Here is a 68547-nt window from a genome sequence, read left to right as displayed (position 1 = left end):
CGCTCCTCAGCAGCGAAGAGCTTCGTGAGACGAGTCCGATCCCTCTGATAAAAAACGGCGAGTAATGGAGGAGCGAGCCGTCGAGTTGTGGAAAGGTTAGCTGGGAGACGCTTCCAGAGTAGCGTCTGGAGCGAGATGACATTTACAGAGAAGCCCCGGAGACGGTCTTCAGAAAGGCCTCTGTGTTCGAGGGACGCGCCGCCCTGGCGATTCGGCCCGAGGTGGAATCTCTCTAACTGTTGCACGGATCATTTTCAGAAACAGCCGATGTTTGACGTCACCTCTGTAGCGATTAGCTCCACGCTACGCTGAGATGCTACGCTACAGAAGCTACAAGCTAGCATGACGCCATGATTCAAACGGATAAAGACCAGAATGCGTCGGACCACATCAGACGCATTCACAGCTAAAGGTCACCTAAAGGTCACCCCGTTTCGTCTGCTTCCAGGGCGGGTTTTACTCGCGGTACTCCAACTGTGCAGAGTCGTAGCCGACGGGAAAGGTCACGCCTGAGCGACGGCTCGGCTGACGGACGCATCGGGTGAAATCACCTGAAGGCCTCACAAAGGTGGCGTCCAGGTGTCTGGTGGGGGCCGATCGAGGGAACGGTTCCCTGCCACAAGGGGGACTCGGGAGATCAGTCTCTAGAGAGCGGACGCTGGTGGGTCGTCCCAGACTAGTCGGTCTCTTATTGTGGGCGGTCCCGGGCCACAGAGCTCCACGCCGACCAGTTCAAAGGTCACTGCTGAGGTTTGTCCTTCGACCTTTCCTGGACTTTCTGATGCGTCTCCCGTCGTCTCGTCGCTGGTCGGCGCTCCGGCTGCTCTTTTAAACAGCTTCATGGTTTCTGTCCGTCCGACGGCCCACTTTGAGCCTCCTTTAACCCCTCGTTGGCTGGAGATATCTATCTCGCGCCTGTCTGTCCCGTTACCTGACAGCATTCCTTCCACGCCATCCGTCCCTCGCTCTCCGTTTCACCTGCCGTCTGTTTGTCCTTCCTTTGCTGCCAGCCGACCGTAAAACCATTTCAAGCTCGGCTGGTTTTTAAACTCCTGAAGTCGTCGCGTTGACAGGAGGAGGAGTCGATGACTTTTACTGATCGGTTTCTCTTCTCATCGTGCAGCTAATAGCCGTTAGCGGCTAACTCTGAAAACGTTAGCATGCCGGAGGGAAACGTTTCAAATGGCGCCATGTTTTCTTGCTGTTGCGTTAAGGTGTAAGCAACAAAACAATAATGGCTCTCGCCGCCGATGAAACGGCGCCGTTGTCCCGCCTGGCGCTGACGAACGGGCGGCGTTCTCTCAACAGTCGGTGCTGAGGCAGAGCGGTTTGTCTTTCAGCGCCGTTCCGGCCCTCATTGTGTGGAGAAACGACGCTGTTGATGATGATCGCCCCCCCCCTCCCCGGGTTGTCATTACTTTAAACCCTCGTGCAATACATCAATTTCTAATTAACATTTGCATACTGGATCGTGAAGGGGGGGGGGGGGGGGGTACTTGAGTAGGGAGGGAGGGGGTGCTGAGGCGCTAACACATTTATTGTAATTATTTATTATGCTAATTAATTAATATAAAAAAGAGCCTGGAGCAGAGGAAGGGGCGGAGCAACGGAATGCTTCAACACCTGATGGGAGGGGCGGGGGGGGGCGGCGATCTGAAAGCACACTGGAGACCTGTGTGTGTGTGTGTGTGCGTGTGTGTGCGTGTGTGTGTGTGTGTGTGTGTGTGCGTGTGTGTGTGTGTGTGTGTGCGTGTGTGTGTGTGTGCGTGTGTGTGCGTGTGTGTGTGTGCGTGTGTGTGTGTGCGCGTGTGTGTGTGTGTGTGCGTGTGTGTGTGTGTCTTCCTGAAGTGTTGTTGTTGTTGTTGTTGTTGTTTTTGTTGTTGTTGTTGTTGTTTTTGTTGTTGTTCATATGCAGATTCTTAAATATAAACACAGTTTACATTTCAGCGTTTTGTTTGTTTCTATATTCCGGATGCAGAATCCAACAGGAAGTACCGGAGGCGATGAAGGTCGCCTCACGTCGTCTGCTCCTCTGAAACTAGATTTTATTTATATCCCAGCTTCACCGGAACCGGAGAACCTCAGACCCGGGTCCGGACCTGAGACCTGCAGGGTATTTTATGTCTCTGGTAACCCGTGGCAACAGCATCTATTCAATTACAACAGTAAATGCAGCCGAATCGGGCTGCCGCTCAGCATCAACGATTCCAACGAGGCGACCGATCAGGGGTCAATAACCGCTCCTGATTGGCAGCTAACAAACAAAGCAATCTGACCGGTCCTGATTCTTCTCAGAATAAAGTTCCTGAAAGGATTCCGGGATGGGTTCCACGCCGGCGGAGGAACGCCCTCCGGTGATCAGGCGGCGCTCCCAGGAACGCTAATCTTCGGGTGACGCCTGCCATTAATCCTCGCCGCGGCCGGCCCTGGTGGAACGCCGCTCTTTTTGAACGTAATTAACTCCCACCTCGCCGCGTTCAGCGCTCTGATCGAGGGAAATCACATCGGGCTGCTGCGAGGACGTAATGGACCCGCGGGGGTCAATTAAACCGGAGAGGCTTTCCACTCACACGGCTCATTACAGAGCCCGCATCCCGAGCGTGTGCGTCTGGAATGAGCCGAAGCGACTCGGGCTCCCTGCCTCAGGCCGGGTTCTGGAGCCTCCTCCGGTGCTCCAGAACCTCCGTTCTAATCTTGAGCCGAAGAATTCCCGGTTCAACACGTTCCTGGTTCTGATCGGGTTCTTGGATTCCTGGAGGGACACAACGTCTCCGTGTTGATCTGGCCCACCTCCAGGTCCAGATCAGGATTCAGGTCTGGACCTGGACCTGGACCTGTGAATCCTGTTTATATGAGATGCGTGTCTTTGACATTTGGAGCCTCCTTCACGCCGTCGTCGTTCAGATGAGCTGTTTGTGTTAAATTAGACATTTTTCAGAAACGCCTTCCAGCTGAATTCTCTTTGACATTTGCGTGTGCTGATTGTTGTTGCTTCGGGGGGGGGGGGCAGGTTGTGTTTGTGATGCAGCCGGTGGAGGAAAACATCCGGCTGGGAACGCAGGGAGTGTGTGTGTGTGTGTGTGCGTGTGTGTGTGTGTTCGCCTGTGTGCGTGTGTGTCTGTGTGTCTGTGTGTGTGTGCGTGTGTGTGCGTGTGTGTGTGCGCGTGTGTGTCTGTGCTTTTGCTCCCCTGTGGACTTCCTCATCTGTGTGCGACAGCGTGACAAATTTACATTACAGCGCTCACCTGTTGACATGCAGAGGGGAGCAAAAAGATGAGTATCAATATCGCCATGGTAACCTCCATCCTGCTGTCGGCTGTGCCACACACTGATGTGTGTGTGTGTGTGTTTGGATGTTTTTTCCACAGTGATGGCTGGCGACTCGGCAGGGAGGTGACGGGGATTACTGCCTCAGCCGGTGGTCAATAATGCGCCGCCGCCGCTAGCCTCCGTGCACAAAGCCTCGATATTTCTGAGTGGTTGCCTTGGCAACAAGGAGCAGCGAGTGGCCCTCGTTTTGTGTTGGACTCGCTGAGACGGATTGGCTGCTCGGCGTTAGCGAGGGCTGCAGACATAACGCCGTAAACATCGAGATATTTATCACCTCGACGGGAGGTCAGAGGTCACCGGGCCGAGTCCCGGGAGGAGCGAGCTGCTCCTGGACGGTTCTCAGCTCAGGTCGTGGTTTCAAACAAAATCCAGATCTGCAAATCAATTAGAAATGAATGAAACCAACAAACAAACAGCGAGCTGCAGATGTAGACGCCATTCCAGATCCGCTCCGGATCCATTCCGGATCCGCTCCGGATCCATTCCGGATCCGCTCCGGATCCATTCCGGAATCCGAATCTTATCCTGACACATTAACGGGGATTATGGCGCGTAAGAAAGTCGGCGGCTTCAGTTTTCCGGTCGCTGCCGTGAAACGGAAGCGGCGCTTCAGGAGCGACTCCAACCCTCTCCAGATGATGGATCGTCTCCTCCTCCTCACCTTCATCACATCGCGGGAAGGGAAAATGAAATTTTCAGAAAAGTCAGCACGTTGCCATGGAGACGCTGACGCACCGCCCAGCGTCTCTCTTGCGCTCAATAATTCATCCGTTTTATTCTCGTTAACCGGCGACCTTGGGAGCTCAGACCGAAGAGGCTCCGCCCAGTGCGACTTTCCAAACTGGATCACGTTCTCCACTTTATCCCATTTCTGGGAACGCTCCATAAACAACGACAACAACACAACAACAACAACAACAACACAACAACAGTAAACTACTCCGGAAAATGAAGAACACCTCTCGGTCTCTGCTCCTCGGTCTCTGTAAATCAATAGAGAATCATTGAAGGAGACGTCTGTGGGACAGAGAGAGGACAGGTTCGTTGTGTGTGCGTGCGTGTGTGCGTGCGTGTGTGTGTGCGTGTGTGTGTGTCTGCGTGCGTGTGTGCGTGTAAAAGAATCCCACCCTGGAGATTAATGACGTAATAAATCACACCACGTTGTGTTTCGGTGTTTCGTGGCGAGGAGCAGCAGCTAAAAGCAACGATGGGCCCGACTGGGCCGGTTCCGTCAGCGGTCCGGGGGTTCTCTGGGGTTTAAATCGACGTTTGCGGTCCGCGTTGGCGCTAGCTCAAGTGTTAGCTCACGCTAACGTCACGCTGGTGATGTCATCCTCGGCAACACAATCTGTCCGTGTCCAAACTGAACAGCCCAGTTCTGTTTACTCGTGTGACATCGTGCTGTTTCGTACGACTCGCCGTGATAAACGCAGAATGTCCGGGAACCTCGGGCGCCGCGGGCGCCGCGGGAGGCCAGCGGGAAGGTCGAGAGGTCCTCTGACCGCCGCGAAAACGGTGGGAAGGTGTGGATCTTTGGATCTAAAGCTCTTACGAGGAGTTTTAGATCATTCACACACGCACACACACACACACACACACACACCACCTACAACGGATCAATAATGAAGTGACTGCTGCCAGGCAACAACCGCTCAATGAAAAACAACAACAGTCGAACACGGAAGCGGCGAATTAATAACGGTGATTGCAGGAGTTCTAAAAGGCGTCTGGTAATAAAGCTTTAATGTCTCCGGGGGGGAGGGGGGGGGGGATCCGAGCCTCAGAACCGCCTGCAGTTCATTACACCTCAAATATTCATAGATCCAGTCCCGCCAGGACCCGAACACCAATAACAGATACGTCTGAGCTCATTATCGAACGCTTCCAGGATTACGGGTTTCTGCTGTTAGCGCTGGTTTCATAGCTTCGGCTTCGTCTCCCCTGATTGGACGCGATGAACGGCTGCTTCTCGCCCGCTTGTGTTCGGTGTGGCGATAATGTGCTCCGGCTATTGATTGTCCGGGTCGCAGCCAATAATCACCAGGATGGAGCGACGGCGTCTCCGTCTCCGTTAGCAGTAATTCTGTTCCCGAATGGACCAGAAAACCCGAAGACAACACGCCCCCGTCCGTCAGAACCGAAGGGCAACGTAAATACGGCAGCAGCGGGCGGCGGCGGCTGATGAGTCTGCTGAATCTGATCAGTGACTGAAGACTTGGGGGGGGGGGGGGGGGGGGGGGAGGAGTCGTTCGACAACCAATAGCAGTTCTCAATCAGCCGGTACTGAAGAGGATTCTTACGCAGTTTTAGTTTCAAACTATGCGAGTAAAGGTTTTTAGCAAAAGTTCCTTGTTGCCGTAACGACGGGCCGCCGCCCCGGATCGATAGTCATTTCTGAGTCGAGGAGTTTAACAGCGTCTCTGGAGAGGACTCCTGTCCTCGTTGGAGACGGACCCGGAACTGAAAGTTTTTATTGTCCCTGGCTGGTTTGTCCCTTTGGCCCCTCCCACTCTGTCCTCCCCCCACCGCTCCCGCGTGTCCCACATGTGGGACCTCCCTGCAGTCCACAACGGGTCGACGGGTCAACGGGCCATTTAGCATCGAAGTTGCACAAGATTCCTCTGCAAGTCTTAGAAAACGGGTTTTGAATCAATCTGGGACGGAGTGGTTCTGGGTTTATTTCTCATAAATCATGTCGCCGTGCTTCTGAAAGCCGCTTTAATCAAGGGGAGAGCTTCGGGGGGGGCGCCCGATATATTTACGGTAAACTACTGGAGAAATCTGCCTTTCGGGGGATTTTTTTAAAGACAGATTTAAACGATTCCGCATTAAGCGAGTCGCCGGGATGGATTTATGTTTTCTGCAGCGTGGTCCAAAGCCCGTCTCGAGGTGCTGAACGAATCGTCTCCTTCACGGCCCGGAGAACCATCGACTCGGTAAGCAGCGGAGTCCATCAGATGGAAAAGATGCACGAGGCTTTAAACCCCCCCCCCCCCCCCCCTTCCATTCCCGGTGCTCCGGCTGGAAAACGGCGCTCCGCGGCACCGGGCATCACTCCGAGAATAAAAATGAGGTGAAGCGGCTGGAAAATTGAACACGTTGTCAAACGACAGAGGCTGCTCTCGGTGATTTAGGGGCTGGAGGCCGAACTCGATTAGGGTCATTCATTCTGGGTAATGTAAATACAGTGATAGGGGGCGGGTCGTGTGGAGCAGAGAGCGCTTACTGCTAATGGGAGGCTAACGGGGTGCCGTTTCTCAGTGATAGCGTAGCATTCTCGAATATTAGCATGCACGCAAGCAAACATCCTGTCTATCCTGGTGGAAGCGCACCTCCATCATGGGGGGGGGGTGGTGTCATCCCTCCTGGAATCCTGGCGGTGTTGTCGCCTTGCTCAGAAAAGCTTCTGCACATTACAGAAGCAATTACAGGATTCTCAGGATCGCTGCCACTTTACTTCCTCCCGTAAATCCCGTCCCGACTTCCTCTCGCTCATCCCTCTCATCTCGTCTTTCTCTTCTGCCGCATGAAAACAAATATCAGAGGATTATCTTAGCACGACGGTGGCACGAGAGCAGCTTAGCGACTTTTATCTGTGTCGTGTTCTGTTGTCTAACACGCTTTCAGAACCCCGAGCCACGCGGGAGGCAGCATGTTGGAAGGAAGGCGTCCCCCTCCGTCCCCCGGAAACACGCCGGTCGGAGCCAAACAAGGGCTTCGGGTAAAATCCATGATGACTGCGCCAGGAGAGAGGATGAAAGGGGACGTTTAATCCGGTTCAAATACGGAATCCAGGCAGGAGAACGTTTGACGTTCGGCCGTCTCGACCCGCGATGACTCAGCACCTTGTGTCGCAGCTCTAGATAAGAGACGGGTTGATGCGAATCAGACGTCCAGGAGGACAAATCACTTGGTTGTGGTTGAAAAGCCGATAAAGAAACACGGAAGACTTGAACTCGGGGGATACACTCCTTTAATTACTATAGAAGCAGTGTAATTAAGTCCCGCCCACACCAGAAGGGAAAGACTTAACCTCTCATTGTTAAATTAGTACCGTGGGACGGTTCCTCCTTGTCACGTCCTAAAAGCTGTGGGAAGACGGAGTCCCGTCCAACGAGGTGAAGAACCCTGTTTGAAGTTTGGGTGGAGACGCTTCAACTTCTTCGGTTCTGTTTGTATCTCAAGGAGGTGTAATAATATTTTCTGACTGAAATCTTACATTTAAAACATAATTATTGCATTGGGGTATAAGAATGTAGGAGATACATATGAGTTAATCCAATGTTTTCCTCTGGAGTTCCTCAGGGTTTAATTCTCGGACAACTTCTCTTTTTTTTTTTTGCGTTAATGAGCTCCACTTGTTCCAAAGCTTCTTATTTTCTTCCAGCGTGACACATTTAAGCATTTTAACTGATCCTCTGTGCTTTATTCTCTGTATTCCTCCATGGACGATCTATCAGTCCGTTTCCTTAAGGAACCTTATTCTCGGTTTCTCTGTGAATCATCGTTATTTCTATCGATTGGGCGAGTCCGTTACGCTGGAGTTGAGATGAGCTAGCCCTCTTTTATTTACCCCCGACAGCTGGACGACGGTGGGACCGTCCTTCTTCACACGGACGACGTTGGAAGGAGTTCATCACAATGCCGGTCCTCAATCGAGGCGTTTTGGGCCGGCAGCTTCCATTTCACTCCCAAATCCAGATCCTCGTCATTCGGTCCTTTGGGAGGTGTAACTGGCAGAGGGAACATCAATGAGTGTGTGTGTGTGTGTGTGTGCGTGCGCGTGACAAAGGGTGTGAGCACACACTTGGTTTCAGTCCCAAAGTGAGAACCGGAGAAGGCCGTCTGGAATGGGGCCAGGCGGCGGATCTTTTCGCGGCTGCCGTGACCCCGTGTTATGTTGAAATATCTTTGGAGAACATCTGTATTTTGTCTGAGTGTGTGTGTGTGTGTGTGTGTGTGTGTGTGTGTGCACGATAATGGGGAAGACTAATGTGCATTGGAGCACTGGGAATGTTTTTACTTCCCATTTATTTGATGGAGGGGGGCTGGGAGGCGTGTCCAGCTGCACTTTTTGTGATGACATCATCTTGTGTACGTTCTGTGTGTCAGTGGCATTTTTCTTCTTCTTCTCGATGTCATGGGTTCGAATCCTCTGATGAATCATCTGACTTTTATAAGTTCCCGGCTTTTACTTGAACTTTTGACACGTGAAAACGACAGTTTCGATCGAACAGCTGACAGCTTCGGTTCCCGTTGCGACAGAAACACGTGCCTGCGGTTTAAACGGGCCAATCAACGCGCCCCCCCCCCCCCCCCCGCACGTCTCCCACGCGCGCTCACGCCAACGCAAACACGCACCGGAGTGATTTATTGACTCTTATTGACCTTTAATTAAATTCTTGAAGTGCTTTGCCTGAAATTGGAAACATGTGAATGCGATCAGAATCTGGATCAGACCTGTTATCGGGACGGTTCTGGGTTCGTTCTGGATTCAGATCACGTGACTCGAACCTGTCCAGGTGTTACTTCAGTCACGTGTTGTCGAGCCCCCGCTGGAAGCGTCAGGTGCGACGTTCGGGTTTCTGGAGCAGGTCCGTCAGGGAGAACCCGGTCCCTCACAGGGCGCCCTGTTTATCTCCCTGGGTTCTGTTCTGAGACTTCTGCCGGTACCGGTACCCTCGGAGGGTCTCCCGTAGGACCTCTTTTATCACTAATCACTATTATTGATAATCCAGTGCCTCGCAGGTGACCGGAACTCATCAGAGATCAAAGACACAGCAGAAACGACATTCCGCTAGATCAGCTGTTCGGAACCGAACCGGACCCGCAGTCTGAGATGATCCGGTCATTCTTCCACAGGCGGCCTTCACGCGTCCCACAATGCATCGCGCTGCGCGTTCAGTCTCAACGCGTCACGACGCAACGAGAGGAGATTCTGATCCGGGTCCAAAACGGCTGTTTATAACATCATTCATGAATATTTGTTCATTGATTCTTTATCAGAAAACACGTCATCGATGTGTGAAACGTAAACAAGTTAAAATGGTGACTATTGAAGTGAAGCTAAAGAATGTTTGAACATGAATCTGTTTGATGTTTCGGCCATTAATTTATTACCGGTAACACCGACTCGTTACTGAAACGGGGCCGAAGCGTTCCGGTTTAACTCGGATCTGGACCCCGTTCAGACCTCATGCCCGCCGGAGTTGGCGTGCGCATGCGGGAGCGCGCGGAGGGCGCGCCGGTGTCAGTTTGCTCCAGCCCCTCGGAGCGCGCGGTCGCTGCTGGCGGAGCTCGGAAATTCCGCCGTTAACGACTCCGCCTCGTGTTTCTGTGACGGTCAGTCAGTCGGTGCGGGAGGAGAGAGGAGGAGAGAGGAGGAGAGAGAGGAGGAGAGAGAGGAGGAGAGAGGGGGAGAGAGGGGGAGAGAGAGAGAGAGGGAGAGAGGAGGACCGAGAGGAGGAGAGAGGAGGAGGAGAGCCGCGCTCCGCTGCTCCTGTCGGCTGCGTTCGTTCTGACCCCGTTCTCTTCTGGAAGCGCGTCCGCCGCTGCTGTTCGGAACCAGAAGACGGTTCGACCTAGAACCGGGTCGCGCTGCGGGTCGGAACCAGAAGACGGTTCGACCTAGAACCGGGTCGCGCTGCGGTTCGGAACCAGAAGACGGTTCGATCCAGAACCGGGTCGCGCTGCCGTTCGGAACCAGAAGACGGTTCGATCCAGAACCGGGTCCAGCCGAAGTGTTGGATTATTATTGTCCCCTGATCCGGTGCTGGACCGCGTGATGCTGCGGACCCTCTAGCGCACCTCCGACTCTGAGACGTTTTGGGTTTTGGTGACCCCCCCAGGACGCGCCTGTGCTTCTGGCGGTTCTTCTCCAGCACGCCGGTTCCGTTCACTTTGAGGATGTGGCTGTTGTTCCTCCTCACCCGAGTCGTCGCGGTGGCCCCGTGGACTCCGGCCGGTAGGTGCTTGTACGGGTACGCGTGGCGCGACAACGGGCGGAACGTCGGTCCATTCTGCATCATGTTGCCCCTCACCTGTTACTGCCCCGCCCCCCCCCTCCCCCCGCGGGAGCGCGTCTGCGCGGGTTCGATTTAGACGCGCAGCCTTTTATTGACTCTTATCCTGAAACACGAGAGACGCGTGTGATTGTTTAGGGATGACAAGACGCACGAAGACGCACAGAATCTCCGCAAAGTGAGAATTTCCCTCCGCGCGCGCGTCACGTCCAGATTCCTCCTTTTTTTTTGGAGCTTTTACGCGCGCTCCCGCTGAAGCTCAAGATAGGCGACAAGTAATTTATGAAATCATTCATTGAGAAAATGAAAGGCTGTTTGCGTGAGACGCTCCTCCGTGCGCGTGGAAGTGCACGCGAGGCACGCAGCGCCTCCTCTGTCGCGTAATCCTGGCGATAGGAGGAGAGGAGAGGAGAGGAGGAGAAATTACAGTTCCGGAGTTTGGCTCAGAAATGTTCTGTCACGTGATGGATCTATGACGACCACCGACCCCCCCCCCCCCCGAACTCCTCCGCTCTCCGCTAATTGCAACTTTCTCTCCCCCCAGCAGATAAATGCGGGGGGGTCATCGGCATCGAGGTCGCGGACTACCTGACCTCCCCGGGCTACCCCGGCGCCTACCCCCCCTCCCAGCAGTGCGCCTGGGTGATGACGGCCCCCGAGCCCGGCCAGAAGATCCTCATCAACTTCAACCCGCACTTCGATCTGGAGGACCGAGACTGCAAGTAAGAGCTCTCTCTCTCTCTCTCTCTCTCTCTCTCTCTCTCCTCCCCCCTAAATCCTGCCTGGATACAGGGTGAAACTCTGCCCCCTATTGGTCACCGAGGTCTCCGTCCGCTGGCGGAGGAGCGGCGGTTGAGGCCCGATGAAGAGGAGGGTCTCTCGTGTCTCTCCTGATGATGAGCCGAGTTTTCATTGATGGATTCGTTCCTTTCGGGAGGAAGGGCGAGTCGGCGTTTGTTCTGATTGTCGTTGTGGGTCCAGAACGGCGTCGGTCTCAAACCGACCTGCTGCTGGACGTGGGAGGGGAAACTCAAACCGGCGAGATCGGGATGATCAGAGGACAACGAGTCCCGGTTTCAACGCAGCAGCGCTTGTTTGGTGTAACGGCGTCTCAGCAGCACGCAGCCGTCGCCAGGGAAACGGCACCCGTGACATCATCTCGGTTGGTGCGGCTGCAGGCGAGGCGGCGTTTGGGTCAGAACCCAAGTTCACACAACATGCGTGTTTGACTCGGACACACACTCTGACCTGTGTGTGTGTGTGTGTGAGTCCTCACGGCAGCACACGCGTGCGTGTGTGTGTGTGTGTGTGTGTGTGTGTGTGTGCGTGTTCCTCGCCCCCATAAATAAGCCGTTTTTTATCGACTCCTGTCTCCTCCAGAAGCTCCGTAAGGCCCGGCGTAAATCACCGCCAGCCGGCGGGCGACGCCTCCCAGATGGGCTCCTCCAAGACTATTGGATCGGGTTTCCCCGCCGAGGGACTCGTAAAGCGCTGGGGTTCTGGACCGGTGGGAAGTAGCGTGTATCTTTTGCACACCTTCCCAAAAACAGGAGGGGTGGCTTCGGGAAAGCCTCGTTCAGAAATGACCTCATATAGGGGGGCGCCCGGGGGGGGGGGGGGGGGGGGGGCAGAGGTGTGGGGTAATCGTGTTTAAGCGCTTCATGAAACGCAGGAAGTCTTGCTGCTGCGTTTGGCGCCTCTGCTTCGCCCCGTTGGGCGGGGCTTATGCTGGATGCTAACGGGTGTAGCTTGTAGCTTCCCGACTTGGCAGGAATGGCGTTGTTTTTGGGAAGGAGTCAAATGTTCTCAATACGCCCATTTAGCCGGTTGGCGGGACGGCGGGACGGCGGGACGGCGGGACGGCGGTCCCACTCGAAAATACCGGGCCGTGATATTTAAGAGCCGCGTTTTCGTTGTTTGAGCTCCCAAACGCCATCCTGTCGGCGGCCCCAAACCTCTGCAACACTGACCTTTGACCCCCGGGAGAGGAGTCAGTCAAAGCTGCTTCCAGCCTCTCAGGTTTCATTGATTTCACTTTAAACCCAAACGCTTTAAAGCCTTACGACCATCTATGACATCATCGACCAGCGGCAGCGACCGCTCTATGATAGGAGCCACTTCTGAAGCTGAATTATTCAAATGTCAGTAAATATTTTATTCTCACGCCGTTTGTCCGATTCATCGGGTACTTGTAAAGTAATCTGATTATTAATTCATCATGAAACTTCGGTTTATCTTAAAAGCTTGAAAATGAAAGTGATTTTGGAGTTCAGGTTACAAAACCGCGGTTTAAATGTAAATATACGCCCCGCCCCCCCCCTCACATATCCTGTTCCTGTTTGATTCCAGTTCATTAAGTTACTGGACTGAACGTTTCTGAGATCAGAGAGGTCAGGTGTTTGTTCAGATAAGCTCCGCCTCCGCATCCAATCTAGAGCGACACCAGAACACTTCACCGACCTGTACCTGCCTCTACGTGCGCGTTGCCTTCACCGACCTGTACCTGCCTGTACGTGCACGTTGCCTTCACTGACCTGTACCTGGTTGCCGCTACGTGCGCGTTGCCTTCACCGACCCGGTGGAGGAAACCAGAACTCCGGCTCTCGTCTCTCTGCAGCAAATATTTGTCTAATGGACGGAAGGCTGAACTTTGAATCCTGCCATTGTTTAGATTGTTTAGATTTGCTTTCCTGAACCAATCAAACGTCCAAACGCCGCATTCCACAAGAACGGGTTCGCGCATACGAGGGAGCACGCGTGCACACGTACGTGCACGGACACGCAGGCAACAATGATCAGATTCCCCTCTCGTCAGCGACTGAAGACGCGTCGGATTAGATCCTTAATGAGCAGATTAGCGAGCGCGGCGCGAAACCCAGCGGTAATCCAGGATTTACACGACTCGCCGATCCGCCCAGAAGGACACACGACGCCGGACAGAAGGAGGACAAACGACCTCTGACCCCAGGGGCCCCGTTTAATTCAATTAAAACCCAATCCAGACATTAAAACGGCGTCCCTCAGGGTTCTATCATCGGTTCTGCTAGAATGGTTAATGTTCCATCTTTGGCACATGTCCCACTCGATCCAGATCCAGACCCAGACCCCATTGGATGGGGGTCCTCTGTGCTCCACACCCCCGGCTGTCACCTTTTGTCTCGTCATGCTAACGCACAGGCTAATGCTAATGGGAACTTTACCTCCTTGGAGGTGATGAACTCTGTTCGTCTGATTGGTCGATGTGAGCATTTCTGGACGTTGTTTCTTCTAAATATTTTAGCTAAAAGCGTGGGACTTCATTTGGGGGGGGGGGGGGGAGGGGTCACGTAAAACAAGAGCCGTTACAAACAAGCGTCCACCAGATGTTCTACGTCTACGTCTGACTGTAACGTGAAACCAGACATGTCCAGCGTGAGACATGTTGGGACGCTGCTCGTTGTCCAGCAGCTTTCAAACCCCGTCCAACCGGATCCCACCGGATCCAACCGGATCCAACCGGATCCCACCGGATCCCAGATGTGGAAACGCCCTCAAAAACACAAACCTGTAGTTCTAAACGCAGACAAACGGCTTTGACTTCTATCCTTGTGAATCTCTCAGCTTCTCTCCGCCAACGAACTGAAGCTCAGTGTCACAGTCGGGACGGGTCGCCATCGCTGGAGCAGAGGTCAGAGGTCAGTCAGCCGACCTCCTCTGATGAAGATGGACGTCTGTGGAGGTTTTGTCCTCTTAAACATGCGAGAAGCCGTCCCCTCTGAGAGTCCCACCGGGACAATGAGGCCTTTCTCAGCCGAGAGGAATGCGTTGGATCCGGGCAGCGGCGCTCCGGGGCGACCTCCCGGCGAGACGGCGAGGTGGACGGCGCTCCCGTGTTCAGACAAACAGATTAGAGTGTGTGTGTGGGAGGCTTCCACACACTCCACAAGTAATGAACTAAATCCATACGTGGATGCGGCAGGAGTCGAACATGACCCCGATCTTTCAGGTCGGCGCCGCAGCGCTCTGAAACACAAAAGCAGCAGAAACCCGGGGCTTTTATTTTGGCGGTGTGTGGGTGACGCTTTTATTGTGTTTGTCTTTAATCTCTTCGCTGCATCACGGCGAGCGGCGGCGACTCGGCGTTCATAAATCGCTCAACGGCTTCTGAGGAAATGGGCGTCGGCCTGAGAGCAGAATCGCCTTTGTGTCGGCCAATGGCTGGACAGGTGGAACCGCCGCTTCCGCCGGGTCCAGCCGGAGATTCCGAAGCTGCTCCTCGTATTCCCTAAAACACAGAGCTGCGTCTCTCCGACCTTGACGGGAAACTTCTCTCCTCTCCTCCCTCCGGGTCTCCAAACAGCCGCAGAGATGCTCTCCTCCTCCTCCTCCTCCTCCTCCTCCTCTGTCAGATTAAGACTTCCTAAATGAGAACACATCCCACCTCCTCTCCGTCGCCGTGGTTCCGTGTCGGCTCTTTCGAGGTGAAGGATGAGGATGTTCATGGCCCAGTTTCCTCGTGTGTGATCTCGCTGGTTTTAATGGGACGCTCAAGAGACAGAGAGAGAGTTTGGCTCCTCCCCCCTCCCTTAGGTAGAGGGTTTCATAAACCGACCGGCGCCTCCTCCCTTAAAACAACTCGCTTCACCTCCTTTAAGGTCTGGATGAAGGGATGAGAGAGAGAGAGAGATGCTGAGTCATCCCAGCTCCAGCTCCTCTTTGCAGGAGGTAAATGTGGACAAATTAAATCTGTAAACTTTATTCTTTAACTTTGTTAAATGGCCGCGTGTGTGTGTGTTGGGGGGGGGGGGGGGCACACCTGAGCATGCTAATGGGCTGTTATGCTTGGAGGTGGTCTCCTCATATAGCAGCCTAACAGGAGAGGAGGTGGGAGGAGGAGGAGAGCAGCGTGAACGCCCCCCTTCTCCCCTTCTAATGGAGACTCACCTGTGAGGTAAAACCCAGGGATTAAACCTTCATTTTAACTCTTCTTCACCCTGCAGGAATCATCTCCTGACCTTCCTTTCCTCCCGCCGCTGCCGGTCGCTTACTAAAACCGACATTCAGTCCACGTGCTTCCCGGCTAGCCCGTTAGCAGCGTAGCATTTAAACGCAAACATCTGGAGCGGCGGTCGCTTCGCCTTCAGCGAGCCGTTATCGGCGGACAGCTGCGTTCGGAGGAGCCGGCGTGGTTAATGAGTGACGGGAGGCGCTGGAGGAGGCATAGGAGGAGGCGCAGGCCTCAACACTCGGAGTGAGGAGTCGGACCCACTTCATTAAGAGGCCTGTCTGTCGCTGAGCGCCTGCAGAACACACGGCAGGTGGAGAACACCTTGTCTGTGTGCTGGTTCTGGTCGGGCTCCAGTGTGGAGGACAGGATCACATGCTTCCCGTTTCAGATCTAAAGAAGTCAGCTGATCTCCGGATGAAACCAGACATCAAGCTTTTTCCATGCAAAGGAAGTTAGAAGAGAAGACTTCAATCCGTCAACACGTCCAGCGGATCAGCTGATCGAGTTGGACAAACGGCGTTCCGAAATCAGGAAGCTTTTCAGTCTTAGTCAACTGCGTTGGGAAAACCGATTCCACTTCCTGTTTATGGCTTCGGTGTATTTTTAACTTCAGCAGCAGACGACAAAGCGCTTAGTTTGGCTTAATGTTTGGGGAACTGACCCGAGTCCAGCAGGAAGCTCAACCCGAATGTCCTCTGTCGCCCCCTGCAGGTACGACTACGTGGAAGTCTACAACGGCGGCGACGAGCTCTCGCCCATGTTGGGGAAGTTTTGTGGAAAGATCGCCCCGTCTCCGATCATCTCCAGCGGCAGCCAGCTCCTCATCAAATTCGTCTCCGACTACGAGACGCACGGGGCGGGGTTCTCCGTCCGCTACGAGGTCTTCAAGACAGGTGGGTGGACTTCAGGTCGTACAAACTTGTTTTAACATCCGTTGGACACAGAGGTCGCAGGGGAACGCCATGGCGAAGACCCGCCTCTCTGAACAATGCGATGTTTGAAGCTGCAAAGAACTTCCTGTAAGAAAAGTGACCATTGGAACACGCCCGCCCGCTGCGCCCCGCCCCTTACACCCCGACTCAGTTCTCCTCCGGTCTAAATGAGGACCAGATTCCTTGAATGACCTTTCAGAGAATGTGTCTAACGAGGCCCGTCCCAGACGCTCAGTCTGATTGGACGGCCTGTGAGTCCTGACTGTAGCAGGACGCTAGCGGGGGGGGGGGGGTCGACCTACATAAACAGGAAGTGGGAAGGATCCTCGCTCAAATGTCCTACTTTCGTATTTCCTGCTCTCCCCTGGGCCCACTTGAGGCGCTGCCAAACGGCGCCTCTCCCGTGACCTCGTCGGCTTCCACCAATGGGGGCCGAAGATAAATCAGTTCAAACGGGAACATGCGTGAGACTCCTCCCCCCCCCCCCCATTTTCTTTTTGTTTGCACCCTTGAGAGCAATAAGCGTCCAACCGACCAATCACAGGATCCAGGAATAGCAATCCCCAGGTGCACCTCATGTTGAGGGGTGAAATGGATCGACAGGTGCGTTTCGTTCTGGAGGGGGACCCCGACCCCCCTTCTGATTACGGGATGTGAGCCCAGTGGCGGGATGCTCCGAAAGTGGGTCAGCAGGAGGAACGCCGCTCTGTAGAAGAGGTGTGCGGTGATTTGTATCTGAGCCGCCACCCCTTCAGGTAGCTCATTAGCATGTCCCACAGCTCTAGGCTGGGATGAAGAGGGAGGAAGACTACTCCTGAAGCTGGAAATCAAACTGCTGTTTAACATGAAGAAGAAGGGAGGGGAGCTGTCGCGGCTAGCTGCTATTCTCTGATTGGCCGATGCCTCCTCTCTGCCAGGTGTCATTCAAGGGTGTTTTTTTGTGCGTCTCTGCGGCTGCTTTTGGATTCCAGGTGTGCGTCTGGGTTGTTCTGTGTCTGTGTGAGCAGACAGGTGCGCGGGACCCCAGACTCACTTAGCTAATGGGCTGCTTGTCCTTGGAGACGGAGGGTGACCTGCAGATGAGACGGATGCTCTGGCACAGAAACTGGGACAGTGTGTGTGTGTGTGTGTGCGTGTGTAGGTGTGTGTGCGTGTGTTGGCCTCAATATGGATCCTCCACTGTGTAACAAGTTAAGTCAGCACCTGTAGCCGCCTCCCTCTCACCGCATTTAAAATCCATTACAATCAGAGCAGCTTGTTGAAATTAGCTACTAGCTTGAGCTGCTACTAACATGAGCGGCTGCTAGCTTGAGCTGCTATTAACATGAGCGGCTGCTAGCTTAAGCTGCTACTAACATGAGCGGCTGCTAGCTGGCGCGGCTGCTAACATGAGCGGCTGCTAGCTGGAGCTGCTACTAACATTTAACAATATTAAATTACCAAAGTTCATGTTTCGGTGGTTAAATCAGATTTTAGAATTGGCTGGCTGTTTTCGTGCCAAACTTTATCCCGATGATTGGACTTAATTAACGACTGGAGGACGGCGATAAAGACACTGTTTCTTTGTTTCTGTCTGGCTTCATCCCTCCTGCTCTCCCTCTTTCTTTTCCTCTCTGTCATTACGACGAGAGAAGCTCTAACCGCGACCGCAGGCGGTCGAAGCCGTCGCTCCCTCTGTACCCAGAGGCAGGGCGCTATCCTCTCGGGGCGATGAAGAGGGCCCGCTGCAGCATCCTGGAACTATATTTGTGCCGGTTCTCTGGTTTCATTGCCGGTTTAAATCACAAACACATGTCTGAGCTGTTCGGCGGACAGCAGGAGAACCCCCGGTTGACTGAAGGGCCGTTAAAACGCGAAGATGAAAGAAGAGGGCGGTGAGGAGGGATGGAGCCAGTGAGAGATGAGAGCGACGCGTTGCCCGGACAACAGGCGTGCTGGAACGCGTTAGGCATGAAGCCTCTTTTGTGTTTGTCCCTGTTCTGTAGAAGCGTCTCTGTCTTTCTGAGACGTCTCGGCTTCCTGAGAGGGTCGAGCAGCGGGGACAACAGTTGGGTGTGGCCTCGGGCGCTATGGCGTTGAGCGGGGTCGGTTTACTGGTCGGCCTCGTGCCGGCGTTGCGGCTTCCTGTTGCTCCAAACGGTCGGGGATGGACGACGGGCTTCTACCGGGCTTCGCCTGAAAGCTCCTCCTCCTCGCCGTTCACCACGTCTCCCTTTCATGGCGCCACCTGTGTCAACAGTAAGCGGCCTCGGCGTGCGTTCCAGGTCACATCTGGCCGAGGCGCTCGCGCTCAGAGGTGTGCCTGACCTTCGCCCACCTCAACAGAGATCAGTCGGCGTCGCTTCTTGACGGCGGGAGGAGCGATGATGTCACATGGCGGCGGCGGCGGCGCTCTTTGTTTGTTTGACCTTTGATGCCATTAATCCCTGCGTGCATGAACCGTCTGATAATCTAACATCACGCCGGCGAACAAAACGAGACGTAAACGACGCGTCGGGCGGATCCAAGGCGGGGAGGTGTTACTCACGCGTGAACGGAAGCGCGAGAAACGCCGCCGGGTGTCGAATAACAGCAGATGTTGTTATTTAAGAGATCCGGTCGCCGCTAACGACGACTCCATCTGACCAGCGATGGATTATAGATCAAAGAACGAGACTCGGGCCCGCGGGCCTGGATCTGGATCTGGATCTGGATCAACCAGAGTCCGGTCTGGGGGTTGTCCCGGATGCTTCTCATCCTCCGTATCTTCTCCGCTGCAGGTCCGGAATGTTCCAGGAACTTCACGTCTCCCAGAGGCCTGATCAAGACGCCGGGTTTCCCCGACAAGTACCCCAACAACCTGGACTGCACCTTCATGGTCTTCGCCCCCAAGATGTCCGAGATCGAGGTGGAGTTCGACAGCTTCGACATGGAGCCCGACACCACGCCGCCGCCGGGCGCCCTCTGCCGCTACGACTGGCTGGAGGTCTGGGACGGCTTCCCTGCAGGTGAGGTCTGGAGGACGCGAGCCCAGGAGGTGTAGGAGGAACAAACAGCGCCGCGCCTCCTCTAATCGAGGCTGAGATCGGGGAGGATGAATGAGGAGGCGTGAGACGGACCCCCCCCAGCAGAGAGGAGGATGGATGGCTCCCCTCCAGCTCCGACTGAAGGGTGGAGGCGGAGGAGTGAAATAGATAAGGACAGGAGGACGGGGGAAGGGGGGACGGGGGGGGGAGTGTCTGCCTCCTTCTGTTGCTAGGAGAGTTTGTTGGGGGGGGCTTGATGACAGATTTACTTCCTGGGGTCTGGATGGACTCCGCCCCCCTTAGAAGGAGGCCTTTAGTTCCTGCTCCAGATGTATATTATGGTATGTATTATCTGTGGGTGTGGTCTCACCCGGCGCCGGATCACAGGTAGCGCTGCCTTGTATTCTGTCAGCTGTTACTCGTGTCTCTGCTCACATGGAGGCCATGAGCAGCAGACCCCGCCCCCTTCCCGTTCGGACGCCGTCTCTCAGCCTCCATTGTTGTGTAATTAGCCGGACGGCGTCCAGGTGAGCGCGGCACACCTTGGACAGGCCTGAGTGGGCTGCCAGGATACCCACAATGCTCAGCGCTGTGCCCAAAGCCCTGCCTGATCATTGGCATGGCGGGGAAGGCAAGGGACACAAAGGCTGGCAGGTAAACACGCTTCAAAGCCGCGCCAGGTGCACAACACGCCAGCACCGTGCGTGTGTGTGTGTTTGTTGCGTGTCCAAACATCCCATCGTGTTGTCTCTCATCAAAAGCAGGATTTTTATGTTTTGATCTGTTTTTAGAAAAATACGAGACGCGACGAGCCGACGCCCGCGGGGATCCGACCTCCGTTGGCGTTCATGATTTGAAGAAAGGAGTTGAAATATCAACAATTTTTAACGATGACATTTTTATAGAAAATAAAATAAATTGTTTCGATCTGAAATTCCTGACATTCCAGTGGACGGATTACAAAATAAAAGTCATCCAGTCTCGCTCCGACTGCGATGTTTGTGGAATAAACAAAGATCTATTATAAATGATTAAATGTGATTAAATCGTCACAACGGAGATGTTTTGTTCCTCAAAGGCATCCTTAATCCATTTCATGATCATTCTCGCCTTTATTTGTCTCTTAATTTTATCTTTGCCGTTTTTCACGCTGATTAAAGACACGTCACTTCAGACTGATCAAATAAAAGAGACGAGAGCGACGCCCCCCTGCAGCCGGGAAACCCCCGTTAAAGAGGAACTTGAGATTAAATTAAATGAGAAGTTACTGGATCTGTTCGGGTTGGAGCAGCTGGAGGTTTCTGGGAATGACCCCTGACCTTTGGGTCTTTTAAAGACCGGCCTGGAATAGATGAAGGTGATGATGATGATGGCGTTCAGGATTAGCGGGAACAGGATGTGATGTAAGCGTGACTCATTGGTCTCGTTTGGGAGGTAAATCTTTGCTCCGTCCCTTCGACGCCGCGTCTTCTCATTTTCACGGTTGTCCTATCCTGATGTCGGATGTTCCGTCACACATCCGGCGTGATGGATCCTCTTTAGCTCGGGCTAACAGAACCAAACAAACAAACGAGTGTTTCCCACCTTCGTCCTACCTTCGTCCCACCTTCGTCCTACCTTCATCCCACCTTCATCCTACCTTCATCCCACCTTCATCCCACCTTCGTCCCCGTCTGACAGGCGCTGCATCATCCTCGGAGGCATTAAGATAACCGACCTCCATTTTTAACGCTAGCGTTTAGACGTAAACAAAGAAAAGGAAAGTCAGGAAAGAAGGAGAAAGGATGAGAGGAGGAACTGACTGTCTCCTTCTCCCCCCCCCCCCCCCCCCTCAGTGGGTCCCCACATCGGCCGCTACTGTGGGCAGACGTCTCCGGGCCGCGTGATCTCCTACACCGGCATCCTGTCCATGACCATCACCACCGACAGCGCCATCGCCAGGGAGGGGTTCTCCGCAAACTACACCATCCGCGAGAGGAGCCTCCCCCCGGGCCACGAAGACGAGGGTGAGGAGCGAGGGGGGGGAGGGGGCGGGATGTTTCTGTGTCTGGATCGGTTTCAGCTGTAGGGGCCGGTCTGCGTGTGACCTTTGACCTCCGACCTCCGTGATTGGAGGAAGGGGAGTGCCCCGCCCCCCCCAGGGATTCATAGTTTGTAGAGAATAAATAACATGTTCACTGAGAGAAAAATATAAAGTTCTTCCCTCTCGAGATGATTTATGATCAGGATTGATTCGAATTAATTTAAACGCACAAATATCTTTAATGTTGTTTAAAGCTGAAGCCTTCTTCTTCTTCTTCTTCTTCTTCTTCTTCAACGCAGCACTGGAGCTGGTTAACTTTGTTGAGGTTTAATCTCAGTGGAACATTTTAATCCATTTAAATTCTTTATTTTTAATCATATATCCTTCTTTCACGGTTTATTTCATTTTTCCCGTGCTGAGAAAACGATCCGTGTCAGATTTATCTTTAAAGAACAGATGAAAAATGGAAAACGTTGTTTTCGTACATGGTTCTGATCCGAATCCGGACCTGAATGTGATTAAACGTGAACAGATCTAATCTCAGAGATGGAAGTTCTACTTTTAGCTTCACTCCTCAGTTTGTTTCGTTTGTGTTTGCCGGTTCCTGCCGGTTCCTGCCGGTTCCTGCCGGTTCCCTCCAGAGGTCACGCTGTGCTTCTCGCCCTCTCTTAACCCCGACCCCGGTCACCCGGTTTAGGAATGCGAGGTGCGTTTATGTGGCGTCCCACAGCGGCCGACGTTCACGGCTCGCACATTAAAGACACAAAAGCAGTGAGAGAAAACACGATGAAGCTGATGATGAAGGACGGCTGGAGCTGGCCTGGGGGGGGGGGGGGGGGTCGACCCCGACAGTAACAACCTTTGTGTCGCTGCTGACGGCCCGTCAGGAGTCAGACGCTGATATCCTGCAGTGGAATTACAGTCTTCTCTTGATCCGTCCCGGCGTGGACGTCGCCACATGACCTCCTGCTGGTTTTACGTCCTCTTTGTCTTTTCTGATGGACATTTGGGGGGGGGGGTGAAATCACGCCTGCTGCTGGAAGACTGTGAGAATCTGAGCAGAATGTCAGCTGCTGGGTTAAAAAAAAAACATTCCAGGCAAAGGTTCTCTGATAAATTATTATTATTATTATATTATTGTGATGATCAGCAGAAAAAGCACGTTTCCTGCCGTGATCTGGAGATTCTGTGAGAAGACTTTGTCCTCATTCATTTGTGGAACTGGAATGACGCGTGTTTGTGTCCCCCCGTAGACCTGGTGTCTCCAGACGCCCCCCCCCAGCCCTGATCACACACATTCCCTCTTCCTTCCCCAGACAGATGTAAACAGGACTTTGATGTCACGTGGCTGTGACATGCTACGATGTCCATTTTCATCTGTAGCACATCAAAGTCTTTGGGGTGTTTGTTATGAGCATTTAAAAAAGAAATGACTCCTCCCTGGTAAACAGTCGCCAAGGCAACATGACTATAAAAAATATAACTTAGAGCGATGTCTGACACAACAACCTTTAAATCACCCCAATAGATGCACAAAAATACCCAAAGATCCTCCAAAGATCCTCCAAAATCCTCCAAAGATCCTCCAAAGATCCCCTAAAGATCCTCCAAAGATCTCCTAAAGATCCTCCAAAGATCCTCCAAAGATCCCCTAAAGATCCTCCAAAGATCCCCTAAAGATCCTCCAAAGATCCCCTAAAGATCCTCCATGTACCAGATTTGTCGTTGTTGGCTCCAGGGACTGAACGGCGACAGGAAGTGGCGTTTTAGCTTCAAGTTTCTTCGTGATAAATTCAGAAGAAATTCGTTTGATCTGATGCCGGTGATAAACGTATTGATTACCTTGATAAACGTGAACAGAATGATTGAGTGTCCCTCATGTAGGACCTGATGATGAGCTTCTCCTCGGTCGAGGCGCGGGACTCCGCCCCTTCCTCCCTGGGATATCTGGGGGGGTTTATGTAGGACCTGATGATGAGCTTCTCCTCGGTCGAGGCGCGGGACTCCTCCCCTTCCTCCCTGGGATATCTGGGGGGTTTCAGAGGAGAACAACGTCCCGTTATTTCTGCTGCCGTGGTCTGCGAGGAGAAACTTGTGATTCTCATCACAGTGTTTTTATTGGTTCTCGGCTGATGCCCTGGAAACCGGGTCATGAGTCCGTCCCCGTAAAACACTGAGCGTTCTGTTGGCTCGCAGGATAAAGGACTTTTGTCACATGGGACGCGACTTTTGATTGGGTCAACTGTTGTTGGTTTAAATGATCTTGTTGTTAGGAACCAGCGGTTCTGCCTCAGATAATTATAACGGAATAAATTCAATTCACTTCATCTTCAAGCATTACATCAATTCGTTTTAGGCAACGCTTCGAGTTCTAATTGTCCCCCCCCCCCCCCCCCACCTTTAACAGCGTTTGCCTGCATGGAGCCACTGGGGATGGAGTCGGGGGAAATCTCCTCGAAGCAGATCACCGCCTCCTCCCAGTATAACTTCAACTGGTCTCCTGAACGCTCCCGCCTGAACTTCCAGGAGAATGGCTGGACGCCCTCCGACGACACCGTCAGGGAGTGGATTCAGGTCTGAAAGTCCTTCTTATTGGTCCTCATTTCAGAGTCCGGTGTCTAAATGTTGTTGGTTCTGATTCACGTGATGTCTTCAATCGGAGCTGGGTTGACCCGAGACGTTGTCCTCCTCCTGTGCCCAGAACCACAGAGGAGGAGACACGCCAACATGCATTAATTATGGAGATCTGCCTCTGCCTCATTATAAATTATAATTAGAAACGAGGCAGTTTTGTGTAACTGCTGCAACTTTAGCTTTGGCTAAAGCTAGCCTAAAACCTGGAGCCTTTAGTGCCGGTCGACATTCAGTATAAACGTCGTGTACTTTCCTAGTTCTGGTTGTCGCTGCTGTTCTGCCTCTGAGCTGACATGACATAGAGTTAGCAGCTAAGTTAAAGAGCATTGAGGAGACCCTCAAGGCCCTATCTTAGAGCCCCCTTTTTTCCATTAATTATCAACACGCTGGATTAAATATTTTTGCTCTGTTTTATAATTACGGCGACTTTGAACCAAATAAAAACTGCAGTTCTCAAATGCTTTAAGGCTTCAACCAAATCAAGGCCAGCAAGCTGAATGAAACCATCTTACAGAAGCAGATAAGATAAGACGAGACTGTATTTATCCCGACAGGGGACAACCGTTAGCGCGGCTGGACTCGAGGGCCGTTCCATTGTCCGTGACGGGAACTTGGAGAAGGAAGACTCACAATGGCCCTTGTACTAATAACAGACGCGCAGTTCCTTCCCGTGGGGGGTTGCAACAGAACAGGAAGTGGACGGGAAGAGGGCCTTCGTGTCAGATTAGTAGGAACTCTCTATTGTCTGTCTGGGGACTGGTTCTAGCTACCGGGCCCCAGATCGGCCCGCTGGGATGGACATGAAAGGCTGTTTAATAGAGCTAATGGGTTCATGTTGACAGAGCCGGAAATCACTGCAGCGTCCAATAAGATGCCTGGTGTTCACAATCAATAAGCCAATAATGATCGATAACCCGCAGCTGATCCCGCCCTCCAGACAGGAGAACGGGAATCACTTAGCTTTAATGCTACTTGCTGTAGTTCTTGTTGGCCCCCCGCTAGCTTGGTTAGCTGCACGGGGATCCCTCCTCCACGGACGGACCACCCCCACGCCTCTGGGATTTATGGCCCCGGAACGCCGTGCCCCCCCCCGTTCACCAGCTCGGCGAGGCATTTGAGTCATGACTGGTTCTTTCTGTGAAAAGCTTTTCGCTTTATGTGATTAAGTGTTTTGCGTGACATGCCCTGCAAAGCGGGGTTTGTCTGCAGGCTTTCCATTCATCTTACTTCAGAAGGAAATTATGACTCGGTTAATTCCTGCTCCCCCCCCCCCCCCCGCCTAAACGCCTCCATTATTCATTTAAAGGCGGTTATATTTTATTGGCGCTGTTTTCAGGTCACTATTCATCGGGCCGACGTTGAGCTCTTATTTCTTATTTCGTTTGCATTGAAATGGAAAGAATCCGTATGAAGCGATGATTTCCGGAGATATAAACGGCATTGCCTTTAAGAAAATACTCCACATTTGTACTTTTACGACAAAGTCATACGAGCTTCAAAAGTACCGTCCAGTATAAAGTCATAAAGAGCTGCAGCATTCTGGCGTCGGTCGTCCCGGAAACGTCCCGTCTCCACAGGCCGTCGTAAATCGTCCTGTTATTGAAGACCCAGGAAAGGCTTCCTTCCTGATGCCTGCAGGTATTTATAGACGCCCTGCCGTTTGTCTTCAGGACGCCATCAGGAAGAGCTCAGGCCTCATCTGGAGAAGACATTTAGGGCCTGGTGTTGTGGGAAACTAGAAGACAAAGGATCCTCCAGAGGCCCTCAAAGGGGCTCAATGCAGACGGGACCTCTGGAGGACGCCGAACAGCCCTTAACATGTCAATAACCCAAAGAACCGCAGGAGCACCGAGGGGGGGGGTAGAAATAAGAACTAGAGAAACGCTCTGAGAGCACAGACCTCCCCCAAGCAGCTCGTTCCCCTCCTAACTGGATCTACACCGTCCACACGGTGATCTGGATCAGCACCAGAAGGTTCTAGATTGTTCTCGGTATCTTTATACACCAACATGAAAAGTCAAAGTGAATCAGAGCTGATTTTTGAACCCATAAATGGGTTTTATTTTTTTCTGACCTCATTCTGGATCAGAACCAGAACCATCTCCTGGATGATCTTTATTTACGTGTGCTATTAAAGGATTCTGGTTCTGGTTCTGATTGAAGCTTCAGAAGAGAAGCGAGCGACTGGAGATCTGTCTCTCACGGTCACTGCTGGGGCACTTTCCTGTTTTGGCAGGAAGTAGCGGCGCTTTCCTTCGGCCCTGCCAAGCGCGGCGCAATTAGGAGCTTGATCATTTCATTTGGCGTTTTGATTAGCATCTACAGAAGACACGGAACTCTGCTTGCTCCAACGCCGCCGTCGCCTCCCGGGGGTCTCCCGTCGTCTGTGACGCGTAATGGCGCTCCGTGCATCGCCGGCGTCCCACCTACTGACGCGCTGCGTGTTTCCAAACAGCATTTTATGAAGCATTAAAGTCTCGATTCGTTCGTTTCCTGGGCGCTTTGCCCGTTTCCGGGTCGCGGGTCCTGCTGAATTTGACCTGATGTCCTAACTTCCACGTCGTGTTCTCATTTTAAATTCCCGTTCCAGGCGTTCCGTTATCGCCGGCGCGCTCTGGCGATAAATATCAGTTTCATCTTTTAAACTCTTCTGTGCCGCGGTGAGACGGAACGTCTCGACCGTCTGAGCGCGTCTTATCTGCTGTTCATCTCGCGGATCGTTGTTCCGGGCACGCCGTGCAGCGCGGCCGCGAGGCGCCACGGCGCCGCCGTAATCTCGCTGAGCGCGGGAAACCGCGGCTGAAACGACACGACCGCGCTCGCTGATTTAAAAACCTTCCGTCTTCCACCTTTCTGAGATTATTCAAAACGGAAAGCTGGAATGTGGCGTCTGGTCGGTTCTCCCGGCGACTGGAAATGTGCGATCCAATTAGCCAGCTGCTGTTCAGCGGCCGCAATGATTTATTTCCTCTTCAAAAATCCGTTTAGAACGAATCAGCTTCCCTCCCGCCTGCGGTCTTCATGCTAAGCTAGGCTAAGATGGACGTCTGTACTCAACAACAACAATTCATTCACTTCCTCTGTCCTACAGGATCATGATCAATAAAAGTTAGAGAGATAACTCAAAAGGTTACGGACAGATCTGGATGACATCTTCGGGAAATGTTGGGAATGCTACCGGGAACAGACGATTACATTTGGGAGATCCTGGATCACTTTGAAATTTTAGTAAATGGAGCTTCAACATTTATCTCCGTTGATTATTCACCACCGATGTTTATGGAATTTGAGACAGTCGTGTAGGGGGAGGGGGGGAGGGGGGAGGGGGGGGGGTCTCTATCTCACCACCGAATGTCAATACCTTAATACCTGAGGAAGCAGATCCAGTTGAATTCGGGGTTAATTTTCACAGCAGAAGGATTTCCTTTTTGGACCCTTTCAATAATCTCTCTCTGATTCGCTCCACAAAGGAGCTTCTGTTTCTGCCGCCTCACCGAGACGAGGACAAACTGATTTGTTGTCTCTTCTTTTATGTTTAAAGAATCTAAAAATATGAATAAAATGACCTTTATTTTTGTTGTAAATCATATTTTAGGAGGGCCGAGCTGCTTTTCCAAGTATTGCTCTCACTCAAACTGATCCATCATTTGTTTTCTCCGACACTAGGGGAGTTCCATCTCCCCGGCTGTCCACTGTGAGTTTCCCCCCATCGTCTCGCGTTCTCTGTGCTTCCAGGTGGATTTGGGATTTCTCCGATTCGTCGGCGCCATCGGGACGCAGGGAGCGATCTCCAAGGAGACCAATAAGCAGTACTTCGTCCGCTCGTACAAGGTGGACGTGAGCTCCACCGGCGAGGACTGGGTCACCGTGAAGGAGGGCCCCAAACAGAAGGTAGCGAGGGGTCGCCACGGCGACGTCAGGGCGGTCTCTCGTCTCATGTTGAGTAGAACCAATAGCAGAATCTCACGAGATCAGAACCAGCTGATCTCCGCATCACGGCGTGAGTCAGCAGGGGGGGCTCCGTGTAAAGCTTTTACGTGCCGAGTTAGACACGCTACTGTCATGTGGAGCCTCCGTACAAAAGGGCATCTCAAAAACAGTAGCATTAGCTTTAGCATTGTTGTAATTTAGCTTAAGGAGCTGACATTCTTAGCAATAACAGCTACAGTTAACGGATCAGGCTGTCTCCGGCCATCCTCAGCTACACACGGCCGATGCTGATGGGCGAATGCAGCCTCCAATCAGCGCGCCCCTGGGTTCTGATTGGCCCATTTGCATTCAGCTGTGTTAGCATTAGCAGCGGCCGTAACGGTAGCAGGTGTGATGGCATTTAAAGTAAAAGGGAAACACAAATGTATGTTCTTGTCTTTGTTTTCTTTTCTTGAGATCTTTCAAGGGAACCACAACCCGACGGATGAGTTCCGGTCTCCGCTCCCCAAACAGACGCTGGCCCGTTACGTCCGCATCCGCCCTCTGTCCTGGGAGCAAGGCATCTGCATGCGCGTTGAGATCTACGGCTGCAGAACATCAGGTAGCGCTAACATGCGTCAACTAGCGGCTAACGCCATCTGAATGTCGGCAAGTCCGGCACGCACACAGGCTGAGGAGGTACGGCTACATTAACTAGCGTTAGCTCTCAGCAGGCTAGCTCCTGTTAGCTCATGCAGGGTAAATGTTAAATAAATCCACACATGTTGCCGGTTCAAACTGGAATGAATGAGATGTTACTGGGACACACGCCGGCCTAAACTGGGTCTAATGATGCCCCTGTCTTCGGAGACAGAGCCCTGGGGGCCTCCATAAAACACAATAAGTAGCTGTAAATTCACATTATTGAGGAATTTGCATCTGCTGGCGTTTCCGTTAAGCAGCAGACGTCCTCTGGAAGCGTTTGTCGAGCATCGCACCGAGCCCAGGGCTGCTGGAGGCCGGATATGAGGCGGAGATAAAGGCTTACGGCCCGGCTCGCGCTGACTGGGCCATTGTGCCCACGTATTTTCATTAACTTGTCTTATTCTGAGAAACACCCCCCCCCACACACACACTAATTATCCCAGTTTATTAAATACTTGAACCACGCTGGGGAAAACAGACTGGCCTGGCTGTTCAGCAGCTTGTGGCGTCGCCTCGCGGCCTCGCGGCGCCCCCCCTTCAACGGGCGGCCCGGTCGGTGTCGGGAGCCCGTTGAAGGGACTCCGAACCGCCAACGTGTGCCAAGGACGCCGCGACCAGCTGCCTCCCGGCTCCGCCTGCGCAAATCGATTTGGATTGCTTGAAGTGAACGGTCTCCAATCTGCGGTTTAAACTCGCTGGGTGGCGCCCCCTACGGGGCATCAGCTTTGATGACGCTCCCGATGCTCTCTTTCTCTGGTCAGACTACCCGTGTTCCGGGATGCTGGGGATGGTGTCGGGACAGATCTCCGACGCCCAGATCAGCGCCTCGTCGTACGCCGACCGAGGCTGGGTGGCGGAAAACGCTCGCCTCCTGACGGGAAGGTCGGGATGGACCGGCCAGCAGGTCAAGCAGCCCTTCAGAAACGAGTGGCTGCAGGTGAGTCCAATGAGTCTTCCTCTTCTTTAGCATGTAATCATTGATCAGGTGATACCCTCCCCCCCCCCATCAGGTGGACCTGGGCCAGCACAAGATGCTCAGCGGCGTGGTGATCCAAGGAGGGAAGCACCGCGACAGGAACGTCTTCCTGAAGAGATTCAGGATCGGCCACAGCCTGGATGGAGCAGACTGGACCGTCGTCAAGGAGGAGAACACCACCAAGAACAAGGTCGGTCCAGCAGGCCCTCGATCAGAACACGTAATCAATAGGAGGCGGAGCTTAACCGCTGCTCGGGCTGACGCCGTGGAGACACTGAGGATTTGAACACCAGCTTTTACAAACGTTTAGCTACAGCGGAGATTTGAACTTTATACGAATCTGAAGGGCGGGTTCTGGCGGGTTCTGGGTTGATGCTCCAGAACCGAACGTCCTCTGACCCATCAGTGGAGGCTCGTCTCCTGCTTCGGCTTTTTGCGACTCTGACACGTCTGACTTCGCTTTCAGATATTCATCGGGAACCAGAACCAAGACACCCCGGAGGCGAGGTCGGTGGGCCCCGTCCTGGCCCGCTTCGTCAGGGTCTACCCGGACAGAGCCACCAACGAGGGCATGGGCCTCCGGCTGGAGCTGCTGGGCTGCGAACTGGACGGTGAGCAGTCGTCGTAGAACGTTCGACATGCAAGCGGAACCTTAAGGAACGTTGCTGGTCCGGTCGGCGAGCAGGGATCCGCTTCAGGCTTCTTATCTGCACTCTAATTAGAGAGGCTGACGGACGCCATGGCAACGTCCTCCTCTCCTGCTGCAGCGGTGGGAGATAGAGGGGAGGACGGGAGGACGGGATGGGGGAGGCTCCGGTTGCCCACGGAGGAGAACGATGAGATCGGTGAGGGAGGAGGGGATGGAATTCTGGATCGGGAGTAGCGGCGTGGGTTCTCTCCAGGTTCCTCCAAAAGGAAAGATCCAAACGTGCTGCAGGTTCCGCCGCCGTGTTCTCTTCACGGCGCTGCAGGAGGAACATCTCGATATTCCGGGCCTGAACCGATGGAGACTGACGAAGGAGACTTTCTAATCGCATGACATCGTGCTTCCTTCTCTCCGTCTCCCCGGTCAGACATGACCACCGCTGGCCCCCCCACCACGCCCGCGGCCTCCACGCCTCCCGTGACCACGTTCGGAGCGACCCCCGTTCCCGGCGCCACCACCCTGGCTTCGGACTGCGAGGACGGACGGGGGGACTGTGGCGGACGGACCGAAGCCACGGACGACTACAACTCTGTCACAGGTGAACGCTCCTGTCGTTTCATTGGACGAAAACTAGAACAAAAATACACAAATCTTCCTTTGTGTTTCTGTTTTCTTTTGTTCGCTAAATTAAACGTCCCTTTTAGCGCCTTAAATAAATCCTCCTCCCTCGCCAGCCCTTTTCATTTCTCCTGATAGCCGAGCTTCTTATTGATTTCATCTAAACTGAGGTGAATTCAGCGTGTTTCGGCATCTGTGTGGGCGGGGCCAAACCACATGACCTTTGACCCTGCTCTGTCTGTCCCATCTGTCTCTTGGCAGCAGGCGTAACGGCGGTGGAGCCCATCATGGACAATATACCAGGTGAGAGCGCCTCCGCCTCTCGTCTGATTGGCTCCTCTTTCCTCTTCTCTTTTTCTACCCATAATCCTCTCTGCCTCCGCTGGAGTTGAACCACTTCCAGGCAGGGTTGCTGGGTCAGCGCATGAATTCAGCCAGCGGTCGCATCATTCAGCGTCGCCGTGGGAGTGAAAGGCTTTTCCATCGCCGCGGTTCACAGATGAGACTCGCTGCTCGGCGACACGGCTGGACGGCGCAGAGAAGCGTTGATGGATTGGCCCGGAAACGCTCTGCGTTGTTTTCCATCATGTTTTTAAGCGAACGAACCGACAAATCTAATTTAACAGCAAGAAAACATTATTCAAGCGAACAAGAGAAGAATTTAGGCCTCGTGCACGTCTGAGGCTTCACAGCGTCTCTGCAGCTTCACAGCGTCTCTGAAGCTTCACAACGTCTCTGCAGCTTCACAGCGTCTCTGAAGCTTCACAGCATCTCTGAAGCTTCACAACGTCTCTGAAGCTTCGCAGCGTCTCTGAAGCTTCGCAGCGTCTCTGAAGCTTCACAACGTCTCTGCAGCTTCGCAGCGTCTCTGTAGCTTTGCAGCGTCTCTGAAGCTTCACAGCGTCTCTGCAGCTTCACAGCGTCTCTGAGGCTTCACAGCGTCTCTGCAGCTTCACAGCGTCTCTGCAGCTTCACAGCGTCTCTGAAGCTTCGCAGCGTCTCTGCAGCTTCGCAGCGTCTCTGAAGCTTCGCAGCGTCTCTGCAGCTTCGCAGCGTCTCTGAAGCTTCGCAGCGTCTCTGAAGCTTCACAGCGTCTCTGCAGCTTCACAGCGTCTCTGCAGCTTCACAGCGTCTCTGAAGCTTCACAGCATCTCTGAAGCTTCACAACGTCTCTGCAGCTTCACAACGTCTCTGAAGCTTCACAACGTCTCTGCAGCTTCACAGCATCTCTGAAGCTTCACAACGTCTCTGAAGCTTCGCAGCGTCTCTGTAGCTTTGCAGCGTCTCTGAAGCTTCACAGCGTCTCTGCAGCTTTGCAGCGTCTCTGTAGCTTTGCAGCGTCTCTGAAGCTTCACAGCGTCTCTGTAGCTTTGCAGCGTCTCTGTAGCTTCGCAGCGTCTCTGAAGCTTTGCAGTGTCTCTGAAGCTTTGCAGCGTCTCTGAAGCTTCGCATCGTCTCTGAAGCTTCGTAGCGTCTCTGAAGCTTCACAACGTCTCTGCAGTTTCACAGCGTCTCTGTAGCTTCGCAGCGTCTCTGAAGCTTCGTAGCGTCTCTGCAGCTTCGCAGCGTCTCTGAAGCTTCGCAGCGTCTCTGCAGCTTCGCAGCGTCTCTGAAGCTTCGCAGCGTCTCTGAAGCGTCGCAGCGTCTCTGAAGCTTCGCAGCGTCTCTAAAGCTTCGCAGCGTCTCTGAGGCTTCGCAGCGTCTCTAAAGCTTCGCAGCGTCTCTGCTTTTAGGCTTCGGATTAGCAATCAATGAGAAGACGGGAGACGATTCCTCTGCGTCGGCTTTAATCCTCCTTCATGGACACACTCCTCTTCTTCGCAGCGTACTTGTGGTTCGCCTGCAACTTCGACGACTCCTCGTTCTGCGGCTGGACCGGCGAGACCGGATCGGGCGCCGAGTGGCTCATCCGGTCCAGCGTGGCCCCGGCGGTCCACCGGAGCCCGCCCCTCGACCACACGGGTAGGACGCGTGTGTTCGTGTCTGTATTGTGTTTCCGTGCAGAATGTCAGAGGGGGAATATATTTAAATAACGCACTGTCTGTGCTGCTGGGGAGTAACCACGGCGACGCTTCAGAACAACAGGAAACCAACAACATTCAGCTGTTATGGAAATGTTTCCGTGTTTCGCCTCATCATTTAAACCCCGCGGGAGTCGCTCGCCGTGTTCGACCTCAAACTACGAGCTCCAGGTCAAAGTCTCTGGAACGAGAAACACTTTTATCTAAAATCATTTAAGGTCCTAGAAATAAATTAAGAGTGATCAAAAAAGAACAACACCTGACGCTTCACAAGCAAACAGAACAGAAAGTGAGCGTGGCTTTAATTAGCGCAGCAGATGTTACAGATGCTTTAAAGGAGCGAAGGCCTTGAACACGTTTGTCACGTCGCTGCTCGCCGGCGTTCTCTCCATCCGACCCGCTGGGACGGATGTTCCCGAGCAGACAGCAGCAGCTCGGAAACGAACGGCTTCTCCTTGATTTCTTGACTTAACCAGATCACAAGTAAAGAAAAATGAAACGTGCTGATCCGGAGACATTTATTCTCACCGGGTCCTCAGTTTGATGTCTTCTGGAGTTATTTTTAACCGAGCTTTCGCTTCAGAATGTATTTCACGTTCATGAAATAGAGTGACGTTTTTAGAAACTCTTCTTTAAAGCTTATTCTCAAACATTAATGTCTGTTTTCTTCATAAATGTATTACCGGCTCATTCTCAGCGCCGATGTCTCTGCAGTTGTGTTTTTTACCGGAGGCCGTCAACGCAACACGCGTCTTCCCTTATTCTCTGCTGCCCCCTGCAGGCGGACCGGGGAACTACATCTACATGCAGCCGAGCGACTCCAGCACGCCGCCTCGACCAGGTGAGGCCGGTGATGAAGAGGAGCGGGTGGCCCGGCTGGCCAGCCTGCCCATCAACCAGGACGCGGACCTGTGCATGTCCTTTTGGTACCACATGTTCGGGGGCCGCGGGGGGGCCCTCCGCATCAAGCAGACGAGGGACGCGGACGGGGGGGCGCAGCTGCTGTGGACGGTCACCGGACACCTGGGCGGCAGGTGGAGGGAGGGGCGCGTTTTGCTCCCCCACTCGAGTGCCTCCTACCAGGTAATCCGATCCGGGACGGGTCAGCCTCCGAGGTGGGGGGGGGAGGGGGGGGGGTCATCGTCAGCTGTTATCAGTTTATCGATGATCTCGATCTTGCGTGTCTCAGGTGATTGTGGAAGGCGTGACGGACAGCCGCGGGGGGGGCCACATCGCTGTGGATGACATCCGGATCGTGGACGGGCTCCACGCCGAGGCCTGCAGGGGTTAGCATGACGTCGTCGTCCCCGATAGCGACGCCATTTTGTTTTATATTTGTACTGTGTAAAGTAACGGAGGCTGTTTCTTCCCCTCCGCTTCCCGAAGCTTCTGTTTCTCCACCGACTGAGATCTTCATCCCACGTAAGAACATCATCATCATCACCATCATCATCGTCATCAGTGAATGCACCACGTTAAAGCGTGGTGCATTCACTGATAATCCGACATCTCCGAACTTCATCCTAAAGCCGCCTCTCCCTCCCGCAGCGATGGGCCCCCCCGTGGAGGAAGGCAGGGAGCTCGACAGCCCGGGAAACATGCTCAAGACCCTGGACCCGATCCTCATCACCATCATCGCCATGTCCGCGCTGGGCGTCTTCCTGGGCGCCATCTGCGGCGTCGTCCTTTACTGCGCGTGCTCGCAGGGCAGCATGACGGAGCGGAACCTGTCCGCCCTGGAGAACTACAACTTCGAGCTGGTGGACGGCGTGAAGCTAAAGAAGGACAAGATGAACGGACAGACGAATTACTCGGAGGCGTGATGAGGAGGGAGAGGCGGGGCCGCGAAACGCTCCGCGTGGACGCGTCAGGGCAGCCAATCGGGCGTGAGGAACGCAGGGCTGAGGCGACCAATGGGACGGCAGGGTGGGCCGGATGTGAGCCGGTGTCATGTTTTTCTCAGGAGCGGCAGTGCCAGGGACTGACCTGTAGGGGGCGCTGCGTAGAAAGAGTCTGTACAGCGAGAGAGAAGGGTGATCACGTGACGCTGTTGAGACCAATCAGAGGTGAGGATCGATTGTGTACTTTTATGGAAAGACAACATTTGATTATTTTTTTTGTTTGTTTGTTGTTTTTTCAGATTCACCGAAGAAGCGTGTGTGTGTGTGTGTGTGTGTGCGCGTGCATGAGTGAGTGAGAGGCGGGTAACCATGGTAACCTGTGTCAAATTCCAACAGTGCCTTTTTTCCCGCAGCTTTTCTGTTGCCTTGTTTTTTTTTTGCGGGTCGTTTTCCGTCATCGTGTACTTTTCCAGATTGAGATTATTGTGCTGCAGTTTGGAAACGTTCATCGTGTACTTTTCCAGATTGAGATTATTGTGCTGCAGTTTGGAAACGTTCCTCGTGTACTTTTCCAGATTGAGATTATTGTGCTGCAGTTTGGAAACGTTCATCGTGTACTTTTCCAGATTGAGATTATTGTGCTGCAGTTTGGAAACATTCATCGTGTACTTTTCCAGATTGAGATTATTGTGCTGCAGTTTGGAAACGTTCATCGTGTACTTTTCCAGATTGAGATTATTGTGCTGCAGTGTGGAAACGTTCATCGTGTACTTTTCCAGATTGAGATTATTGTGCTGCAGTGTGGAAACGTTCATCGTGTACTTTTCCAGATTGAGATTATTGTGCTGCAGTGTGGAAACGTTCATCGTGTACTTTTCCAGATTGAGATTATTGTGCTGCAGTGTGGAAACGTTCATCGTGTACTTTTCCAGATTGAGATTATTGTGCTGCAGGTTCGTCTTCGTGTTTTGTGCCGTCTGTTTGTGTAGATCTGAAGATCTCTCCTCGACGGATGCCACAGGTTCACATCAAATATGATGTTTTGGGAACGCTTTGGGGGGAGGAATGGAAACTTTGCAGGAGCCCCCGACTGCCTCGGTTTCACAGCACACGACGCATCCGACATCCTGTACATAGGTTTTAATATATTTGAGGCCCTTTTCTATGAAAAACAAAGCCCGGTGCTGCAGCATCCTCTCCTCAGAATCGAGTGCAGGTCGTGGCTGTGACAGACGGGAACGGCAGCCTGGTTGTCGCGGTGCCGCTTCCTTTCTGGTCATGCTCTGCGGGCGCCTGAACGGAACTAACGTTTCTCTGCACGGTGAAACGGAAACGCCTCGGCGGCGCTGTGACGTCACGCCGAGGCGGGAGCGCCGGGATGGAGCGCCGGGATGGAGGACTTCGTTACGGCTGCTCACACGTCACGGCAGAAACTTCAGATCTCCTTCCTCCGGGTCCGACGAGGACAATGCTCTGACCTCTGTCTGGAGTTGATTATTGATTATCAGCTCTGTCATCGAGTAGGATGGGGGTTAACAATCCCAAATTCACTCGATGACGTCCTACGAACCGGCCAATCAGAACAGAGACCCGGCAGCGATCGGTTCCCCGGAGGACCGAAGATCCTGATGAACGGTCATTTAAAAGCCGTCTGATTGGTTGACATAACGATGTGATGTCATACCGTCGGGTTCACGTTGCACTGAATGCTAACACTGAATGCTAACATTGGATGCTAACAGTATTGTTTCATTGTTAACTGTCGAGTTATTCCTGAGTGTGTTTTTTTGCTCTGTTACGTCACTCAATATGAAATTAACTCTGACGCATCTTTTATTTTGGAGGTAAATTCAAGTGATCAGTTATTTCCTTATAGCTCAGGTGATTTGTTCCTGAAGTAAATCCACCTTCAGGTCCAGTTTTTGAATTGAAGAGTTTATCTTTGACAAAAACACAAAAGGATGAAGAGATTTTTGTCGGCTTTTGGTCTCCAGAGCGTTTTTTAATCAGCAACGATTCTCCATCAAACAGGAAAGGATGCTGCAGCACCAGAAAATAAATGTTGCACTGATGTATGTAAAAAAACAAAAACAAGTCTGTGTTTATGATGTTGATTTATGAAAGGAGAGGAAGCAGGACGCTTCGTTTTCAACACGTTTCAGATGCTATAATTCTGTGAAGTACAATTTAGAGGTTTTCGTTCTCACAAACCTTTGATCTCCTCGAAGGGTAAAGATTTGATTTGTATAGTATCGCCTTGTGTTTTTGTCACTGACGTGTGTGTACTTGTTTTTTCTTCTGTTTGTGTGTAAGACAAGAACAAGTGATTCCTTTTCAGTGCAGCTTCTGTGATTCTTGTTGTCTTGGATCCAGACGGGATCGTGAACCGGGAGCGGCCGAACGTAACGCTCTGGCCGGCGCCCGGCTTCGGCCGCCTCTGCTCTCGCACTCGGATCATTGACCATCACATTCCAAAGAATTGGATGAAATAAATGTTTTAAGTAAAGCTGCTTTTCCTCTGTCCTTCCTCCCTCGGGCAGAATTGCCAGAAACAAGTTGAAGCAAATTGATCTGCAGGATTCTGAAAGAGTCTTTGGGTGGATGGAGCAGGTGATCAGCATGGATGGATGTGATCGATCACGTGCATTAATTATTCTGTGTGCAGCCTTTGACCACAGGGGGGCAGCATTGTCTGTTGACAGACTCCCAACAGTAGAAACTCTGATTTCCTTCCTGTTTTCTCATGTTGAACATCAGTCACGTGACTATGGGTTTGGGTTCCTGCCCACGCTGGTGCCGCTGATACCACTTCCCCTCACTATTCTGGTTTCAGGGTCTGCATTGAGGTTTATTGACTCAGAGGTTTATTGGAGCCGCTCTTTGAGCGTCATCGGCGTTTTGATTTTCAGTCTTCAGGGTCAGACTGAAGCTTTTCAATAAAAACAGCTGTTATTTGATGTAGGGGGGGGGGCTCATGGTGCCTCAGTGAGACGGTACCAGACCCAGAGGGAACCACACAGAGCCAGGAGGAACCAGGACAATCCACAGAGCGGCCTTATGTGCATCAGGGATTCAAACCCATGACCGTGTCACTGTGACAGCCCTAAACACCACCGGTGGTAACAACACTTTCTTACAGTAAATCAAACATATTATAGTGTTATGTTTGGAATTCTTCACTTGCTTCTTTTGTATGTTTATTTAGGTCTAATATGAAAACATTCATTGAGTGCAAATGAAAGTTTCAGAGCAGTTAGAAATGTCAGACGAACAGCAATGATTGATTTTTAAATAATATTTTTATTTACCGCACGAGACGATATTAAAATTCACTTTATTTTACCTTTGTTCAATAAAACAAAGATTCTTTGACTTATTTCCGGAATTTTGACGTTTTGACCTAATGACGTGCGCGCGCGCGCGCGCGTGGCTCGCAACCCTACGTCAGAGGTAAGGTCGAGTTCGCTGCTGCCCGGTGCGTTTGTTTCCAAGTCATGGGCGTCCCGCGGCCCCTCCTGTGTGGGCGGGGTCTCAGTAGAAGACAAGAAGTTCGTAAAAACTGCCCAGGAGCACCGCCGGAGTAGCGGCCGAACCGCGTCCAGGAGAACCGGGGACTCGTTTTAACGCTAAAGTTGATCTTTTAGCGAGGGAGCCGCTGGCGGGCTGCGGGCGGAGACGCGACGTGTCTGGCTGGAAGCCAAGGCGGCGCGGCTTGTTAGCTAAAACCAAGCGGACCCTCGGAGCAGTTTAAGCTAGCCGTCGACCGAGCGCTTTGACTTCTGCTGGACGGGGACAAACGTTCCTCTGAGCCCGCTGGAACGTCTTCGTGGTGTCGTAGGAGGTAGGTGTTGTTATTTTGCCCCGCATTTATCCGGTCCGTCCCGTTAATAGCGGCAGAAACCAGCCCGGGAAGAGAAGGCAGGAATGCCCGCTTTGGGTGCGGATGAGCGCGCTATGCTAGCAGCGGAAAGTTCCTTTCTAACGGTCTCGCTGCTGAATGGGACATTAAAGAGTTAAACCCACATCCCGGTTCTGTCTCCCAGCGAAGCTTTATTTTAATTATGTACGTAAAGCCCGACATAAGAGTGACTAATACCCGTTATAAGGCATTATAGCCCTTCAGCTGCCGCAGAGGCTTCGGGGTGTTTATAAATGCTTATGACGTCGCTTAAAATGGAGCTGGAGACTTGGCCCATTTCTACTCTTATTAAAATATTTAAAAAGTATTGTCTTTTCGCCATCAGTATTTATATTGAGAAGCGAGTACAATAAACAGTGTTTTTGTGAAAAGTATGACGACTTGGTGGAAAATGTAATTATTGTCTTGAAAGTCATCAATCAAAATGTCTTTTTTCCTTTTTTCCCTTTACTGGAAAGAGAAGGTCGCTTTTCAGCGACATCTGGACTTCTTTAGGAGTCCTCCGTTTCACAGTTTCACTTTTCACGTTTATCTTTGTACGTGTGTAGAAAGATCAGCGTTGCATAAGATGTCTAACGCCTTTGGTTAAAATAGACCCCAAGATGAAAGCCAGTTCAAACATCGACCTGAGGTTGGACTCGCGGCAACCATCCGACTTGGGTCTGGTGCAGTCGCATCGTGAAACGTGTAAACTGCGGTCGAGGATCCTGTGAGACGTTTTTGCCGTCTCAAAGCAGGCCGGCTTGGTTAACCAGGCGGTAAAGAGTCAGTCCCGCAGCTCTGAATCAGCGCCGTGCCGTTTGCAGGCTGGACAAGATGGTTCTCGTCTGCCTCGCTTACATCCTGTAAAGGAATTATAGCCTCGGGCGGTGGTTTGTTCCTCCGCCTCAGCTCCATTTGGTGAGCTCGCTGGGTTCATGCTACGAGGCTGGGCATGCCAAACGTGCATGTTTCTGCTGCGGGTAACGTGCACGAGGCCTGGCGGGCGTGTCCACGAGGGCCGATTTGTGTGTAGATTAGAGTCGACTCACCGAATCGCTTCCCTTGGTTACACTGTTGTGATGTTTAAACAGTGAGCAGCGCTACGCTAGCAGCTAGCAGCGTCCAGGCCAGCTGGACAGCAGGAGTCCGTACGACATCATCAGCTATCGGCCAATGGCGACGGGCCTCCCAGTGAGCTCCAGACGTGTGCTTGATCGTGGTCTCCTCGTGACCTCCCCCCTCGGGCGTAAGAGGATGGATTTCCTCACGTTGGAACACTTGGAAGTTGAACTATTTATTTTTGATCGTTCATAAAAAGGAATATTAGTCTAATTTCCTATATACCAGCATCTGCATTAACATATGACTAAAGGGGTCCACATTGAAATGCTTTTGGTTGTAACTGAGAGCGAAAGGAATTCCAGGCTCGGTCGGTTTGTTCTGGGACGAGGCCAGGTGTCAACCGAAACCGACTGTTGAGGTTTCTGTTCGCTGACCCGCTGACCCGCTGACCTCTGGGTTCTGCTTGGAACGCTGTGGAGAAGGCGCCCCATAATTCAGCTGTGGAGCTGGATAACAAAGAATGCGTTATCTCATCTCTCTGGGCAGGGCGGGGGGGGGGGGGGGATCGCGTATGACAGAATACCCCAAACAGGATGTCAAACATCAGCCCAAATATATTAAGTTTATCATATCTGACAAAGAAAAGCAGCAAATATTTCACAACTTTAGAGTCCTAAAAGAAGCAAAGCCCAAAAACCTTCAATGAAATGTTGACATTTGTTAAATCTGAATCCTCCACAGCTCTGGGGTTAGGGTTAGGGTTAGGGTTAGGGTTAGGGTTAGGGGTTAGGGTTAGGGGTTAGGGTTAGGGGTTAGGGTTAGGGGTAGGGTTAGGGTAACGGATCCTAGCTGAAAGTCGTGACGCTAACATTTGGCGTCCTGGACACGGGGGTGTGTGCCGACTCCGTCTCCTCCGGCCTGACCATACAAAGTCATGGCCGAACACGCTGCTGTAAATATTAGCGTCTCAGATCTGCCATTGTGACTCCTCTCGGGACGTCGTTTCTGCCTGACGACGGAGCGAGAGAGCTCCCGATCAGCCCGAGTTCCGCCCTGGCGTTCTGTTTGCGGGTGTGACGGGGCTCTCTCGGGCTCCCGTTGTCGCGGCGCGGCGCTGCTCCGTCACTGTTTCGTCGAGCGTAAACAAGGAAAAGGTCTCAGAAAAAGGTCTTTGTGGCGCTGCAGCCCGAGCCGCGTGTCTTGAGATCATTAACATAGCTGGCAGCGCCGCCCTGGTGGCGTGCGGCTGAAGGGCGCTGGAGCTCCTCCCCTCCTCTGGGCTGTCTGCAGTTAGCATCCCAGCGGAGGATGAGCCCAGCAGGAAGCAGTACTGATAAGACTGCTGCATGAACATTAGCATCCCCTGCTAGCGTAGCCATTAGCATCAGCGTGGGCTGTGGTTCTTCAGTGTGGTTCATTTTGCCTCCTCACAGGATGTGGTTGTTTTTCTAGCAGCGGTATCCTGTAACCAGCAGCATGTAACACCTCTGAGGGTAACTGTGTAGTAGTAGAACTATTTAAATACGGTTAAAAACGGGGATTGATTATTGACGGCACAGCGACGGACACGTGCACCGGTCGGGTTCGTGCTTGGCTGTTGGGCAGACGCTGGGGAGAAGGAGGCAGCCTGACCAAACATGGCAATATACGCTAGACGTGACTCCCCCCCCCCCTCTGAGACAGAGCTGTGATCTTAGCTTTTCTAGCTACGCTAAACTGGTGACCAATCAGCTCGTCTGGAGATTGTAATCATGAACTTCTGCCTCGGGCTGGTTGGTTAACGCTCGCCGTTGACTCTGGCGTTTAATCTGCAGCGTCCTGTGGAGATAACGGCTCCCCTCACGCAGGCCTGTAGCAGCATGAAAGGCTCCACAGAGCAGGTATGCAGGCTGGTGTCTGGCAGCCCCCCCCCCCCCCCCCCCCCAGCAGAGTGTGGGCTAATCAGTCAGGAAGAATCACTGGAATCAGGAAACAGGATACGATGGACGTCAGAAGCCCGTGCGTGCGTGCGTGCGTGCGTGCGTGTGTGCGTGTGTGCGCGTGTGTGTGTGTGTGCGTGTGTGTGTGTGTGTGTGTGTAGTACACCACAATACTCCATTCCTCTTATTTCCACGCCAGATGTGGAGAAGGTATCCGCCACACGCCTCACCTCTATCGGTCTCACTCTCCTTAAAATGCTACTTCCTCGTAGCTTCAGCTAACCAGGGCTATCCCTGCGGTGACTTAGCGGCGGTTCGGCCGGCGGTTCAGCCGGCGGTTCAGCCGGCGGTTCAGCTTCTCCTAACTCTCTGTTCCTTCTCCTTCCAGATGGATCTGCGGTTGCTGTTTATAGCGTTGCTGTCGGCGGTCCTGGGGGGCGGCTGGGCCCAGCAAGGTAAGAACGAGGGCGCGCCATGCATCAACATTCCCTCGTCTTACCGTGCTAGCCGTTAAACGTTAACCGGCCTGAGGTGCAGGAGGGCTCTTCCTTTTTTTTTGCACGGTGAAGTCATCATTTTCTTTTTTCAGCCTGACCCGCTTTCCTGAACTGGAATCTGGTTTGAGTTTGTCGGTTGTGTCTTCCAGAGGGGAGTGTTTGCATCAAGGCTAACGCGCAGTCCTGTGGGGAATGCATCCAGGTCGCCGAGTCGTGCGGGTGGTGCACGGACGAGGTGAGTCCGGGAGCGTCCTCCATCGGGCCTCCGGGAAGAGCGCGCGGGCGGACGCGCGGGCGGACGCGCAGGCATCTTAGGAAACATCTGGACAGGTCGTCCAGATGTTCCTCTGCCTGCAGCAGCTTTTAAGAGTCGCCGTCCCGTCTCCTCGGGGAGCTTAAACTGCAGTCTGTGGTTTGTCATCGCTGCAAAACAATCCTCACAACGATCCCTTTGTGTCGACGAACAGAACTTCCTCGACGTGGGCGAGTCCAAGTCGGCTCGCTGCGACGACCTCGAGTCGCTGAAGAAGAGAAACTGCGCCGCCGGCAAAACCGAGAACCCGCGAGGAAGCATCACGGTGGATCAGAACAAGCCCGTCACCAACCGCAAGAAGGACGTGTCCGAGAAACTGAAGCCCGAGCAGATCACCCAGATCCAGCCCCAGAAGCTCAGCCTGACGCTCCGATCCGGTCCGCCCCCCCCCCCCCCCTGAGCACGCATCCCGCCGTCGCCGGTGACCCGGTGGCTTTACTCTGTTTACTGTGTGTTTGAAGGCGAGCCGCAGACGTTTGATCTGAAGTTCAAGCGCGCGGAGGACTACCCCATCGACCTGTATTACCTCATGGACCTCTCCTTCTCCATGAAGGACGACCTGGAGAACGTGAAGAACCTCGGCACCGACCTGATGAGGGAGATGCAGGAGATCACCTCGGACTTCAGGATCGGTCAGGAAGCCTCCGGCCGGCGCACGGTGAGCGACGTTCTCCACAGAGCCGCGTGAACGCCGTGTCCTCCTGTTCAGGGTTCGGCTCGTTCGTGGAGAAGACGGTCATGCCGTACATCAGCACCACGCCGGCCAGGCTCATCAACCCGTGCACGGGGAACCAGAACTGCACCAGCCCCTTCAGCTACAAGAACGTCCTGAAGCTGACCAACAAGGGGGACGAGTTCAACCGCCTGGTCAGCCAGCAGCAGATCTCCGGCAACCTGGACTCCCCGGAGGGGGGCTTCGACGCCATCATGCAGGTGGCGGTGTGTGAGGTAAGAGGGGGGCGTGTCCCGCCGGCGGACCGGTGCCGGCGTGCCGGTCACTAACGTGAAGGCTCTCTGTCGCACCAGGAACAAATCGGTTGGAGGAACGTGACTCGCCTGCTGGTGTTTTCCACCGATGCTGGTTTCCATTTCGCCGGCGACGGCAAACTGGGCGGGATCGTCCTGCCCAACGACGGGCGGTGCCACCTGGAGAACAACATGTACACCATGAGCCACTACTACGTAGGTCTGGTACTGTTGGGGTCGAGTCTCGGTCTGACAGGGCGGGGCTTGTCACAGATGGACGTAGCAGTCCCGCCTAGCGTTAGCCGAAAGGCTTGTGGACGGCGTTACGAAGACGTTCACCGCCTCGGCCGTGTTTTAAGCGGCGTTTCTGTCCACGCCTGCGTTTCTGATAGGACTACCCCTCCATCGCCCATCTGGTGCAGAAGCTCAGCGACCACAACATCCAGACCATCTTCGCCGTCACCGATGAGTTCCAGCCTGTCTACAAGGTGAGCGTTGCGTGTTTCCGGGCGCGTTCGGCGGTCCTCCACCCGCGTTTTGTTCTCACCTTTGACCTCTGCGTCTCCTTCAGGAGCTGAAAAATCTCATCCCTAAATCAGCTGTCGGTACGCTGTCCTCCAACTCCAGCAACGTGATCAAGCTGATCATCGACGCGTACAACGTGAGTCGAGCTGCATCCCTAACGCTAACCCTCACAGGCTGAAGCCGTGGTTACGGTGACCATGGCGACCATTAACATCTGGGTTCCCGTGCGGGGTCGGCTAGCTAACCACCTGACCTGTCTCCTTTTGATCAGTCCCTGTCATCTGAGGTTATTCTGGAGAACGGGAGGCTGCCAGACGGCGTTTCCATCACCTACAAGTCCGTCTGCAAGAACGGCGTCGAAGCGACCGGAGACGGCGGCCGCAAGTGCTCCAACATCTCCATCGGAGACGAGGTAGAAACGACGCTTCTCTGGGAGTCGTAGTTTCATCGCGTCAGCCCGACGGAGAAAGCGACACTCCATTCCTGCTTCTCTGCTTTCCAGGTGTTTTTCAAGATCTCCATTGAATCTGAGAAGTGTCCGTCGCACGGGAGGAGCGAGACCATCAAGATCAAGCCGCTGGGCTTCACCGAGGAGGTGGAGGTCGTCCTGAACTTCATCTGCGACTGCCAGTGCGCCGCGGAGGGCGAGTCCGACAGCGACAGGTGTCACGAGGGCAACGGCAGCTTCGAGTGCGGCGCCTGCAAGTAGGTGTTGAGCCTGAGCGTAGCCGTCGGTAGCACCGGGGGGGCTGAGCTCCCAGGAACGCCGCCGCCGCCTGACGTCGGGTCGTTCTCCGGGCCTCGTTGACGTGACTCCCGTTTCCCGCGTCAGGTGCAAGGAGGGACGCATCGGGCGTCTCTGCGAGTGCAGCAAGGACGACGTGCGGACGGACGATCTGGACGCCAACTGCAGGAAAGACAACGGCACGGATATCTGCAGCAACAACGGCGACTGCGTCTGCGGCACCTGCGAGTGCAAGAAGAGGGAGAACCCCGCGGAGTTCTACAACGGCATGTACTGCGAGTGCGACAATTTCAACTGCGACCGCTCCAACAACAAGCTCTGCGGAGGTGAGATCGTAGCCGCCGGGCGAAGCGGCGGGGTGCCCGTCGGATTCGCCGTGAAGTCCGTGGTGACTGGCGTCGTCGTCTTCCCCAGGACACGGCCGCTGCGAGTGCAGGAAGTGCGTGTGTGACGCCAACTACACCGGCAGCGCCTGCGACTGCTCCATGGACACCTCCACCTGCCTCGCCAAGAACGGGCAGATCTGCAACGGCCGCGGGAAGTGCGAGTGTGGGATGTGCAAGTGCACCAACCCCAAGTTCCAAGGAGCCACCTGCGAGGCCTGTCCCACCTGTCCCGGCGTCTGTGACGAGCACAAGTGAGTCCGAGGCTCCGGTCCCCGAGGCTCCGGTCCTCGAGGCTCCGGTCCGAGGCTCCGGTCCCCGAGGCTCCGGTCCCCGAGGCTCCGGTCCCCGAGGCTCCGGTCCCCGAGGCTCCGGTCCGAGGCTCCGGTCCCCGAGGCTCCGGTCCCCGAGGCTCCGGTCCCCGAGGCTCCGGTCCCCGAGGCTCCGGTCCCCGAGGCTCCGGTCCCCGAGGCTCCGGTCCCCGAGGCTCCGGTCCGAGGCTCCAGTCCAAGGCTCCGGTCCCCGAGGCTCCGGTTCCCCGAGGCTCCGGTCCCCGAGGCTCCGGTCCCCGAGGCTCCGGTCCCCGAGGCTCCGGTCCAAGGCTCCGGTCCCCGAGGCTCCGGTCCCCGAGGCTCCGGTTCCCCGAGGCTCCGGTTCCCCGAGGCTCCGGTCCCCGAGGCTCCGGTCCCCGAGGCTCCGGTCCCTGAGGCTCCGGTCCCCGAGGCTCCGGTCCGAGGCTCCGGTCTCCGAGGCTCCGGTCCGAGGCTCCGGTCCCCGAGGCTCCGGTCCGTCCCTTTGAAGGAAGCCGCTGCAGCTTTTGTGATGGATTCCACACCTTCCTGTTTCCAGACATTGCGTGCAGTGCAGAGCGTTCGAGGCCGGCGAGAAGAAGGACACGTGCAAGCGGGACTGCGACTACTTCCAGCTGATCAAGGTGAAGGACCGGGAGAAGCTGCCCCAGCCCACGGACCAGAGCTTCCCCCTGAGCCACTGCAAGGTGCGGGACGACAACGACTGCTGGTTCTACTACACCTACGCCATCAGGAACGAGACCAAGGAGGTGTACGTGGTGGAGGCGCTGGGTAGGACGCCACGCGGCGCCGCGCGGCGCACGCTTCCACAGGGCCGCCGCTCGGCGCTGAAACGTTCCCCTTTGTCCCGCCGCAGAGTGTCCGGCTGGGCCTGACATCATCCCCATCGTGGCGGGGGTGGTGGCGGGCATCGTGCTCATCGGCCTCGCCCTGCTGCTCATCTGGAAGCTGCTCATGATCATCCACGACCGCAGGGAGTTCGCCAAGTTTGAGAAGGAGAAGATGAACGCCAAGTGGGACACGGTGAGTCCGGCGCCTCCCGAGGACGTCCCGGGATTATTGGGATCGGGATCGGGCTTGAGTTTTTCCCGCGGCTCAAATAACGTTCCCGTTATTGATCCTTCAGATCCGTATCTACAGGAGTAGAAATAATCCCTACCCTGGAATCATTTAGTTCCAAGAATGTTAGGATAAATCCGGCTATTGGCTCGTAAAGGTGTGTGAGTTCTGATCTGAAGTAATCAGATTACTGCAGAGAACGCCTCGCTGTCCCCGGTCAGCCTCCGTCTGCGTTCATGCAGTCTGATCCATGGGGGGGGGGGGCCTTCAGCTGACTGTGCTGCCTGTCACCGGTCACATGGTACAACTGCACGCCCATATAAGGCAGTGAAGCTGAGGGAGGAGAGGCCTGAGAAACGGCAGCGCTGTTTGTGGGTAATATAGAAATGATGACATCGAAGTATTAAAGAGGAAGTAGAAGCTCAACTGCTGGAATATTCCGTTGCTCCCAGCCCGGAGTTTAAATGTCCTTCTGTCTTCACTCATCTTGTCTCCATACTGTGTCCCCCCCCCCTAACGCTCGTCCTTCTCCTTCCTCAGGGGGAGAATCCCATCTACAAGAGCGCAGTGACGACTGTCGTCAATCCAAAGTATGAGGGCAAGTGATGGCGCCGTGCCCTCGCTGTGACAACACTGTATGGAGGGGGCGGGGCTGGGGGTGGTGAAGCTCACTGTTGTTTTATTGTTGTAGTCACCCGACGATAGCGTTGCGTTTTGTTTCAGTTTGTTTCACTAGCTTGTCTTGTTTTCTATGCATCTGGAACGGGTCCCGTCTGTGGAGGCCGTTTTAAGCCATATATGTATTCAAACAGGACTGAAACCGTTTGTTTGTTCTTTATTCCAAGTGACTTAATCCATCGGAACAATCAGTTTAAGTGTATCTTAAGTCTAGGAAAGATTTTCCTGGGCCACGTTTCTACATGATCTTATTTCTGGCTTCAGGTCTTTCTGCTTAATTCAAAGGCAACTCAGGTCCTTAAGCCAAAAACACAAACCTGCCTTATTTGCTCACTAGATTTGCTTCTATTGCCTCGTTGTTTTCTAGAACATGAATTGGAGAAGGGTTCCACTTTTTCTATCGACTCCTTCATTGTGCCTCGGTCAAACTTTGTTTTTTTATTTTTACTAAAAAGAAATTGTGATAATGTGGTCCAGTTTTAAAGATTCACTGTAAGGGACCGATCTGTCGAATTTATGGGTTTGTAAAAAAAAAAAGGTTTAAGCCTATCGATTGTTTGTAAGTGCCTTTTTTAATTTCAACACATTCACATTTCTTAAATTATTTATTGAATAAACATTTAAAACAATTTGCCTTTCTTCCGTAAAAATATTGTGCAATTAATTTCAGTGTTTCTTGAACACAAATTCACAACTGGACCATGATCCAGTTTTCTGACGTCATCGACTGAATAATTGATGTTCATGACGTCATCAGAATGTTACACAGATGTGCTTGATATTACTATGAAATAGTTCTATTTTGAAAGTAACTGCTGGTTCATCTCTGCCAGAATCTTGTTTGTGACGTCATTTGTTTACAAGCACCGCGACGCAGAGCCTTAACACGATTACATTTCAATTAACCTACACCGGAAACGGGACCTCATCCGGCCGTTTCTCTTGAAGTTCGCTTGAAGCCGTGTCATCGGGTGGCTTTTACCGACTTGACGGAATGGGAGGAGCTAACTTAAACGTTAAACACGCCGGCGTTCATTTAATCTTAAAACGGCCACAATAAAGAAAGTTTCGGCCAAATAAGTTGGAAAAATAAAGTTTAAAAAATAGAGCACGAGCTAAAAACAAGTAGCTGCATCCGGAATGTCGGGCTCGTTTGTGTCTGTCAGCCAATCACGTCCACCTTGTGGAGCGTGACGCCACGAGCCCGGGGCTCTCCACAGGTGATTGGTGGCCGCGGCCGACCAATCACAGGCCGTGTTTCACAGCGAAGTTGTTAACCCCGAACAGGAGCACTTCGGTCGCCACCTCCGCTTTCGGGCTGCCGCTCTCCGATAGGAAAACACGGACTTCTCTTCGATCGATAAACGCGATTAGACGACGTGGATCTGGAACGGACGGCGGCGGGACGCCGGCGCGTTACCGGCCCGTTGATCTAAAGCCAACCCGGGCTAGCTGCGGCTAACGCTCGGGATAGTTGGCTCCTGCTTTTGGCTAGCTGCGTCGTGTTGTTCGCCTTTTCTAACTTCTGACTTGCAGAAATGTTTCCCACCCGACTCGGGACGTGCCGAACAACCGACTCGGTGAGTACCGTGTTCTTCCGTGTCCCGCTCGAGGCGACGGTCGCCCCGCAAAGGCCCACCCCGAGTCGCGCTTCTGGCGTCGGATGGTTTCATACACGCAATCAAATTCCTGTCTGGTCAGCTGGATGCGATTCAGCAGTCAGAGCCCGAGTCCCTCATCTCATCGGGCCGCTGGTTCCGGACGGGACGGGCTTCGGGTCCATTCGGTCCGAGGTTGTTTTTTTAATGTGTAGAATAAAATATCAGCGGCTAAAGGAAAATAAATGGTGACATTGGATCGCAAATCGAATCAGTCGTTGACATGAATAAAAACGCCAGAACGGGGGTGGGAGGGGTCGATGGGAAGGTCAGAGGTCATTTCGACATATTCTCATGTTGGGATTCTCATCATCTTGGTTAGAAATATAAGCTTGTTAATCAAAGGCTTACAGGGTGGGTGGCTCAACAGCGCCAGGAGGGCCCTGTGGCCGGATGGGGAACTGCAGGGCCCTGGCCTCCGCGGGATCCCTCCGCTCTGCACCGGGGCCCCCTGGGGTCCCTCCCCCTGGGGTTCCTTCCCCCCCCCCCCCCCCTCCCTTCCCCAGCCCTCGAATGGACCCAGAAATAGAACCCCAGACTAAGTGGCCATCTTTTAAGAGACGAGGGTTGGATACCTCAATGGCGTTTCAACTCCCCTTCTGTGTGTGACTAAATGTTGTTTCTCTCAGGTCCTCACGGTTCGCTCACCGACTGTCGGGATGAGGAGAGAACCTCCGGACCTCTGGCTGAGCCCTGGATGAGCCCTGGATGAACCCGATGTCTTCAGCAGCTGAGACGACTGAACCGTTGCTACGTTGGTTCTAACGCGCGACGTCGCGACTCCAGGGCTAATCCTGCAGCCTTCCCGAGGTTAGCCTGATGGCGTTGTTGGGTTGGCTCCTCTCAACGGGACGAGAACCCGAGGATGGTTCCTCTGGGTGGCTTGAAGGTCAGGTTATTTGGCTGCCAGGCCAGAAGAGGGCGCCATTGTTCTGGTGTCTGGTTTGTTGCTGCGAAGCCTGGATGAGTGTTTTTAAAAGGGTTTACCTCACCAGAGAGGATGAAGGTGTGAGGAGGGGGGTCTGGTCTGCGGTGATTGGTGCCGACACCAAAGCATAAACCGGGTCGAACCGGAAATGATTTCACCACAATAATGCCTGTCCCTGTCCCTGTCCCTGTCCCTGTCCCTGTCCCTGAGATGGTGAATCCAGTTCCCCGCTCACAGAGTCTTCTTCATTGACTCGATAAGACGTGTCGTCGCATCATAAACTCTTTATTAATAGCAGGGAAATCAACAAAGCTTTAATTATAAATAAAGAAAGTTGCTGTCCGTATCATCCAATTTAAGTGTTATTTAAAATGTCAGTGCACTAAAAAAATAAAGGTTACAGAATTATAAATAAGTATTCAGATATGGACTGAAAAGAGAATAATTCTAATTGATCTAAAGTAGAGTTTGAAAAAAAGTCCGCACATATTATCATTTTACCAAAATTTTATAAAATAAAATGATCACAATCTAATCACATTTTTCACTTTATAAATATTAATTTCCGTGTGTATTCTTTGTAATACAGATTCAATTTTTGGTGCTTAAATTACTTATTTTTTTTTCATTTTTTTTATTCAGACATGTTTCCGCAATGTTTGACGCTTATTTCAATATTTTTTGCGCGAAGACGAGTTGGTTTGCGAGAAATGCCCCCTTCCCCCTTCCCCCTACCCACGCAACGCGCAAGCGCTCGGCACCGCGTGGGAATGGTCGGTCCGCGAGCTGGGGGTTGGACCGCTCCGAGCGAAACCGAGCAAAAGACTTTTAAATGTCCGCCATGTTGTCCATGGCGCACTGAGCCAACGGTAGGGAGCGGAGCGTCGGAAAAAACCAGTCCGAGAGAGAGCGATCGAGATCCGGGCCTTCCCCGGGCTCCGCTGGCGACGCCCTAAATACAAACGACAACCATCCGATCGTTTGAACTGAGACTACCGCACAGAAACATCCATGAAAGCTCCGGTCGGTGCCGTTGTGAACGTTGGGAGATCCGATAGATTTATATTGCATCTCGAATTGTGAACAAAATGAGCAAACTGTCGTTTCGGGCGCGGGCGCTGGACGCTTCCAAGCCTCTACCCGTCTGCCGCTGCGAGGATTTACCCGACCTCCACGAATACGCGTCCATTAACCGGGCCGTGCCGCAGATGCCCACGGGGATGGAGAAAGAAGAAGAATCGGTATGCTTTTACCGTGCGGAAATGTCAACTTGTATGCGTTGGTTTAGTGTTTTTATTTTTTTATGAGCGCGAGCGTCCATCGACTTTTTTCTGCGCAAGCTTTCACAAAATGGCCGCCGATTTTCTCGAGAGAAACACGACGGATTTCTGTCGCTAATGCTCGTATGCGGGGTTTGGAGGGCCGTTTGAGCAAAGCGGGGGCTCCTCGTGTCGTTATGGGATGAATTTGCCCGGTTTGGTCCGTTCATTTCTACGAGAGGTGATTTTATGAGCACAAAGGAGTCATGTGACTTCAGCGATTCCGACATTTTGTCTGGTCTGTCAGGATCGGGCCTTGGTGTTGGCGTAGTTGCAGGGGACCGGGGGGAGGTGGCGCTGGTGGGCCCGGTTTTAAGTGGCATCTGCCCGGCGCAGAAGAGTGTCAACACCGCTGCTCTGCGTTGGGAAAAGGACGGTGCTAATTGGCTAACGTTATTAGCTTCGTGTTTTGTTTACATTCGTCTGCGTCCCTCCGTGTTCGCTGCTGCGGCTCGGAGGCGGCCCGGAGGCGGGTCCGACCGGCTTGTGTGGTTGTCAGAAGGATGTGAAGTGACTCCGCGGCTCGCAGGAACATCCGGTCACCTCTGGATTCCATTATAAATGTCATCTTCCTCATCCGGTGTCCCCGCAGGGCGATGGGGGTTGGTGCTGAACTAAGAACCCCCCAGGGAGGGTTTCCATCAGAAGTCGGCCCTGATTGGCTGTAGAGGTTCAGTGTGTCAGGCTGGCAGACACGCAGCGTCTGGGGGGGGGGGGGGGCTGTCACCTCCATGCCTGCTGTGCTCAGCTGGTGTCCCCGGTTATGTAACGTTCCCCGTGTGAGGCCGAGGCCCCCCCCCCCCGCCGCGCGCTCACCTTCATGTCTGTTATGATTTCCCGGCGCTGCCATTGGATGTAAATATCACGCCATTGTGTCGTTCTGCGGGTCGTTGGCTCACAGCGCCTGAAGCCGCACCGCAACGAGGAGCCACGCCACTTCCTGTTTCACTGCCATTCATCTCGTTTTAAAAGATTCTGTGTTTTGTTTTTGGAATGCTCTTCTGTGGGCCTCCACACAGTTTCGTTATGTTAGCATAATGACAATAAAGCATCCTGACTCAGTTACGCCCCCCCCTTGTCTCCCCGTGTTCCTTATTTAGCTTGCAGCTAACTATTGCTAGCGGTTACTCAGCTGAACACAGCAGTGACCTCACTTCCTTCCTCTGCTGCTCGTCTGGCCTTGTTCTCACTCAGCTGTGTGTTTTGTGAATTTGTGTGTGCGCGGCGCCCTCAGCACGTGTGTCGTGTTTCTTTTGGACCGGACTGTGTTTACATTTGAGGTCGGCGTCTGCGGCCCGCTGGGAACCCGCGGGCGTCTGTTTCGTTTGTCTCGTTGCCAGACGCACTTGTGCAGCGACGCTGGCGCGACCCCAGGTTCTCGCTGTGTGACCTCGCTGGTGGGGGTGCGGCGTGGAATGCACCTGCAGACGCGCTGTGTGACCTCGCTGGTGGGGGTGCGGCGTGGAATGCACCTGCAGACGCGCTGTGTGACCTCGCTGGTGGGAATGCGGCGTGGAATGCACCTGCAGGCTCAGAAGGAGCGCGTCTGCCCTTCGTGTTCTGCGGGGGACAGCCTTGGTGTTGAGTCTTTGAATCCACTGCGGGGTTTTCCACCTTTGACCCGTTTATGGAAGGTACCCCTCCGCTCAGAACCGGTTTCACTTGCATCGCTCCGTCGGTGCGATGGGGGGAAACGTTCTCCCTTCGTGGGTCACTTTCTCTGCAAACTTTAAGGCCTCAGTCTGCAGACGGCCTGATGGCAGCTGGTCCGGTTCCAGTGAGAAACCGTCCTCACGCACACGGATCATAAAACCGGACGGACTGTTCTGTGGCGGAGCGTCCCTCCCAGACGTCCCCTGAGGCTGTCCGTCATCTCAAGTGGCATTTATGGTGTCTGGGACAGTCGCTGTCGGAGGCGTGGTGTGTGTGTGTGTGTGTGTGTGGAGGAGCTCCGGCTGTCTCGGCGGACCTGACAGTGATCGATGTGGTCATTTCGGAAGGCTATTCCTGGCTGTGTGTGTGTGTGTGTGTGTGTGTGTGTGTGGGGGGGGGGGGGGGTGCTGCATTCACTTCCCATTCATTTATTCTGAGGCGTGCCGCCATGGCAGCAGAGTACAGACGTCGGTGGAGTGTCTGCCGACCGTTTTATTTTTAGTTTCTCTCACCGTGGAGAAGCTGGAGGAGGTCGGGGGGGGGGGGGGTAAATGTCAGACTGTTATTACATGAATGCAGGCAATTTGAGAAATGCATGAGCAACCCCCCCCCCCCCCCCCCCTTGTGACTCGTGGTTCTGCTCTGGTCCAGCGCTGATTCGGGTCGATGGTTCAGCCGACCTGAACGGAACTGAAGAGCTGATTTCCACGTTGATGCAACGGAGCGGCTCAACATGGAGTCTCTAGAATCCACCTTTAGATTTGTCATAATCTGGCTCTGCTGCTCGACCGCTTTGATCCCAGCTCATTGGACTCTTTGACAGACTTTGAGTGATCGGGGTCTGACGGCTACGGCCGCTTTGTTCTGAACGGGTCCGCGATGTTTGTTTACCTGCGTAAACCCAGCTCTGCTCATAATCCAAACGACTTTTCAAACACTCATCAATTTATTATGTCACGTGGGCTTCACCTATTCCAATATTATTATTATTATTATTATTACATCGATATCTAGCTGATTCTGCTGAATAGAACTTGCCTGAAACGGTCGGAGCCTTTTCTGCTGCTGAATGGTTCTCGTTGCTCCTTCTGTATATTCTGTCTTTCATTCAGCGAGCCGTGTTTTTATCCGTCTCTCTGCTCTCAGTGTCTCTGGAGTCACGTAAAGGATCGTTCGCTGCCCTGCTGAAGGCTGCAGGAAACCAGTGAGCGTCGTCGGTCTGGCCGCGGTTTAGCTCCAGTCGTAGCGTATATATAGCGAGGGGTTCCCCTCGAACCTGCCTGATGCTGTACGTGGTTGTGGATGTCGCACATTCGTGGTGTGTCAGACACACTTCTCCGCTCCGTGCGCTTCACTCTGAAGCCCCTCTCCACCAGCCGGCCACAGAGAAAACAAACGCACCTTCCCTCCAGAGGGATGCTGCGCGCCGCCGGCAGCGTGCTGCCTTGTTGACAAACCGCCTGGTTCTGGCTCCGGGCGCTACTACGGCTGACTGGGGGGTTCAGACGAGCAGCCAGTTTGTCAGCCTTGCTGCCCCGCCCCCCCCCCCCCCCTCTCTGAATCCTACGAACGGAGGGTTTGGATGCAGAGCTGAACGAAACGAACGCATCTTTGGTCTGCTTTCTAATTAAGCGAGCTCTTCTGTCGGGGTTTCTCACTGGTGACTTTGGCTTTTTGGTGTCCGCTTCATTATGGTGGTGGTGCTTCCTGATTGAACCTCAGAGACCAATCACGGCGTGCGACTGGTGCCGAGTGTGCTGCGCTGGCGGAACGGTGCTCCGCCCATCCTACCAGATTGAGCTGGTTCTTCCCCAGTACCCGAGCTTCACGAGAGCTCTGCGATGTTTTGAGTTGTTCTGCTTGTCCGATATTAAATTGTCCCGTTGGGTGCTAAGCACTCCCGGCGTCTCACCTCCCCCGTGTTTCCATAGGAACACCATCTCCAGCGGGCGATCTCGGCGCAGCAGCTCTATGGCGAGAAGCGGGACAACATGGTCATCCCGGTCCCCGAGACGGGGAGCAACATCACCTACTACGAAGCGCTCTACCCCGGGGAGTTCAAGATGCCAAAGCAGCTCATTCACATACAGCGTAAGTCGGCTCCTCTGCCAGCCAATCAGAGCAGAGAACCCGGCATGTCGCGCTTACAAAGGGGCGCTGGGGTCAAACGGAAGGTGGACCTCGGGGGGGGGGGGGGGGGGGAAGCTGCAGCGGGTCCCTTCCCGTCACTATGACGATGCAGCTAACGATGTTAGCTTTGTCCCGGCGCGTTCCTCGGCGCTCCGTTTCACAGAAGGCGGTCCCTGCTGTGAAGTGCCGAGGCTGGAGTGAGTGATGAGGCAGTGAATGCATCGTGTCGCTTCGGTTCATCCGTTTAAAGCCATCAGGCGTGTGCGTTGAGCCTTCGCCGGGCTGTCGTACGCTTGTCCGAGTGAATCGGTTTGTGGGATTGCTCGTTTCGGTGACCTCGTGCGAGTCACAAGCCGTCGCCGAGATTGTTTTCTCCTGGAAAAGCAATTTACCGTCCCGTAAACGGCGGCGCTCATCAGCTGACGGACCAAATGAAATGCTATGAGCGTGCTTTTCATTGTGTGTGTGTGCGTGCGTGTGTGTGTCATTTCGTTGTACATTGTGGGAAAGACGGGAATGAGGGACGCTGTCCTGCAGCATCTGTTTGAGACAGACATGAGGGACGCTGTCCTGCAGCATCTGTTTGAGACGGGAATGAGGGACGCTGTCCTGCAGCATCTGTTTGAGACGGGAATGAGGGACGCCGTCCTGCGGCATCTGTTTGAGACAGAAAAGAGGGACGCTGTCCTGCAGCATCTGTTTGAGACAGACATGAGGGACGCTGTCCTGCAGCATCTGTTTGCTGTTTGGGCCAAAGACGGTCTCTTTGCTTGAGGAACTGCGTTAACGTGTGGAAATGGGGTATAATATGTCTCCTTTAAATCCAGCCTGAGGTTACGGCTAGGAGACCGTTTCCATAGTAACGCTTCAGTTAGCAGATCGAGCAGCCAGACTTTTATAAATGGTTTACTTTATCATTCAGCTGAAACGGTGGTGATGCAGAAATAATCACATCAGTTATTTAGCTTAGCGTCAGTCTGAGTTATCGGTTCAGGTGTGACCCGCTGGGCTCGGCCCCGCCCAGTCCCACGTTTAACTTTTCAGTTTGTTTTATTAATCTGCGTCAGACTCCCAATGAAGACGAACGTCTTTTTGCTCTGTCTCATGTGATTAATGCTGCTCATGCTAACGGGCTGCTGTTGGTTCTAGCAGTGCCGCTAGCCTCATTGATGTTTACCACATGGCTCATGCTAACGGGCTGCTGTTGGTTCTAGCAGTGCCGCTAGCCTCATTGATGCTTACCACATGGCTCATGCTAACGGGCTGCTGTTGGTTCTAGCAGTGCCGCTAGCCTCATTGATGTTTACCACATGGCTCATGCTAACGGGCTGCTGTTGGTTCTAGCAGTGCCGCTAGCCTCATTGATGTTTACCACGTGGCTCATGCTAACGGGCTGCTGTTGGTTCTAGCAGTGCCGCTAGCCTCATTGATGTTTACCACATGGCTCATGCTAACGGGCTGCTGTTGGTTCTAGCAGTGCCGCTAGCCTCATTGATGTTTACCACATGGCTCATGCTAACGGGCTGCTGTTGGTTCTAGCAGTGCCGCTAGCCTCATTGATGTTTACCACATGGCTCATGCTAACGGGCTGCTGCTGGTTCTAGCAGTGCCGCTAGCCTCATTGATGTTTACCACGTGGCTCATGCTAACGGGCTGCTGTTGGTTCTAGCAGTGCCGCTAGCCTCATTGATGTTTACCACGTGGCTCATGCTAACGGGCTGCTGTTGGTTCTAGCAGTGCCGCTAGCCTCATTGATGTTTACCACGTGGCTCATGCTAACGGGCTGCTGCTGGTTCTAGCAGTGCCGCTAGCCTCATTGATGTTAACGGGCTGCTGTTGGTTCTAGCAGTGCCGCTAGCCTCATTGATGTTTACCACATGGCTCATGCTAACGGGCTGCTGTTGGTTCTAGCAGTGCCGCTAGCCTCATTGATGTTTACCACATGGCTCATGCTAACGGGCTGCTGTTGGTTCTAGCAGTGCCGCTAGCCTCATTGATGTTTACCACATGGCTCATGCTAACGGGCTGCTGTTGGTTCTAGCAGTGCCGCTAGCCTCATTGATGTTTACCACGTGGCTCATGCTAACGGGCTGCTGTTGGTTCTAGCAGTGCCGCTAGCCTCATTGATGTTTACCACGTGGCTCATGCTAACGGGCTGCTGTTGGTTCTAGCAGTGCCGCTAGCCTCATTGATGTTTACCACGTGGCTCATGCTAACGGGCTGCTGCTCGCTACTCTCTGCTGTGTTCCTGAGCATTGATCTCCTGAACGCATCTGCGCATTCTGACGACCCTGAGGTTGCCAGGCAACCGTTCTTTATATTAAACACCAAACAGGACTGTTCAGAGAATCCCTCTCTACTGGTAGCCAGCTGGAGGTCAGGGTTCGTTTAGTGACTGATGCCTGGGACCTGACTGGATGGTCGTGGTTAGTCGATCGGGTTCGTTTACGTGAAGGGATCCATGTTGATCACTGACGGTTCTGAACATGAAGGTGATTGGATGAAGCGCTCCTTTCAACACGGGCGTGTAAGGCCAGAGGTCGGCGTGAAAGGCTCTCGCCCGCGGGGCTGATCTGTGTCTCGTCCTCTGCAGCTTTCAGCCTGGACACGGAGCAGCCCGACTACGACCTGGACACGGACGACGACACCTTCATCACCAAGCTGAGGAAGACGATGGAGATCAGTTTCCTGCAGTTTGAGGAGATGATCGACCGGCTGGAGAAAGGCAGCGGCCAGCAGGTCTGTCCGCCGGTCCAGACGGCAGCTGTTAGAGGCCCGTGCGTCGTGTTTCTCAAACGTGCCCCCCCCCCCCCCCGGTGTGTTTCAGCCGGTGAGCCTCCCGGAGGCCAAGCTGCTGCTGAAGGAGGACGACGAGCTCATCAAGGAAGTCTTTGACTACTGGAGCCGCAAGAGGAAAAGCAGCAAGGCCAACTCGCTCATCCCCACCGTCAAGCAGGAGAAGCGGGACGGCTCCAGCACCGGCGACCCCTACGTGGCCTTCAGGCGGCGCACCGAGAAGATGCAGACCAGGAAGGTCAGGCGGCGCCGGACCCGCGGGCTAGATTAGCTTCTGAACCGCCAGCCGGCGGGAGCAGGATAGAGAAATACGCCGTCGGACATAGACATTTATGGACCCTGGTTCTGAGCAGAGGCCCGGGGGTCCTTACCGGCTGCCCGTTCACACCGGTGAGACGCGGTTCTGTCGGAGTCGGCTTCCAGGTCCACGTTTAGGTCCAACCGGTGAACGCAGAGCACCGTGGAACCGCAAGATCCTCGTGTTTACACTCGAGACCCGTATAAAGCTTACTGGTGCCACCTAGTGGTCGTTTGGAGAACAGCGACCCGCCAGGATTTACGCCAAACATCTTCATGATCAATAAAAATAACATTTAAATACTTTAGTGGTCGTTGAATATGAGGTTTGACTCCTTGCTGGTTTTCTTTTTATCTCGTATTACGCTCTGTGTTCAATGACGATAGTTCAAGAGTCGCTCAGACGTCCGTCCTTCATCACGCAGAACCGCAAGAACGACGAGGCGTCCTACGAGAAGATGCTGAAGCTGCGCCGGAACCTGAGCCGAGCCGTCACCATCCTGGAGATGATCAAGAGGAGGGAGAAGAGCAAGAGGGAGCTGCTGCACCTCACCCTGGAGGTGGTGGAGAAGAGGTGACGAGGAGATGAAGGCTCCGCCTCCAGAGCGCTGTCCAGCATCGTTTCAACGCGCTGTGACTGATGATGATTCCTCCTCCAGAAACGTCATGTCGGACTTCAGCGGCGAGGTGCTGGCGGAGGTTTTGGCTGAGCGGGCGCTGGTGAGGCCCCAGATCATCCCCCTGGTGCCCCTCACCAACCAGTACAGGCACCAGGACCACCTGGACTACAAGGACTACAAGACCAAGGTGAGGGGGTCGTCCAGGCGGCCCGCGGGTCCTTAGAGCCTTGACCCGCTGAGCTCCGGCGTGTCTCCCGTCTCCAGTCCGATAAGATGGAAGCTCCCCGTCAGAAGAGGAAGTACGAGAAGAAGCAGAGGGCGGCGCCTCTGTCGTCGGGCCCCGCCCACCACCAGGGACCGGCTGTCTTCAACGCCAAGGACCTGAACCAGTACGACTTCCCCAGCTCTGACGACGAGCCCTTCTCCCAGGTAGACCAGCGCCGGGCCTCGTTGGTACCGAGCGGCGGAGCCCCGGAGCCGAGCGGCTGCGTTCTAACCTCTGACCTCTGACCTCCGTGTCCTCAGCTGCACTCGGGCTCGTCAGAAGCCGAGGAGGAGAACGACCCGGACGGCGCTTTCGCTTTCCGCAGGAAGGCCGGCTGCCAGTACTTTGCTGTAGGTGCCAGAACCAGGGACGGGTTCCCCAGCAGAACCGGGGCCGTCGGGCTGCGTTTAAAGTTTCCTTCATAACAAAGATGGTGTCTCTGCCCCCCCCCCCCCCCCCCCCAGGACCGGCTGGGGAACTGGCCCTGGTGCGGACCCCGGGAGGACGGTCTGGCCGAAGCTCGCTTTCGCTACGGTCTCACCACGCTCACGGTGCCGCGGCGCTGCCTCGGGATGGCCCGGCGCCGCGTGGGACGCGGCGGCAGGTGGGTCTGACTCCTCCCCTTCACCGGTTGTTTGATGCTGTTTCTACCTGGGAGGGGATTGTGGGTAATCGTTTAGCCCCCCCCCGTCCTGCAGGGTGTTGCTGGACAGGGCGGAGACGCACTACGACAACGTCTTTGGTGGACTGGATCCAGAGCGGCTCGACCTGCCGCCGCCTCCTCCTCTTCCTCCTCCTCCTCCTCCTCCTCCTTCACGCTCGCTGGCCGCCAGCAGGACCTCCAGCACCTCAGAAACGAATACCTCAGAGCGACGCGGCTGCTCTTCCTCTTCCTCTTCCTCTTCCGTGGACCTCAGTCAGATGCTGTTGGACATAAAGTCGTGCCGGTGGCGTCACTTCCGACCGCGGACGCTGCCGCTGCTGCAGCTGGACGACGCCCACCCGCTCTTCAGGAAGCTGAGCCGGGACCTGAAGCGGCCCGCCTCGGCCTCTGCAGCCGGGAGGCGGTCCTTCGGCTGTCACCGGCCGGCGAGGGTGGTCGTCCCTCCGCCCCCGCCCGCTGCTGGTAAGTGGATCCGTCAGCCCCAGGTGACGATGATGACGGTTCAGAGTGGCCGGCCAATCAGAGGCTTGGTATTTCTGCGTCGCGGCTCGGGGGCGTTCCTCTCCCCGTGTTTCTAACCCGCCTCTCGTCTCAGCTTTCACCGCCGAGCAGTTCCAGCAGCATCAGGAGCAGCTGGTTCTGATGCTGGAGCAGATCCAGCAGCAGCGAGCCAATAGCAGGGCTGCAACCAGTTCACACGTGAGTCTCCTCCCACTCCGCTCGGCTGCGTTCCCCCCCGTCAGTAGTTCTGAATGTTTCCTCCCCCCTCAGAGTCTGGCGAACACGTTGGACCAGGCCAGCGCCCACTTCGCCGCCTCGGCGCTCGTTACCACGGACCAACTGCTGGCTCAGAAAACCAAGGAGGAGCTAGCCCTGGGAGGCGGAGTCAATGGCGTCCTCTCCCCCTCAGGTGAGACTAGTTTGTTCTTCAAAGCACAGAAACTTCAAATATCACCTCTCTAATCCCCCCCCCCACCTGACCTCAGGTGTCTACAAGAGCTTGCACCTCCCGAGCACAACATCCCTTTCCCCCGCTGCCCCGGCTCCTCCCCCCACCAAACGGACGCCTGCCATGCTCCACCCCTGCAACGCCGCCAGTTCCACGTCGACGCCCAGTAACAACAACGGCACCGCCCACCCTGCCAACGCCGCCATCACCGGCACCCACGTCCTGCTGGGCAGCAACAACCTCCGTCTGGGCGCTCCCGCTGCCCCCCGGACGCCGAGCGCCGCCATGACGACATCCGCCTTAAAGCTCGCCCACGCAGCCACCGCCAACTGTCAGAAACCCAAGGTGGCCCCGGCCTCGCCGCTGGACATGGCGCCCAGGTGAGAAACCCGGATCGGGAACGCCGGTGCAACAAAGATGGCGGCCTCTCAGCCTGTCTTCTTGTCTCTTCAGGGAGAATCACGAACAAGACAAGCCGGCTCTGAACAGTCTGTCGGAGAACACAGTGGCCATGGAGGTCACGTAGCCGGCCAGCGAGCCCCCCCCCCCCCCTTTAGGTGCTATGCATCAGCCATGGAATCAAATGGTGGCCAAATGAGCACGCAAGTCTGGGTTTCCATGGTAACTGTTTTTGGGACTATTGCAATGCTCGTCTCGTACAATTTCTGCCCCCCCCCCCCCCATTTCCCTCTTTGTTACTGTTAAGAGATCGTCTGTAAATTCTTAAAATGGCTATTCTATGTACAGTACTGCGTATTTCCAAGACTCCGCCCCTTCTTGTACATAACATAACTTGAATACGGAATTGTTCATTTGTGATGTTTTGAACGAGATATAAAAAAAAAAAACAATCCCCAAATTAAAAAAGAGAAAATGACTCGACTAAAACTGGTGCGAGTCGGAGGCGTGGGCGTCGACCACAGACGGATGACATCACAGGAGGCGGACCTGCTGTTGATTTATTTATTGTGCCGTGTTTACAAATGTTTCCTTTTATCTTTATTTAATACTTTTCCCCACCGACCGTCACGAACTGTTCGGATCGGGGCCCCCCCCCCGCGCCAGGCGGATGCCCCCCCCCCCGCCAGGCGGACGCAGGTCGGCTGTGGGTTGGACGTCGGCTTCAGTTTCACACAAATGTCTTCCACGCATTAAAAAGTATCAAAACCGTGGAATGAAAACTTTCCCAGAAGGCTTTGCTGCTTCTGATTTATCAAGGCACTATTTACTTACTTTTGTTTAATTGATGCTGCTTGTTTTTTTGTTTTTATTTCCTTTTAATGATAATTCTCCTAATTTTAACACACTTTTGCACCTCCTGCTTTCCTCGTTCGTTCGTTTGGTATTTAAAGAATTAAGGGAGTAAAAACAAACCAGTGCGGTCGCTGACATCATCGGTCCAGCTTCGGCGTGACGCGGCAGGAAACGTTTCTGTCCTTTTAAACGCTGGAAGGGCGTCGTCGGGTGCCTTCGTTTAGGACCGTAAAAGGACTTCCTCTCTTCTGTGAAGAGGTCGGTACTGAACCACAACCCAGATCCCGTCCCGCTGGCCCGGAGTCACGACTCGTTTTTCTAGACGTTTCTCCACATGAATTGTCACTAAATAAAAATCCAGGGCATTACGACCTTCTGATCTGCGTGTCTTTCTGTCGCGTCTTATCCGGCGCCTCCTGCTGGTTAAACCCACAAACAGTCGATTCAATGGCTTCTATGTGTTTGTAACTGGAACGGATTAATCTCTACGACCATAATTCATGACTTTAAACCTCTTAAAGGAGCTCCTGACTCCGCCGTGCTCGTCTGCAGCAGCCGGACCACCTTTATTTGCTGAGGGTGGGGAAAACAAGCGTCCCTTTGAACTGCTCCGGAACGCTTTCCGGCCTGTTTCGTTCCATGTTGAGCAAACAGACAGAAATATTTGGAGGTTGGGTGTCCAGGGGGGGGAGGGGGGGGGCTCTTAAAGTGTTCCAATATTCACTGGTGAAACGACTCGTCAAAAAGACAAACGTCGATAAATCGCTCCAGATGTTTTTACTGCCGCGCACTAAACATGTCCAGATTTTAAAGGAACAGTTTACCCGAAAATGACCTCCAGAGGTTTCTGGGCCCGCAGAACGGAACCGCGTGTCAGCGTTTCCCCGTCGAGGACAAAGAGTCCCCAGTCCATCGTCCCCAGAAGGCGGGGGCGTGTCACGTAAGTAACTAACAGGTTAAAACGGCTTCTAACGACATGCATCTAGTTTCAGGTAATTAATGAAAATGCGTTCACTCCGCCCGTTTTTTCATTGGTTCAAAGCGAAGATAAACACGATGTCCTCGTGGGCTCAGATCCGATTGGACATCATGCCAGTGTTCAGCTTCAGGAAGAACGCCTGCAGCTTGCACAGCCGGCACTTCTTCTTCTTCTTCGTCTTCTTCTTCTTGCTCCTATTTTTTTTGTACACCCCGTGGCGTTTCTCCTCTTCGTCCTCCTCTTCCTCCGCCCAGGGTACCCAGGCGCCGCCGTGCCGGTTGGGGTCCGCTCGGGGGTCGTCGGGCGAGAAGTAAACCGGCACCGCTGTCTGGTTGTAGAAGGCGAGCCGGCCCAGCAGCTGCCGGACCACCTCCGGTCTCTGGTCCGCCAGGTCCTGGCGCTCGCACGGGTCGGCCGTGATGTTGAACAGCCAGATGTTTTTCAGGGTTGAGGGGGCGTGCAGCGACGAGATGTCCCGCTCGAGGTTCCACCAGCGACCGGAGAGGGTGGGAAGAACCTGAGACCCAAAACGTGCGGTTACTGCTGTTCCTATGGTATGAGGATAAGCCTAAAGTGGGTGTGGTACCTGAAGCGGGACCCAGTCCCCGTGGCCCGGGTACCCCGTCAGCAGCTTCCAGTCGCCGGCTCTAATGGACGCCTGGACAGATGTGTCCCACACCGCCTGGGACGGCTGCTGCGTCTCCAGCCGGGAGGTGTTCTGGTGCCGACCCGGTCTCTGTCTGGGCTCCAGAGGTCTGTTGGGTTTTGGGTGCACCCGGTTCCGGGTGCGTTTCGATCTGAACCGCTTGGGGACTTTAGGGCGCGGTGTGGCCGACCCCGCTGGAGACCCGCTGTAGTAGGACTTCAGGACCGGTCTGTGGATCTCAGGGTCCACTTTGGCCTCGAGGCTGAGTTTAGATTTCTTCAGCTTTGGTTCAGGCTGAAGTTTGGGTTTCGACTTCTTGGTGGCCGCCATCTTGAAGGCTGATTTCTTCTTTGGTTTCTTCTTCTTTGGTTTCTTGGAGGCCGGAACTTTCCGTTTGCTTCCTGACACACGGAGAAGAAGCGGGAACATGAGCTCAGGCCGCCCCCTGGTCCACGTTTCGGCCCGCCGCTAGCGGGCCGCTCCTCTACCTCATTACGTCTGCGTCTGTAATCGGATTACTGTCCAGCCGCTACCTGAGGCGTCCGGCGTGGAGGCGTGCCGGCCCTCGGGCTGAACCGCAGGCCGGTGCAGCGGGTCGATGTTGTGCAGGATCTCATGACGGGGCGAGTCCTTCCCTTCACTGATGGTGGGCCAAACATCGAAACCATCCAGGCCGGGACTCTGGACGGGGGCGGGAACATCATCATCATCCTCATCATCATCGTTATCGTTAATGATGCATCATCATCCATCGCTCCACCCACCTGGCTGACGTTCCCCCCCGCCAGGCCCACCAGGGTGGGGAACCAGTCCGTGATGTGCAGCAGAGCCTTGGAGACCCGCCTCCTCCGCCTCAGCAGGGGGCTGTGAACGAACGCCACTCCTCGGATGCCTCCCTCCCAGTACGTTCCCTGGAAACAGCGTCGGGAGGTTCGATTAGGACGCCGCCCCCCCCCAGATTCTCAGTTCGCTCTCGACTGGACTCGTTTCACCTTGCGGCCTCGCAGCGGCCAGTTGCTTCCTCCCGTGAACGGCTGGGCGCCGTTGTCCGTGGAGAAGATGATGACGCTGTTCCGGTAGAATCCGTACTTCCTCAGGGCGTAGGTGACGTTCCGCACCGCCTCGTCCACCGTGGACACCATGGCGGCGAACTTCCTCCGGGCGACGTTGGCCATGTCCCGGTACGGGTAGATGTAGGACTTGGGGGTCTGTAGAGGGGTGTGGACGGCCTGCGGGGGGGACACGGGACAAGGTTCAGAGGTCGGGGGGGGGGGTCCATGAGCTGCCCCGGCCCCGGCCTTCCCCAAACGGCTTTGATCCAACAGACAAACAAACCACCGCCTTGCGGCGCATCAGAACTCGCGCTGGTCTGTCTGGTTCTGGTTCTGGTTCTGGACCTGAGCCTAACTGATACCTGGAGGGACAGCAGCAGGAACAGCGGCTTCCCGGCCGGGTCGTGGGTCTCCAGGATCTTGCGGGCTCTCTGCGTGTACAGGTTGGTGGAGTACTTCCCCTCCTGGCCCCAGGCCACGCCCTCGCCGTCGTGGAGGTCGTACCCACACAGACCGGGGCCGTCGCAGGACTCGTAGCTGGGGACAGACAGACGGAGGGACGGACGGATGGGGACGGGAGGCGTTGCCGGGCAGCAGACTCGTCTACCTTTCTACCTGTAGTAATTCACGCTTCCCGTCAAGGAGCCGAAGAAGCTGTCGAAGCCCTTCCTGGTGGGGAGGCAGGCCTTCCTGGGAAAAGGGGGGGGGCGATCAAACCGATCGTCTGGCGGGATCCATTCCGACATGGAAGCCTCACCTGTAGAAGCCCAGGTGCCACTTCCCCACCAGGTGGGTGGAGTATCCGGCCTGGCGGAGCCGCTCGGGCAGCGTGGCCACGCCCGGGGGCAGGCAGCTGGGCTGGCTGGGCCGGATGATGGAGTGTTGGAGCCCCGTGTGGATCTGGTACCTGCAGGGGGGGGCACGCGGGTCACGGGCCGGGGTCGGGGTCGGGGTCGGGGGTCGGGTTAGGCTGCGGCGCCTACCTGCCGGTGATCAGCTGGCTGCGTGACGGCGTGCAGATGGGCTGGACGTAGTAGTTCTCCAGGGTCACGCCCTCCGCCGCCAGCTTGTCCAGGGTGGGGGTCCTGATGGTCGGGTTGTGGTAGCCGATGTCGTTGAAGCCCTGCGGAGGAGATCGATGCGTGACCGCGCCCGTCGACCTGCGCCAGAACCGGTAGAACCTTCCCCAGAACCAGCGTAAAACATCGGGATTCTGTCTCGTCGTCGTGACAACGGCTTTCCCCTCACGCACCTGGTCGTCCCGTGAGAACGAACACGATGTGCGGCGGCTGCCTCTTCTTCTTCCTCGCCTCCGGCCTCTTCCTCGTGGCTCTGGTTGGCTTTGGACCCGCGAGCGCGCAGGGAGTCCAGGCAGAGGAGAACGCTCAGCAGGGCCGGCGCCGGGGCCCGCATCGCTCCTGCAGGAGGAGGAACGACACCAAAACAGAACTTCAGCAGAACCGGGAGGAGGAGCAAGCCCAGGAATCATCCAGAACCTTCAGGTCCACAGGATCAAGGTTCTGCCAGAACCACTGGAACCCCGGAGGTTGAAGGTTCGGAGGAGCAGCGGCGACGCTGACGTCACCGGGAGACGTCTGGGCTCGTAGCGGGGACGCGCCGGTGTTCATGGCAACGGCGTCGGGCTCACGCGCCATTCCCGCTACCGTGGCCGTGAATACCGTTCGCGTGACGTCCTGCTCGTTCAGACGCGCCGCGACCTGCTCGGTCTGATTCCGCCTGTCAGACAAAGCCCGGGGCGAAGTTTGGGCTTAAACCGGAACCGCTTCGATTCGGACCTTTCAAGAAATCGACACCGTTCGACGCGCATCTTCTCACGTCAGACTGATCGATACCTCGTTCCGGGGTCGATGGGAGCGACCTCCTCCTCCTCTCCTCCTCCTCTTCCTCCTCTCCTCCTCCTCTTCCTCCTCCTCCTCCTCCCGGGTTCACGTCTTCAGCACGAAGTTCGGAGGAGACGCCTCGAGTTTCCGCGGAAGCTTCCTCCAGCGGGACCGTCCACTCTCCGAATGAACCGCGAGTCAAGCCCGCGGGGAGCAGACGCCGGCACTTCCGGGCTGACCCACCACAATAAGAGTCGGCAAAAGTTCTGAATGCTAAACGAGTGAGAACCGATCACCACGGGAGACGGATAAAGTGTTTATCTCCATTGGTGTGAACATTATTGATTAATTAATATTGATTGGGCCCTGAGCTGATCACGTGAGGCCGGCTGGATCCATCCGTCTCGGCGCTGTAGCTTTATTCTGAAACATCCGTCGTTCCTCGCTTCATTTGTGCAACTTCACACAAAGAAAAACTTTTTAATAAAAAACGGTCTTTCAGAAACACGGATCGCGCAGCTTACGCTGTCTGGGCTCCGGAGGTCCCGGGATCGTGCGTGTACACGCCTCCCTTTCCAGGTACCTTCGGTTCTTCCAGGATCATACAGAACACTCGAAATAATGAAGAGGTTCTGGAAATGTAACGTTTCTCAACAATAGGAGTATAAATGTTATTGATCAGTTTACAGGAAGTAGGGGGTGTCTCCGGAGAGGACCCCCCCCCCCATCTCGGTCCGGCTGAGCCGGATGGAGGCGCTGAGGTTCATTAAAGCCGGATTTACCGGCAGAGAGCAGAACATGAAGGAACGTCGATGGACTCGGAACCGTTCCGAACATTTAACCCTTATATGGCTTTAATTCTTATTCCTAATCCCGTGGGTCCATCTTCAGGCTTATGTTTCTGTGACGTCACATGAACGCACCGTGAGAACGTTCTTCTGGCGTTCTGCAGACGATCGGCTGTTATTTATCCAGGATTCCTGATCCGAATGTAACCGGATGATTGGAGTTAATTGGGCAGGCAGGTGTGGGCGGGAGCACCTGTAACCCATTTGCCACTGATGGGGGGGCGTATAGGCGCCCCCCTCCCCCGTCCCGGTCTCCTCTGTGCTTTCCCCGTCTCGGAGGCAGGTTGGCCGTGGAGTGTCACTGCCTTGTCTCTTTCTCTTTTGTTAGTTTTGTTTGGTTAATTCGTTTTAAAGTGTGTTTATAGAGTGTTTTAGTGGAAGTTTGTTTTAGATAAATAAAGACTGTTATTAATGCCGTGCTGGTCTTCACTGTGAGCGGACATGTGGCTGGGAAACCCGCTAGAGCGAGCTGGGGGATAAAGGAACGAAAGAATAGATCTTTAGGTTGAACGTCCTAAAGTGGCGCTGATCCGCCGTTTAGCCCCGTAGACCAGCGCCGCACAAACTTTGCTTCTGTTCCTTTTGTTTTGTGTTTAATCGCTCAAATAGTTCGATCCCACATTAACTCGCGTTCGTGGAACCTTTTCTGGATCATAAATCCGGTCAGGCACGAAGGAATAAAGGAATAAACGTCTGTTTGTGTTGCTTTCCGCGCCTCTCCTAAAGAACTCAGTTTCCCATGCTGCACTTCGAGGGGGGCGTTGTCGCGCGGCATAGCTCGCGCCGACTGAGCCGTTAATAATTCCTCGCTATAATCTCGGTTTCGGGTCCGTTTCCCAGTCGGGGCAGGATGGTCCCGGTCCCGGTCCCGGTCCCGGAGGAGGGCGACGCTTTGCTGCGGTTAATCTACCGACACCTGCAGGCGAAGGGCTTCAAAAAGGCCGCGAAGGTTCTGGAGAAGCACGTCAACCGGGTGAGACGGCGTCGAACCGACATGCTACCGTTAGCTTAGCTGTGTGTTCGTTGGATGATTAAATATGAATGTGGTGTAGATAATTATATATATATTATTTATATAATATTTATATATAATTTGTATATATATAGTATATAAATAATTAATGATGTTAGCCGAAGCTTTAAACTAATATTCTGTGCGGAGTCTGCCATTTTAAAGTCGGTACAAACTGTACGTTGAAATACACGCTGAGAATTCACAAAGCTACTTTTTTATTTAGTCCATGACGTTTTCTTGGCGACAACATTTAAATCTAAATCTCATAACCATATTTATAACCTTGGATTGTCCAAAGACCCCCCCCCCCCCCCCCCCCCCCCCACCGAGGTCCTGCTGGGTTGTGCTTCGGTTACCTTTCAGGTTTTAAGCTAAATATATCATCGTAACAAACTTCACTGACGAGAGATAACATTTTTGTAACAACATTCGACGACATCAAAGCCAGATGCTCCAGGTGTGCTGCTGCTGGATTCACATCAAAGGCGGGGCATTCCTGAAGCGCAGGATATTTGCTCGTTGGCTTTGAGCCTTCATTTCCTCCTGGTTTGAGCAGAACCCGGATCCTGCGTCGCTCACGTCTTCGTCTTCGTCCTCGTCTTCGTGTCTGTGTGTGAAGGTGGAG

General features: G+C 54.1%; 4 protein-coding genes across 4 annotated transcripts; 3 read left to right on the top strand and 1 right to left on the bottom strand.

Annotated features, from left to right (window-relative positions):
* The first annotated feature begins 10236 nt into the window (after nucleotides 1-10236).
* On the top strand, nucleotides 10237-34631 carry nrp1b (neuropilin 1b). Its single transcript, XM_068748992.1, has 18 exons — nucleotides 10237-10294; nucleotides 10900-11074; nucleotides 16051-16232; nucleotides 19031-19258; nucleotides 21112-21282; nucleotides 23707-23873; nucleotides 27669-27824; nucleotides 28320-28464; nucleotides 29309-29484; nucleotides 29558-29713; nucleotides 29990-30134; nucleotides 30597-30767; nucleotides 31049-31090; nucleotides 32612-32749; nucleotides 33590-33891; nucleotides 33998-34094; nucleotides 34195-34230; nucleotides 34357-34631. Exons 1-18 carry the CDS (start codon nucleotides 10237-10239, stop codon nucleotides 34629-34631), a joined length of 2820 nt encoding a protein of 939 aa, XP_068605093.1.
* Nucleotides 34632-38414: 3783 nt separating this feature from the next.
* LOC137904990 (integrin beta-1-like) lies at nucleotides 38415-47557 on the top strand. The gene is made up of 16 exons (XM_068749215.1): nucleotides 38415-38490; nucleotides 41920-41986; nucleotides 42178-42263; nucleotides 42496-42718; nucleotides 42803-42973; nucleotides 43051-43289; nucleotides 43368-43523; nucleotides 43700-43795; nucleotides 43879-43968; nucleotides 44104-44244; nucleotides 44335-44537; nucleotides 44665-44903; nucleotides 44992-45214; nucleotides 45810-46042; nucleotides 46128-46294; nucleotides 46871-47557. The coding sequence occupies exons 2-16, from the start codon at nucleotides 41920-41922 to the stop codon at nucleotides 46934-46936; spliced, it is 2400 nt and encodes a 799-aa protein (XP_068605316.1). The 5' UTR covers nucleotides 38415-38490; the 3' UTR covers nucleotides 46937-47557.
* Nucleotides 47558-50455: 2898 nt separating this feature from the next.
* Nucleotides 50456-62023, top strand: epc1b (enhancer of polycomb homolog 1 (Drosophila) b). The gene is made up of 14 exons (XM_068749214.1): nucleotides 50456-50835; nucleotides 54498-54657; nucleotides 57290-57435; nucleotides 57524-57730; nucleotides 58215-58363; nucleotides 58449-58596; nucleotides 58674-58838; nucleotides 58935-59025; nucleotides 59131-59278; nucleotides 59373-59800; nucleotides 59934-60037; nucleotides 60110-60248; nucleotides 60325-60667; nucleotides 60741-62023. Exons 1-14 carry the CDS (start codon nucleotides 50683-50685, stop codon nucleotides 60811-60813), a joined length of 2454 nt encoding a protein of 817 aa, XP_068605315.1. The 5' UTR covers nucleotides 50456-50682; the 3' UTR covers nucleotides 60814-62023.
* A 220-nt stretch (nucleotides 62024-62243) lies between these two features.
* Nucleotides 62244-65631, bottom strand: LOC137904991 (arylsulfatase I-like). Its single transcript, XM_068749216.1, is given in 12 exon segments — nucleotides 62244-63037; nucleotides 63107-63567; nucleotides 63700-63847; nucleotides 63931-64077; nucleotides 64159-64395; nucleotides 64581-64755; nucleotides 64834-64908; nucleotides 64976-65125; nucleotides 65202-65341; nucleotides 65471-65479; nucleotides 65481-65522; nucleotides 65524-65631. Coding segments are annotated over 12 exon segments (2118 nt in total). The 3' UTR covers nucleotides 62244-62611.
* Between the last annotated feature and the right edge of the window lie 2916 nt (nucleotides 65632-68547).

Source organism: Brachionichthys hirsutus, chromosome 15 (assembly GCF_040956055.1).
Source record: "Brachionichthys hirsutus isolate HB-005 chromosome 15, CSIRO-AGI_Bhir_v1, whole genome shotgun sequence".
Classification (NCBI taxonomy): domain Eukaryota; kingdom Metazoa; phylum Chordata; class Actinopteri; order Lophiiformes; family Brachionichthyidae; genus Brachionichthys; species Brachionichthys hirsutus.
The sequence above is the reverse complement of the archived record's forward strand: the minus strand, read 5'-3'. Positions and strand labels throughout refer to the sequence as shown.

Excerpts from the sequence above, each read along its gene's own strand:
- nrp1b (XM_068748992.1), top strand. The coding sequence starts at position 10,237 with ATGTGGCTGTTGTTCCTCCTCACCCGAGTCGTCGCGGTGGCCCCGTGG. Across the intron at positions 29,485-29,557 it reads TCAGAAACGAGTGGCTGCAG|GTGGACCTGGGCCAGCACAA; the intron begins GTGAGTCCAATG and ends CCCCCCCATCAG. Across the intron at positions 34,095-34,194 it reads CCACGCCGAGGCCTGCAGGG|CTTCTGTTTCTCCACCGACT; the intron begins GTTAGCATGACG and ends CGCTTCCCGAAG.
- LOC137904990 (XM_068749215.1), top strand. The coding sequence starts at position 41,920 with ATGGATCTGCGGTTGCTGTTTATAGCGTTGCTGTCGGCGGTCCTGGGG. Across the intron at positions 44,538-44,664 it reads TTCGAGTGCGGCGCCTGCAA|GTGCAAGGAGGGACGCATCG; the intron begins GTAGGTGTTGAG and ends TTCCCGCGTCAG. Across the intron at positions 46,043-46,127 it reads GTACGTGGTGGAGGCGCTGG|AGTGTCCGGCTGGGCCTGAC; the intron begins GTAGGACGCCAC and ends GTCCCGCCGCAG.
- epc1b (XM_068749214.1), top strand. The coding sequence starts at position 50,683 with ATGAGCAAACTGTCGTTTCGGGCGCGGGCGCTGGACGCTTCCAAGCCT. Across the intron at positions 54,658-57,289 it reads GCAGCTCATTCACATACAGC|CTTTCAGCCTGGACACGGAG; the intron begins GTAAGTCGGCTC and ends CGTCCTCTGCAG. Across the intron at positions 59,026-59,130 it reads CGGCTGCCAGTACTTTGCTG|CCCCCCAGGACCGGCTGGGG; the intron begins TAGGTGCCAGAA and ends CCCCCCCCCCCC.